This window comes from Chelonoidis abingdonii, chromosome 10, assembly GCF_003597395.2.
Source record: "Chelonoidis abingdonii isolate Lonesome George chromosome 10, CheloAbing_2.0, whole genome shotgun sequence".
NCBI lineage: Eukaryota > Metazoa > Chordata > Testudines > Testudinidae > Chelonoidis > Chelonoidis abingdonii.
Genome location: NC_133778.1, coordinates 60,720,464 through 60,789,139, shown reverse-complemented (window position 1 = coordinate 60,789,139; position 68,676 = coordinate 60,720,464). Strand labels below are relative to the sequence as shown.

Here is a 68,676-nt window from a genome sequence, read left to right as displayed (position 1 = left end):
GCACGTGTACTTTATTTTTTGTGTGTTGCAGAATCCATTTTCGGTGGCTGCAAACTTGGCTTCTCAAGGGAAAAAGGATAAAGCCAGAGCACGCTAACTGTCCCTGGCAGTAAATAACTGAAACATTTGAAAGAAAGAAATACCATTTGCACAGTGCTAAATATGTGCTGTGTCATACAAAGCATCCTCTAGATATTATAGGAAGTCACAATCCAGTCCAATACCTGGGAGATATTTTCTAAATGTGGGCCAGATACTGAGGTCTTAACAAAATAGTCTGGCCAATATTATTTGTGTCGAAGGGACCTTCTCTGTGGGTCCTCAAGTGTCCCAGCCAAGGTTTGAAAGAGGCTTAGTTGCTTCTGTAGCTTCTGCCCCAGCCCCTGCGTTCTGTGCCATTTGGAATCCACAGCCTGGAGGGCAGTTATGAGGATGTCTGTACGAGAGGGTGATTCAGACATTAGTGTTTCAATGGGAGTGTACCTGAGGAAAAAATGGATACAGGGAGGGGACTTGCCTGTAACTGGAGGTTCTTCAAGATGTGTGGTCCCTATCTGTATTCCACTGAGGGTTATGTGCGTGCGCCTGGAGCTGGAGCTTTTCAAAGTAATAATGTCCATCGGTACACAGATGCGTCCTTGTGTACTACCATGTTGTTTCTCCCAAGGTGATAAAGGGCGGGTTGGACTGACCACATCTTTGGTTTCTTCTCCATCACAGACCTACCAGATCTGAAACAGAAGGGAACGAGGGTGAGATTGGACTACAGATAGAGACCACACATCTCGAAGAACCTCCAGTTAAAGGTAAGTGACTTCCCCTTCTTCTTCAAGTGATGGTCTTTATTGTATTCCACTGGAAGTGATTAACAAGCAGTATCTACCTAGGAGGAGGATGCGAGGAAGATGACAGGATCGTGGAACGGTGGACTGCTGCTCTGAATGAGGTGTCTGTTGTGGAATCAGAGACTAGAGCATAATGAGAAGAAAAGGTGTGTACAGAACTCCAAAGGGCCATCTTACATATGTTTGCAAGGCACACATCGTGGAGCGCAGAGTTAGTTCATGCTTGCATTCACGAGGAATGGGCCCGTATTCCACCTAGTGGGGACCAGACTGATAATTGATAACAGAGCACAATGTACCCTGAAATCCATTTTGATATTCTTTGGCTGGAGATGGACTGCCCTTTAAATCTCTCTGCTAGGTCAACAAATAGCTGGGAGACTTCTGGAATGGCTTTGTCCTTTGTAGGAAAAAGGCCATGTACATCGAGGGAACGAAGCTGTCCTTCGTCACTTGAGGTGTATGGTTTAGGAGAGAAAGTGGGTAGATGTATGGACTGGTTGAGGTGGAAATGGGAAACCACTTTTGGTAGAAATTTGGGATGCAGGCATAGTGAAACTTTGTCCTTATGGAACGTGGTGAAAGGTGGGTTTGCCATCATGGCCCCCATTTTGCCAACCCTCCTTGCAGAGGCAATAGCAACCAAGAAAGCAAACTTCATGGAAAGAAGGGAAAGAGCAGGAGGCCAGAGGTTCAAATGGAGAGATCATTAATGATGTAAGGAGCAGGTTGAGGTCCCACTGGGAAGCGACAGGCTGAATGGATTGGTATTTACATAATAGGCCCTTCCAGAATCAGGCAGTCAAAAGATGGGTAAAAACCAAATGCCCTTCCACTGGAGGGTGGAAAGCACAAAGAGCCACTGCATGCACCCTGTTGGAGTTGAGAGCAAGCCCCAAGACCTTCAGATGGAGGAAATACTCTAAGAGCATCGGAATGCCTACAGCCTTAGGGGCAAAACCTTTCTGTTGGGCCCAAAAAGTTAAACGCCCATTTTGCTTGGTACAATCACCTTGTGGAGTTCTTCCTGCTGTTGGAGAGGACATTTTGTACTCCCAATGAACACTCCCATGCTAGTGGAGGTGTCCATCCAAAAACCAAACTGTCAGGCAAAGTGTCCGCAGATTGGGGTGCCAGAGTCTGCTGCTGTGTTGCGTAAGTAGCTCTGGAAAAGTTGGGAGTGGGAGAGGAGGATGCTTCGACATGCAGAGAAGAAGGGGAAATCAGAACTAGTGAGGCCAGAATGAAGCGATTAGGATGATGGTCACCCTCTCCCATTGGAGTTTGTGAAGGATGCGACACAAAGCAGTAGGGGAGGAAAGGCATACCTGATTCGGTCCGAGCAGTTGACGACCAGGGCATCATGCTGTGAATAGGCACCAAGTCTTCCACTTGAGTAGTACTGAATGCACTTGGTGTTGGCATGAGATGCAAGAGGTCCGTGATCAGAGTTCTCCGGGACCAAAAATGTCTGAGTACTGTGTCATGCAACTCTAATTCATGGTTGATGCAAAGTTTCTGCAGAGAACATTGGCAATCATGTTCTGGGTTCCTGGTAGGAAGGCTGCCAACAAAAGGATATGATGTGCAATGCACCGTTTCTAGAGGTGTACTGATTCTGCACACAGAATTGGGGACCTTGTGTCCCCTTGCTTGTTTATGTAGTAAACTGTAGTGGTTTACTCTCCCGACATGATGAGAATGGATAGCTGATAAAAATGTATGGCATGCCTGAAGTTCCAGGATGTTGATGTGCAGTCTGGCTTCCCAAGCAGTCCAAGTGCCTTCTGTCATGCGATCTCCCATGTGAGTGCCCCAGCCATTGTGTGACACATCCATTATGATTGTCATGCTCAGGGAGGATGGAAGGAAGAGCATTCCAGAGCAAACTTGGAGTGGGTCTGTTCACCATCAAAAGGAAGAGATGACTTCTGGTGCAACGGTAAGAATGGTGCCCATGGGCTGGTGCATGGGAGAGTAGACTCCCTGCAGCCATAGCTGTAGGCAGTGGAAGTGCAGGCAAGTAAACACCATGACATATATGCATGCTGCCATGTGACTGAAGAGGGAAAGGCAAGTTCTGGCAGGGACTGAGTGACTGGAAGATAAATGCATGCAGAGGCTGTGTTGAGGTGTGCGCCTATGAATTCCAGGGGCTGTGTGGTGTGCAAAGTTGATTTTTTTTATATTAATGCTGACTCCTAGGGAGGAGAGGAGTAGAAGGAGCTGGGATGTCAACTTTCAAGTTTCCTTTCTGGACTGTGCTGCCAGCAGCCGGTCATCTAAGTAAGGGAAGACAAGGACTCCTTGTCATTGGAAGTCAGCCGCTAGCAGGGAGAAAACATTTGTGAAGACCCATGGGGCAGTGGTAAGTCCAAACAGGAGAATCCTGTATTGGAAGTGCTGAGGACCCACCATGAATCTCAGGAACCATCTGTGGGCCATTTTAATGTTGATATGGAAGTAGGCATCTTGCATATTTAGAGCTGTGAATCACATGCCTTTTTTTAGTGAGGGAATAATGACCGCAAGCACGATCATACTAATCTTTGGCTTCTGAATGGAATGGTTGAGGTGTTGGAGATCCAAGATTGGTCTCCATCCCCGCTTCTTCTTAGGTACCAGAAAATGATTGAAATAGAACTCTGTGCTCTAAAAGGCGGTAGGGCAGTGCTTTCAAACTTTATGCATTGGCGACCCCTTTCACACAGCAAGCCTCTGAGTGTGCCCCTCCCCCTTATAAATTAAAAATGGGGGGGAGGTAATTTAATGAGGGCTCAGGGCTGTCAGCCAGAGCTCTCAACACCCATTTAACCACCTTGCAACCCCCTGAGGGGTCATGACCCTAAGTTTGAGAATCCTTGCTGTAGGGATTTGCTCCACTGCTCCTCTCAGGAGGGAGTTCACCTCTAGAGTAAGAATAATGTTGTGAGAGTGATCCTTGGGATGGGATCAGGGTGGGGGAGGTGGAGGAGGTAACATCACAAACTTGATGGTACAGCCATGTTGAATGACATCCAGGATCCACTTGTCCATTGTTTCAGAGTGGTCGCCGTGTTAGTCTGTATCAGCAAAAACAACCAGGAGTCCTTGTGGCACCTTAGAGACTAACAAATTTATTTTGGCATAAGCTTCATGGGTTAGAACCTACTTCATCAGATGCATGGAGTGGAAAATACAGGGGCAGGTGTAAATACATGAACAGATGCGAGTTGCCTTACCAAGTGTGAAATCAGTCTAACGAGACAATTCAATTGACAGCAGGATACCAAGGGAGGAAAAATAACTTTTGAAGTGGTAACGAGAGTGGCCCTTTTCAGACAGTTGACAAGAAGGTGTGAGTAACAGTAGGGCAAAATAAGTATTGGGGAAATTAGGTTTAGGTTTTGTAATGACCCAACCATTCCCAGTCTTTATTCAGCCTAATCTGATGGTGTCCAGTTTGCAAATTAATTCCAGTTCTGCAGTTTCACGTTGGAGTCTGTTTTTGAATTTTTTTTTGTTGAAGGATTGCCACTTTTAGGTCCATGGCAGAAAGAGTTTGAGATGGGCCCTGAAAGAGATGCATGACAAGTGCATTGGGGTGCAAAGTGGTTGATGGCTTTCTAGTTGCACTTGCACATATTGGTTATGCAAACATTGAGTGTGTTTGGCAGAGGACTGTACCATTGGATCAGGCAGACAGTATCTGTGGACCTTTGGGCATTTCTGTGGAGGCTCATAGGTGGTAGAACTGGGGAGTTCTGTAGCATTGTGTATGTGACTGGCACTAAAATTTTCGCTTTGGTGTTGGCATATATAGGCCTAAGGATTGCAAAGTGGCACTAAAATCTTTCAGTAAGTGCAAGGAATCTTCCATCTTCTGATTGAAGAGGTGTGATTTATCAAAAGGGAGGTTCTCAGCTCTTCTGTACCTCCCTAGGGAAACCTGAGGAATGTGACCAGGATTCGCTCCTCATGACCAATCACCAATATACCCAAAGACATGTCCACTGAATCAACTGCAGCCTGATGTATGGACCTAGCAACCAACTTGCCTTCCTCTAAAATAGCTTGGAATTGGGCATGATCCTGTTGAGGTAGTTTATCCAAGAATTCTGCCATCTGTCCTTGGGTTAAAAAGTCCTATTTGGCTAAAGTACCAAGTAGTTCAAGATCCTGAACTGGAGGCTGTCAGAGAGAAGATCTTTGGACCCATAAGGGCTAGCCTCTTGCCCTCCTTGTCAGTGGGTGTGGAGAGTGGATGCTGTTGTTTAGCCTGTTCTGCAGCAGCCTGAATCACCAGGGAATTGGGCAGAGGATGAGAGAACAGAAACTCAGACCCCTTTTGGAACGGTCAAAGGACTTCTTTCTGCCCCTTTCGGGCTGGGGGCATATAAGGCCAGTGTATGCCACACAGTGAGAGCCAGTTGGAGAAAGGCATCGTTGATTGGTAGGCCACTATGGCCGGTACTGATGCATGTAAAATGTCTAGTAATTGGTGCTGACTATCTTGCACCTCATTCAATGGGAGCTGGAGAGTATGTGCTATCCTTCGTAACAGCTCCTGAAACTGACAATAGTCTGGGGGAAAGAAGGGCATCGTCAACACAGCCATATCCAGGGACGATGAAGGATATCTCGCTGGATCAGTTGGTACTGCTGAGGCCAGGCTGATCAGCGCATTGTCTAGTTTTAGTTCTCAACATCTGGTCAACGAAGGACGGGGCAGTGATACAGGAGAGTGGTCCTGCATTGAACGGGACAGTTCTGAAGGCGAATATTGGGGCCATGAGCTCCACTATGTCCAACCTAGTTGACCGTGCTGCAGCAGCGGTACCCAAAAAGTCAAGTTCCTGGGCTGAGCTAAAATAAGGTATTGCCATAGTGCCGTTGTAAACCTCTGATAGTCATGTCTTCAGAATGGAAGCAGCGAACCATGCAAAACATCCGTATCCTCAGACTCAGAGAAACTGGAGTTCAATACAAATGGCAGTACCAGTGGAACGTATTGTAGAAACATGGCCAAAAGTGGCATTTCCAAGACGGCGGATGGGGCTTCTTGTAGGCAAAAGTATCGGAAAACCTGGAAAACTCATCCTTTCCAGAGCGAACAGTTCATGAGGCCCCAGGGCACTTTCAAGTCTCCCCGGAGTCAACGGAACCAGGGCCAGTCAGGGGATTATCTCTGAACTGATGATTCATGGGACGCTGTCAGAGCCAATGCAGAAGGGGCATGTGTGTCTGGAACTGGGACCAGGAGATATGGCAAGTGATGTGACTTCTTGTCTCTTTTGTAGGCCTTGAAACGTGGCACTGCTCTGTGGATGGAACTTGTGGATAGTGCGACAATTTTCTTAGACCTGGAGGAAGACTTACTGCGAGGCTTCTGTGACTCATGGCTAGGCCCTGGTGTGGGATCTGTAGCACTAGTACTGGCTCCACGGTACGAGGCACACTTTTGGGCTGTTCGGGTGCTTCCCTGGCCAGGATCCGAGAGCGGCCCCATGGCAACCTCCATGAGGTGCTTAAGATGGAAGGCTCTGCCTTCCCATGTACGAGCAGGGAAGGAGAGGCAGATACTGCACCTGGACATGGTTTGGGCTTCTCCCAAACAGTACAGACAGCATTGGTGCTCATAGATGAGGAAAAACAAGCAAGGACAGGAAGCTCAGACTTTGAATCCTGGCCTCTTTGACATAATCCAGTACCCAGACTTGGGTGCTGGAGGGAGGGAGACTGTTTGGTGGGAAACTCCAGAAGTGGCATCCCAACTCCTTAACTGCACAAAAAACATCTAGAAACAAGATAATTACTTAAAAAAAAAAAAAAAAAAAAGAGTGAAAACCTTGACTATATACAGCACCCAGACCTGGGTGCTGGGCATTCAAGGGTGGTGGTGGTGTTTGGGGACTGTTTGGCAGGAAATCGCCAAAGCAGAGTCCCCAGACCTTAAACCTACAAAATTTCTAGAATCAAGATTACCATTACAAAAACAGCAAGAATCTTGTGTATGAAAATAAAAACAGTTTTTCTGAATAGTTTGGAAAATATGCCACCAAGGACGAGAGGACACTAGAAGCTCCGACGTGGACCATGTGGTGGTGAGAAGGAACTGAAGACATGGTCGGTCCACCCCACCCTTTATTGCTTCGGGCTAAACCACGAGGCAATGCAAGAGTGAATGCACCGAATGATGGACATTACTACTTTGAAAAGGTCCAGCTCCGGGCACACGGCACATGCATGTAACCTCAGTGGAATACAATAGGGACCATCACTCAAAGAAGAATCAATGAGGTCCCTGATCCTTCAACGATTTATGCTTGGGAGGTCTACCTGTGAGGACCTTATTCCAGGACTGTGGCCTGAGTTATCACCTTAGGATTTGGCTCCCTTTTTATAAACACCTTTTAAAATTTACCTTAAATTTTATTTAAAAAAAAAAATCTTTATTCAGTAGCCAAGTCATTTATTAAACAGCGCATGGTAAGAACTATGTTGCTTCTCCTGCAAAACTTAAATTTCTTTTCTCAGTCATCTGTGCCCTATAAACATAAACACTGTAGAATCTTACAATGCTCTATTCTGCTGAGTGCTACAGCACACAGAATTCTAATGGACAACAGTACATCTGGAATAAGAATCAGTACTAAACAGGAAAAAACTTTCATACAAGTGAATCACAAAGCCAGTAAATATGGAAGAAGAAGCAAAAAAACATTTTTAAAATCAAATATGCCACAAACAAGTGACAGATTTAGCAAACTCTCTTTATTTACATGGAAATACATGTACACATATATTCTGTATATGTACACATAGATTTAAGTATATATACATATATGATTTCCACATACACTACAATAAATACTTTGTAGTTTTTTAAATAGTTCATAGAGCTGCAAAAAACTACATGGCAATAAAATCGTGGCTTACAACTAAGTTACAAAAGCAGCAAACACTGAACAAATAGAATATAGTAATAAATACTGGCATATATACAGCTAAATCTAAGACACGCTATACAGAACACAAAATGGAATATTATGTAGGTATCAGTAAGCAAACCAAAACCCACCTGAAACCCAAAGACCATTTGTATGGAATAAGCTGTGACAGGACACTTTTAGAATTTTATGAACAAATCCACATTTCTAAACTTGTAACTTTAAGAAAAAAACAAATTAAACATTTCCTTTAACAAGAGATTTTTCTGTATGAAGCATTGCAATAAGTAAGAATAGAGAAATAATCTAAGGAGTGGCATCCTTTTTGATTTGACATATATATTTATTGGTCCAGAAGCACAGCTGCTTTAGCAAAACTTCTTATATGCATGTCACCTTTCTGTCAGTGCTCATCAGTTTGTATGTAACAAATAGCTCTCTCCTTTCCAGTCAATCCCTTTCTAAACCTTGGCAAAGAGCTGTGACATCAGACACTAAACTGTGACATCAGAAAAGAGGAACAGGAGCTGGCTTCTTTTTACACAATCTTGGTAATCCACAATGGTGGTAAAACAATAACCAAAAAAAATACAAATGTCCTTTTTGCTTGGTCCCAAACAGTTGAAATCGATTTTGCCATTGATTTCAGGGGAACAGTATCAGTTCCTACATAAGCAGCATATAGGGCCAGATCCTCTGGTGGTATAAATTTATAGCACCAGAGGATCTGGCCATATGTTGAAATGTGCTGTACTGATGGCAGTGGTTTGTAATCTTATATGAGGCGTGAAGTCTAGATTTTTGTTGACCTTTTCATTTTTCAGGGATTGTGGTTTTCTTGTCTAAAAAAATTTTCATGAAAAAGAAAAGCATGTGTTGTTGGGGGTATTGGCCTTATCTTGTGATACTTTTCCATTTCCAGGAAGGTAATAAATCAGGATGTGCTGGATAGCAAGATGTTAAGGTAAATGCTTTCATTTAAACGGAAACCACTCTCTTATTTATTCTGGGGCTCACTGAACACAGACCATGGTTTTACAGAGTACACTTATATTCTATTACCACTGTAAAGCTAGTACCGGTATATATGTATAAATCAAAACAATGGTGACCAGAATAGGGAAAAGTGTACACCAAGCCTGTACACTTTGTGGGTCTAACAGACTAAGGATCATTGCATTTTCACAGGTAAGACTTTGAAGAAACTGCTCTTCCATTCCAGTGACTATGCGTTGCTGCTAAAACCCAGAGTAGGAATTCAATTCTCTTTCATTTCCTTAATAGAAATAACATTTTATGTAAATATTAGGACTCAGTTCATCAAATCCTCTGTGTGTGACATTCCTACTGACATCAGTTGAAGAGTTCTTGAAATTGAGTTTTGCATGTGGAGAGCTTGCAGGCCTGACCTAGTTGTCTTCCTCTTATTGTTTGTTGTTTGGAAACTGTAGGTGCTAACAAAATACAATCAGGATTGTGATCCCAGGATGCGAGGTGCTGTATTTACCAAGTAAAAGATCTCACTGCATCTGCTATCTAAAGCAGCCCTTTAAACCTACCTCAGTAAAGATAACTTTCAAAATCAGTGTTTAGCAGATGTTACTCCTTATCACATTTTGTTAATATCTGATATTTCCCTTATTAACAACATAGCCAGAATGTAATTGTGTTAAATGAAAATGATTGTTACATAAACAGGTTGAATATTCATGAAACGGCACAAACATCTACAAGTTTTGTAAAGACATATTTAACCTGATAGGGAAGCACTGTCCTCTGCAGAAGATTAAAGGAAACTCATATTTATGACCAATCTTGTATTTCTACAGTTACTCAGAATATGAATTACATCAGCCAGAGGACAAGTAGGGTGTCTCACTATGGTAATTATAATCAGGGCAGACCTTTTGCACCAGTTTGTAATCTACACTGTAAAAAGCGATGTAAATGCAGATAACTTTAAATGGTTTAGAACACAACCAAGAAACATGGCTTTGTGTCTGCTCTTGGTAGCAGATCTTTGAAGGGTCAAAATTGCACAAGGCAGTTTTCTTAGCCCGATCTGTTTTTTCATACTCAATTCGGCAGTTGAAGGATTTGGATTCCTTGGTCTCCAGCGCTGACTGTGGAGAAGATTCAAATTCCACCACTTTGGAAGGCGGCACCAGGCTTACAGAAACATTTCCAAGACCTGTTGAGTTATGTCGGAAATAAACACTGAAGGTTCCATTGCCATGATCAACAATTTTCCCTGTGATGAGGAGGTTTAGTTTAACAGTTTTGATGTTGGAATGGAAGTCGCCCCACCCAAACATTTTTTTGAATTTCCCAGTTTTTACTATTGGTCTGCGCTTAGTCCGTGCAAGAGATTCTTGAACCTCAGTGATGTTGGCTAACCAATCCCAAAAGTTTTCTTTGCTATCTGAGTATGACATCTGGCCATGTTTCAACACTGGAGATGGCTTAACAAATAGGCGTAAAGGGTTGATGATCCTGGAATGGACAATGTTGTTGACCAATGTCTCTGCAGCATCTTTGTCTTCCCAATCCAGCACTTCTGTGGCATGGACTGTTTGTTTAGTGTCACAAAATATCTGTTTCAAAAGAGAAAAAGTGAAAATGAAAACATGCAGATAATGGGGTGGTTATTAATATTTAATTGCACATAAAAAGGGTCCAAGCCCTTACTTGCATGACTAGCCTTTACATGTAGTCCCATTCCAGAGGACTACTCTAATGAGTAAATACTACTGCTATGAATAAGGATTTCCAGGACTGGGGCTCAAAGGGAAAAGACTGATTTCTTAGCCTAAAGCGATTAGTGTCTTAGAGTGAAATGGCAAAGCAGAATTTTCTGTTGTTGATTTCACTTGGAACACCCTCCCAACTAATCTGTCTAGTATCTCTTCCCCATCCTCCTTTTCAGACCCTATTCTCTGAAGACTCTGTTCATAATGTCCATACATAACTCTTTCTTTTAGTTGTGCTGTACCTATTAATGCCTTTTATATTGATTCTGGGCCCACTATCTTACCTTGTGCAAAACACTGTAGCAGGAAGAGGGCCTGAAACATTAGCCCTTGTATCAGAGGCCTGGTATGAGGCCTGAGACCTGGGCTAAAGTAGTGGTCAAAACTTTGCTGATATAAAGCAAAATCAGGCTGCGAGCTAGAGGCAGGCCCTGCTCACAGAATCTGGCAAGAACAGGGCTGATATTGCAAAAACACATATTCCTAGGAGGTGCTAGACACATAGCACTCATGCAAACACATTCCAGAAGGATGGCACCAGAACACCTTGATCCCAACACATTCCTAAAACTAACACGAACACACTGACCCATCCTAAAGATAAGGTCAGTGTAATGGGATAGAGATGTACAAGGTGATGGGTGATAACCGGCTATGTCAGAGGGGCAGTATGCAACTTGTTTGTATTGATGTATAAAATGGAGTGTCAGAGGGAGCCGAGGGATAGTGGAAAGTCCCGCCACTAAATGAGCTGCATCCATTGTCACGGGCATACATGCATTGAGTGTACTTGTAGCAAGTAGGGATGTAAAACGTTAACCAGTTAACTGGTAAGACTAATGCTTTACCATTAACCTTGGGCCGGCTGGATCAGCCCCAGCTGCTTAATTGGTTAAACGTTTAAATGGTTAATTTTTTAAATGGTATTTGAATCCCTAGTAGCAAGTATAAGGCACCAATACCGTGCTTCGTCGACAATAAACCTGACCAAGTTCCTTCACTATGAACTGAATCTGTGGTTATTTGGCAGTTCGATCGGAGCCTGCCGTACAGGCTATCTGGCCAGAGTAAGTAAAGCACCCAGAGAGAACACACACTCAGCCAACGTCTGATCACAAACAACATATACAGTTAGCACTAGACTCACAAAAAGACATGGGTATCTAACTGCCATTTTAGCTACCTAAATCCCAGAATGAGGCCAAGTGATTCACAGAATCCACACTCTCCTGCTACTGACCTCACTCACTCGGCACCTGAATTTTTGCTGTAAACATTCTCTAGGCACCTATATTTCTGCCTCTTCACATGCATATTGCTGCCTCCCTGTAGGTGTCTGGATGCCTACACCATAAAGCGATGCACAAAGCAGGGGGAAGATAGGTGTTCCTCCACCTAAGTTGCCTGCAGGGCTCAATTCAGTAAGTATACTCAGACCTTGCCTACCAGATCAAGGCGAGCTCACACAACACAGCTGGGTGTGAAGGAAGAGGCCCACCTCTTCCATAATTGTTAGGCCAGTGGCTAGGTACTTACCCAGGATGTGGGACACCCCAGTTCATGTGCCCCACTCCACTTGAGGGGGAGAAGGGATTTCAGCAGGAATCTGACACCTCTCAGAGTTTGGGTTCAAAAAAGAACTAGATAAGTTCATGGAAGATAGGTCCATCAATGGCTATTAGCCAGAATGGGCAGGGATGATGTCCCTAGCCTCGGTGTTGCCAGAAGCTGGGAATAGGCAACAGGGGATAGATCACTTGATGATTACCTGTTCTGTTCATTCCCTCTGGGGCACCTGGCATTGGCCACTGTTGGAAGACAGGATACTGGGCTAGATGGACCTTTGGTCTGACCCAGTATGGCTGTTCCTTTCAGTGCCCTAGTCACAGGATAGTGTATGTTGATGTGGGGCTCCTTCAGTCAGGGCAGGCTTTAGGCCTATTCCACCAATTCCCCCGAATCGGGCCTCGCGCCCAGTGAGAATCCCTTCCCTGGCTAGAGGCACCTTTTTAATTTTTACTTACCTGGCAGCGCTCCGAGTTTTCAGCGGCACTTCAGCGGCGGGTCCTTCACTTGCTCTGGGTCTTCGGTGGCACTTCGGCGGCAGGTCCTTCAGTGCCGTCGAAGACCTGGAGCGAGCGAAGGACCTGCCGCTGAAGAGTCGGAGCACCGCCCGGTAAGTACAAACCCCATGTGTTTTTTTACATATCTTTTTTTCCATTTTTTTTTTTAAAGTCATCCCTGCACGGCCCTGCCGAAACTGTTCGAATTGGGCTCCGCACTTCCTAAAGTTGGCCCTGCCTTCAGTCTCTCCTTCCACTATGCATAAATAATTTTATTGGAGCAGGGGACTGGATTCTAGGTCTCCCAGGTGTGAGCTCTAGCAATCAGGCTATACAGCCATTCTCATGCATACTTGCACATGTGCTTGTGCTCTCTCTGGCCCAATGACTCTTTCATTAGTTATCCACAGTGCCACAGCTTCAACAGGAAAGACTGATGGCTTTTCTACATGTGTCTGTGGAGGGGTGGGATATTATTTCTAAAGCAGATTCATGTGTTAGGCATAAATTGGTCTGTATAGACCCTACTGCTGTGCTTCAATGTAGTGCTGTTTGAAATAGTATTACATTAAAGTGCACAAGGAAAGCATTAGTGGACATCAGCAGGGTCTACATAGGCCAATATGTGCATAGTACCTTAGTGTGCTTCAGAATTCACACTCCCCCAGATAGCGCATTATCCCACGTATAGACAAGCCCTGGTGGAGCTCTATGTGAGACTATTCCAGAGCCCAAGGGAGTAGGACTCTCATCTGAGGGCTGGTAGGTTCCTGTTCAAATCCCTTCTTCCTTTCACATGGAGAGGGAGACATGAATGGGGAGTCTGCCACATCCCAGGTGAATACTGTAACCATTGGGATAAAAGTTATGAGGTCCTACACACTGCTGCTGCCTACAAAAATGGCATAGGTGTCTACCTCCAAGAGGGGATTTGCAGCTGAGAATACCAAGCAGAGGACGGCACCTTCCTCTATCCTGGATTTAGATACCAAATTCCCTGAAGGGGCAGGGTTTAGGACACACCCGTTAGTTTGGCACCTGCTACTGGCTAGTTTAGGTGAGAAGCTAGCGTGCTGGCTTTTGTGAATCCTATTCTGAGATTCGTCTCGCTTGTTCATTGTATAAGAAGTAGAGGTGCAAAACTCACAAAATTCACAAAAATTTGAATCTCATTGATGAAATACGGTAAGCGTGTGTGCTCCTTCAGAATATCTTAGATGACAATTCATTCATATAGAAATGTGTGTTATTTTTGTACAATTCTGGGGCAGGCCTCAGCATAAATTATACTAGACAAAAATGTTGTTCTACAGTGATACTGTATAGGCATGCCATATCTTTAGCACTTTTCAGGATCCACATTCTTGAATGTATAGTGAAATCTATCGTTCTCAGTGTTTCACTTCTCCCATCTTCTCACCTTGCAAAACACAAAAAACTAAAAGGCCTTAGTCTTTTATGTTCTCTTTACAAACACTCATATGTTTTCTAGTAATAAGACTCTAAAACAACTTCTGAATGTACATAGTTATGTTATAGTCTTTTTATAATGTAAAAATTGAGATGGACCTGAACCAAAACCTTCAGTCAAAGGTTGAAGGGGGTTCAGAATATGAGTCTACATCTACATTTAAATCCACATCTGACTCCCTCTCTATACAACATACTAGCCCAAAACTTGCCAGCTTTGAAATCTGGATCCAAATTTACCAACCAGCCCCCATTTCTACTTAAAAATGAATAAGCAGTCTTCATTAAGACTCCAATTAGGAAAGGGAAAAACGACAATAAAGATCACTCCTAGGCAGAGACCTTGTATGTCAAGTTTCTGCCTCTGGACTAATTTTTTTATGGCTGAGTTATCAACTCATAAATATAGGGGATTCTAATGGAAACACTGACAGATGCTTATCTATAACAGCACTGCTGTAATGACGCTATGGAAAACTGTCAATATGATGAAAGGGCCTGGGTGAAGAAATGGCACGTTATGTATGGCTCTTTAGCCACACGCAACCTTACTCATAAGTTAAAGAGCAGCAGGATGATTTTGGGAATAGCACTTTCCCAGCACAGCTTGCCATAACCACTGCTAAGAAAATAACTACTAGCTGCCTCGTTACAGAAACGCCTTATCGCTTGGATGAAACAAAAATGGATCCACACTGTCACCCACTCCTCAATCCAAACCCTGCCATGAACCTTTTCTGAAAAATGAAAAAAGGAAGCTATTTTGCTGCACTTACAGATTCCAACTGGGGTCCAGGAGTAGCAATGTTGAAATACCACGATGGACACTGTTAAAACCATGTTGCCTGCCTGCCTGGAAACAGGAAGGCTCCCAGAAACCCTTCTCTGGGCCTGTTCTGAGCAAGGTTAAAATACTGGTGCCCAGTTTGCATTGGTGCCTCTACTCTTGCCAACGTTAATGGCAACTGCACTGGTGGGAGCAATGGAGAAAGCCAAGAAACACAGCGTAGAACAGAAATTGATGAGGTTGGCTGTTAATATGTTGTGTCTCTACATTCAACTTGTGAAAGTAACATGGCAGCTCATAGTGTTTTGTCTTTTGCCAGGGGTGTAGGCTTGCACACAACTGTCCTTCTCTGCCTAGTTCAGCACACTTTTTTTTTTTTGCACCTTATATTGGAGTCTCTAACTGTGCCTGTGTTATCTGTTTGACCAGACTTTTCTTCTCCCAGTTCTCTTTGCAGTAAGAAATCCTAGAAGAGTTGCCTAACATGCTGCTGGTGATGTTCTGTACATGTCATTAAGGTGCTCTCTCTCACAAGGAGACACTATGGGGCTGCTGACCACATTGTCCCAGAATTCACTGCTACAGCGTGGTGGGAGTGGATACACAAACTGCATGGTTATGATGTAGCTCGGCTCTTTGTGCTGCAACAGGGTCAAATAAGTGTCACAAACTGCTAACAAAAACACAACTCTTTTTATGGCGTCAGTGGGGCTTTAGAGGGTGAGCTATCATTAATCAAGGTGCTGGGATCACAACATTGTACTCTGTTAAACCAATGGCATCAGATCACATCACATTACGTCAAAGCATGCGTATATAAACGCCCCATGGTTGTATTCCCAAAGGACAATCTGACATGTTCCTGTAACAAAGGTGACAGATGACTGCATCTGACAATTTTCTGTCTATTTCTGCACAATATCCAAACAGTCAGTTATACAAATTATTGAGCTATGGGAATGAATATTCTGGTGCAAGGAATATTTTACTCAGGGTGACGAGGAAGCAATAAACATTGCTGGAAGTGGTCAATAAAACCATAAACTTTAATATCTGACTCCACCTCCATTCCTATTGTTGTTATCTTGCTACACTAATTCTATTGAGAGAACAAGGCTCAGTAGCTGCAAAAGTTGAGGTGAATCAGTTGCGTGAAAGGAGGCTATACAAGCTCTTACAGAGAAATGCTTTATGTTTTGAAAACGTTTAGTTTAAAAATGTTTCTAACAAAGAATGACTTGACTTTGGACTTGCCAGGGCAATGCACAGTTCATACACCACAGGAGCCCGGTGAGATTGTTAGAAAAGCACTTACATTATTCATATTTCTGTCTATAACTTTATTTTATTTGTGCAGATTCTTTTACTTTTAAGTCAAAAGGTTTTACAGCATAGGAGAACAGAACTCTCCAAGGATTCATTTTCCTCTCTACATTTCAAAGGCTCCTTATTTGATGACAGCTTTTTGTTATTAGTGAGCACAGCCCAGTGCTTTTTGTTAAGTTGTTTATTCATTTTGGTTAGCAATTTTCAGGAAATAAAAAAATTGGTATTAAAAGAATGTAGCACATGCTTGAAAACCGACTTCCTCAGCATCTTTTCATTTTACTGTGTAGCCTTCCCTGTTGTGAAGACCATTGTTGTTTGAATCGCTGAAAACTCTTGTTTAGTAAAGTGGAAGAATTTGTGTCTTTTAATTTGTTTGCCTTCTGCAGTGGGTCCCGCTTGTTGCCCCTGCTTTTGCTCATTCCCTTAAAGTCACAATCCTAGATTTTGAGGCCAGAAAGGACCATTAGATCATTCTAGTTTGACACATCATAGAATTCACTGTTATCTCTGTCTTGAGCCCAGATGCTTGTTTGACTACAGCATATCCTCCAGAAAAACACCTTGTCTTGATCTGAAGGTATCAAGAGATGGAGACTCCACTACTTCCCTTGGTAGTTTGTTCCATATGTGACTTATTTCTAGTCATTGCTTTCTGCAATGCCTTTTTACACGAGATTGAAGAGCCCTTTCATACCTGTTTTTTTCTCCCCATGAAGGCGCATATACACCATAATCAAGTTGACTTGATTAGAGAAATGGGGTAAAATTCTGACCCAACTGAAGTCAATGAGATTTTTGTCACTGAGTTCAGTGGAGGAAGGATTTCATGCCTCGTCTCACTTATGCAGCTTCCCATGAAGTCCATCCTTTGCTCATGGTTTTCTTCTTCCCATGCTTTTTCTGAGAGTATGGCTACACTTGCAGCTGTACATCGCTGGGAGTTAAATCTGTCTTCGTACAGCTGAGTAGGGAAAGCGCTGCAGTCTGGCCACACTGACAGCTACCAGCGCACTGTCATGGCCACACTTGCAGCATCTGCAGCGGCATTGGGAGCAGTGCATTATGGGCAGCTATTCCAGCATTCAAGTGGCTGCAACGTGCTTTTCAAAAGAGGGGGTGGGGTGGAGTGTGACTGGGAGCGTGAGGGAGAGAGTGAGTGGATTTTTGGAGCTGACACTCTGTCAGCAGCTGCCTTGCAAGTTCCAACCCATTCACTGAAAGCAAATAGCCCTCTGTTTTTTTCCTCAAGGACCAGATAAGCAGCCTCCTCGAAACAGACCCTTCCCCTCACCCCCACATGCCATGCTGCTTCTCTCCTCAAGCCCCTTCCTTCCCCTCTCTTCAAGCAAACACTAGCTGTGGGCGTTCCAAAGGGAGCTCATTCACAGCAAACAGGAGCTGTGTTTGTTTTTTTGATAAGCAGGTCCGGGAACCCAAGTTCACAACAAAACAAACAGAGGCATCACAACAAAACAAAGAGAGTTATCTCCACTTTAAAAGCATTATGGGAAGCTTCTGGAGGTCAGTTACAGCATAGTAAGATTATTCCCTGTTTACACTGGTGCCCCAGCACTGCAGCAGCAGCGCTATTCTCTTTATTCCTCTCGTGGAGGTGGAGTACAACCAGCGCTGTAGCCAGGGAGATACAGCGCTGTATGTGCCTTGCCAGTGTGGACGGGGAGTGAGTTACAGCGCTGTAAAGCCACCACCAGCACTGTAACTCTCAAGTGTAGCCAAGGCCTGAGAAAGAAGGCTCTACTGAAGAATGCCCTAGTCTGGGTGAGTTTTGAGCTGATTCCATATTTTGGACACTAGTCCTATTTATATTTTTACTTCATTTGTTTTGTACATGCTCCCAACCACCACAGCTTTTGATGTGGGCAACATTTTAAAATGTCATACTAAGTAAACAGAAGATAAGAACTATATCCTCGTAAGGGTCGAATTGTCCTGATGTTTCTGGGGTTTTACTCCAAGTTATCAGTCAATCATGGGACATAGTTTTTACAGCTGATCAGTGAGAGAGGCACCAACTTCATCCCTGCCAGGGATCATTTCAGGTCTCTCAGAATTTAGTGCAAATAAGTTGGGGGCGGTGGTGGCGAGGAAGAAATAGTTATAGGAAGAAAATGGTTCAGAACTATTATTCCACCCACCAGTGCTGCTGCTGTAATCCTTTTGGCACATCAGTGAGCTGGGGGGTAGGGGGGGAGAGGGTGCTAAGAGGGCCCAGATAGTTGTCAAGCTCTTCCTGCTGCCTGAATACGCTCTTATCAGAGCTCCACTTGGAAGTTAGAGTCTGGAGGTAGCTCCTAACTCACTCAGGACTTGTCTACATTTGAAATGCAACAGCAACACCACTATAGCTGCACCTCTGTAGCGCTTCAGTGTAGGCACTACTTAGGCTATGTCAATACTACAGACCTTATGGCAGTACAGCTGTAAGACTGCAGCTGTGCTGCGGTCAGATCTCCTGGGTAGCCGCTCTTTGCCAGCGGAAGAGTTCTCTCCCACTGGCATAATTAAGCCACTCCCAATGAGTAGCAGTAGCTGTGCTGGTGGGAGATAGTCTCCTGTCGACATAGCGCTGTTCACACTGGAGCTTTTGTCGGTGAAACTTTTGTTTTACCTGACCAACAAGTTTTGCTGATAAAAGTGCTAGTGTAGACATAGCCTTAGGAAAGGGGTTCTCTCCGAGAGGCAGTAGCTAGGTCAATGGAAGAATTCATCCATAAACCTAGTGCTGCCTAAAGGAGGACTTAGTTCAACTTAACTATGTTGCTCAGGCTTTTTCACACACCCCTGAGCGACACAGTTAAGTTGAATGAATGTTCCAGTGTAGACCAGGCCTCCGAATGCTGTACCAGTACCATGATTTCATTTTGAAAAATAGATATTCATGTCCACACTATAGCTTGGTACTTCTCTGGCTTCTTCAGGCTAATTTCAGTAGGTCTGCAGTCTTTTATACTGTGTATTGCAATAATAATGCAAAATCACTGAACTGGTGGAACAAAAACCTGAGCTTGAAAAAAGGGGAGAGGGAGAGAAATTGCTCTGCTTTATCTGTTTGAACATTCAGTGATTTCAACACATTTATCAAATTTTAAATAATTTATGCCTTGACAGGGCTTATCAATTTTGCAAAGCACACACATTAGCTAGATACAATGATATCATATTCGCTTTTTCAGCATCTTACACTTGAGCTCAGCGAGATTAATAAAAACTCAGACCTTCATCAATTAAATGGAAAAATATAAAATTGTATTCCATTACAGCCTTTTTGGTAGGAAAATGATGACAGTCTAATAATTCATTATAACAAGCTGAGCTTGAACTTTACTGATAATTAAATGTGTTTCTCCCAAAGGCAGAGGCTGTGATGGGTTTTATGGTAGCAGATGTGATTGCTGCCAGGAATGCTGTAAGGAATTTAGGAATTAAGGATCCTCTTCTTTTAACCAGACTATACAAAAGAGCCATATTTGAGGCTATCTAGTCACAGATACGTTTTTCAAAATTTGTTGTGCACCCATATGCTTTCATCATGATAAAGACCATTTAATTCACATTCAGGGGCATTACTGGCTGGGAATGAAGGCTCCGATTCAGCAAAGCACTTAAGCACATGCTTAAGTCCATCCCAATCTGCAAAGCACATGAATGAGTATTTAAAGTGCATTGCTGAATCAAGGCCTAAACTGTTAAACATGTCTAGTGACTGAGTGAAATCACTAAAGGCTCTTCCGTGTAGTCCAGTTAAAAGAAGATGCTACTTAAGGAGAGACTCAGGACTTTGCCAAATCTGACCCATCAGTTGGGTAACTGACAAATAAATGCATCCTCTTTCAGTAGGCAGATATGAGATTGTTGGATTACAAAGATGAGGAAATTTGAATGCCTAGCATTTACATTGATTAAATGAGTGGTTACCAATACAGCTGATGAAGAATTTTCTAGCTAAATGTTTCTGGTGGACAATGCAGCTTCCATAAAATCAAAATTTCCCTAGGGAAAACTTTGATTTTGCTGAAAATTCCATTTTCCATTGGGAAAAACTAAATGAAATATAATTTGGGTCAATCTGAATCGGAACATTTTGGTTTGTTGAACAGAATAAAACACTGTATTTTGGCTTGGTTTGTCATTGAACTGGATCTGTCTGAGCTACCCAGGCTTCATGGGAGTGCAGTTCAGGTCCTTATGCCTTTGTTCTCCTTTATAAGATAGGCTCCCTGGCTGGACAAGTGATGAACATTTTGATTTTTGACCAACTTTGATTCCCAGACATTTAAACTGTGGTGTTCTGAAAACTGTGTTAAAGTTACGATCTATCACTTTAAATTCTTATGAGTTTTCCTGTCCTGCTTGTAGGTAGGTGCCTCTGTAGGAAAGCATGCAATCTGGGCCTACCAGCAGGCAGTCAGCCTAGAATAAGGCATGGAGGCTGAGTTGTGGCTCTCTGTTTATGGAGCAGCCTGTTTTGTTTCTCTCTGATTTGAGGTTGTTGTGTGTTACTCTGGATTCTAAGAAATCAAGTAGCGTTACATAATAGCCTTCCAGTAAGAATAGTTGTTTTTATGTAACCACTCTGTGTGCACACTGTGAAACATAATAGAGAAAACGGGTGATGAGGATGTATTAAAAATAAAAACGTAAAGCTAAAATGCTTTATATGGCTATACAGGTCTGTCGCATCTTACGCGCATTTAACATGCGCGATTTCAGCTTTACACGGTTGGCAAAAACAAAGAAAGAGAAAAATAACAATTTAAATACTGTTTCTGTGGTGTGGGCAATTCCGGCTGCCATTCAACTCAATGTAATTTTGACTATATGCGGTTTTCGCTTTATGCGCTAATCGTGGAACGGAACCCCCGCATAAGATGAGACAGACCCGCACATGGCAATATGAACATTTTCCAATGTAATGAAAGAGGACAATTTTGCAAGATATATTCAGAGAATTAAGCAGTATTTTTTATGCATGTGCTCTAGAAGATACTGATAAAGGGCTGTTTTCCTAACATTGGTAGAAAAAACAACTATTACTGTGATTAAAAGGTTATGTTTTCCACAAGGACCTGATTAGCTAGAGTATAATGGCATAATATACCACTGGCAAATATGAGCTAAACCACTTTAGCTGAAGTCAATAGAAGTTGAGTGTGTGCAATGACTTGCAGACAGCACTTACCCTTTTGCCAGGATTGCTCCCTGTGTTTCCCTCCCTTGGTCCATTTTGTGTGAAACAGATGCAGATTATTTAATGACAATTATGTCAAATGATTACTGAAAATTATTTCTGAAAGGTCAATGGGGCATATAAACATCACGTAGCTCCCACACTTAAGAAAAAAGAGGAAGCTTCAGGAAAATACAACAGGTCTATGAATGTGATTTCAGTTGAGGAGAACCTATTAGAATAACTAAAATGAGACAGTTTTGCGACGTAAGGGGCAGTCAGCATAAATTCTCAAATGGATGATCTCTCCCACCTCTCTTATTTGAATTCTCTGAATACTAAATTAGTAGACAGGAGTGAAATAAACATGGATGTAAATTTGCCAGGGCTTCAACCATTTACCAAACACGTCTTCATCAGAGAGAAAGTTCAGGGACCCTCAGCCTATACAACTTCCCCCAACCTCTGGACACTTTCTGGGGGTACTATTTTTTTTTAAACTTACTAACAGAGAGAGGTGTCTCCATACTCTCTTTCTCCGTCCCTTTCAGGAGTCCCAGTTTTCCCCTTGTGCTTTATTCTTCAGTGCCTGCGTTCTGAAGACCCAACTCCCTGCTGTGCCTGGAGAACCTGTGGAAAGTGGAGTGCAGTACACACAGGGTATCACACTGTAAAAACAAGTGTGTTCTTAACTCGGATTGAAACAGCATTGAAGACACAGCAACTTGGCTTTAATTTATCTTTCTACCTCCTACACTTGACTTGAGCAGGGTGGACGCCAGTGTTTAAGCAGCATTTTCTCCCCCTATTCATGCTGTGGAGTGGTCACACAGCACAGCCATTACCTGGGTAGCAAATGAGAAAAGTTACCAAACCAGTTGGGCTGGCAAAGATGGGAAACTTAGGGGAGGGCTAACTGGGGCTCCTGAGCTTTGACTCAGGATTCTACCTAGGGAGGCTGCAAAGTGTTGTGTTGACTGAGAAGGGAAGAGGTCACTTATCAAAGCACTCAATGTTGAATAAGGTTTGGTCCTGTGGCCAGGATAGGGACAGAGGTTTCAGTGGCCACGCTCTTTCATTGCATCTCACTTTCAGCAATTTTGTGCTCGCTTTATCAGCCTTTTTAACTGCATATTTCTCTGTTTCAGGCTCTCCTATTTAAAGCACATTTTACAAAGAAAAATTCAGATGTACTTCTCACTGGCTATGGCAAAGCTATTATGTACTTAGCAATACCTGTCCCAGTTCTAACCATAAAAATATGAGCCACAACCACTTATTTCCTGACGCTCTGTTTCCCAGCACCTTGCCATTCGTAGTGAGAGAAGATTTTCACTGTAAAATGCAAAACTCCTGTGGTTTGAATGTGGGAGGAGTTGTATTTTAGGATTAAAATGGGGGTCAAAACCAGAATCTGTAATGTCAGGATTAGGCCTATATTTGCTAGAACTAGACTAAAGAGAGAAGAATTATGGCTAATACAGAGGATAACGGTAATACCCTCCCTATTTTCTTTGATTTAACAGAGCAATCTGAGTTTGTCCAAAACTTTGAATTAATTATTTCTCAATGTAAATGAAAAGATCACACACACACACTGCAGCCACAGTTCAACCATGCTAATCAGAACAAGTATGGGAGGTGGGAGTTAAAAACACATACCTTGGAATGCCCTTCACTTCATAGTCTGGTTAACAAGGGCATTAAACACCGATTCCTAAACTGAAACAGTTTTCACTTTGCAATTCACCCTCTGAAATTGTAAACAGCTAGCCAGCCCTTCTACCTCCATTTAGAGTTTATGGAATCTTTGCATTACTGCTCTTGCCCAGTTAAAAACCAATAGTAGTCACTAATTTGGTTTTCATTTTCTTGATTAGTAGTCTCATTTTAAAAGATATTAAAAATATATTTACTCTTTTTTAGGACAATGCCTATTTCAGTAAAGAGACCCACTCAAAAGCAGAACATTGCAATACAGGACCTGATTATTGAGAAACGCAGAGCATCCAAAATTCCATGTGAAAGCTGTGGGTGCAAAGCACCTCTAAACAGGATCGGCTCTAGGCACCAGCAAACCAAGCACATGCTTGAGGCAGCACAATTTCAGGGGCGGCATTCTGACCACCATTCCCCTCCCTCCCCCCACTTTGGCAGTTCCGCTTGGATTTTTTTTTTGCGCTTGGGCAGCAAAAAACCTAGAGCCGGCTCTGCCTCTAAAAATCAGCCCTTTACTATATTTGGGATTTGCAAATTGCTTTGCAGCTGGGGAGTTTTAAAGCATCTAAAGCTATTGCAACTTTGCTGCACTAATGAAAGGTGGCCAAAAATCCCCTATTCAATAGATTATATAATTGGATTGCTTTAACAATTCTGTCCTGTCTCCTGTAGTTAAAACTAAAATGACAAGCTGCTTCAGCAGAAAAAAACCCTCATGATCGAACTTTGCAGCCCATTAAATTTTCTGCTTGTAAATGAATCTTACGAAGAACTTCCCTCCCTGTAGAGAAGACATACCACAGCATCATCCCTGCTGACAAAATTGAAAACAATCTCTGCAGCACAACATATTGCTATCAATGATTAGTGGTATGAGTTCCTCCAAAGCCATCTCTCTTCTGAATCTTTAGGGAATTGTCACAGCAGTATAATAGGAAAGTGACAGAAAGGGAATGAGGAATGACAGACTCAAACTATATATCAGTATATTAATTGTGGATATTAATATTTCCTGACATAATACATCATTGTCTGAAAAGGTATTAATACTGATAAGTACAAATAGGAACTCAAACATCTGAAGGAAGGCATGAAAACAATTGCAAACTTTGCTCAGCTTGCCTGAAGCTTTATTTAACTTTTAGTCTTTTTCAGGTACCTTTCAAAAGTTGCCAGACTCAGCACTGTTTTTGCTGTTAATGTTGAATATGGCAAATTCTTCCTTTAAGTTGGTGCCAATAATGTGGGAACTCTATTCCCACTTTCAAAGAGACACTTTGCCATTTGTTTTTCATGTAAAGCTCTGAGAGAAGAAATATATAGGTAAGGATTAAGGAATCAAATAGAAAACTTTTGATGAAAGCACAAAATAACTTTCTAACAAACAAAATGATAAAAAAATCATACTAGAAACATACTGGCTCCATGTTTGCAGATATTCTGATTTAGGCTGTGAGCTCACTATATCTTCTAAACCAGTGGTTCTCAAACTTTTGTACTAGTGATCCCTTTCACATAGCATACCTCTGAGTGGACCCTCCCCATATAAATTAAAAACCTTTTTGTATATATTAAACATCATTATAAATGCTGGATGCAAAGCAGGGTTTGGGGTAGAGGCTGACAGCTCGCGATCCCCCAGGTAATAACCTCACAACCCCCTGAGGGGTCCTGTAACAGGGCGAACTCACCCCCGCAGTGCCTACCCCTGGGGTTGCATTAATAGGCTACAACCAGTCAGGAAGCCACTCTGCAGGCCGGGATCTGCCTTCGGTTTCCGACTACTGGGCCCAGTGCTCCCTCCCAAGGGACCGCCTGGTGCTCCTTACTCATGTGGGGTTCTGCCCCCCTGGACAGTACCCCTTTCTCTTAGCAGTTTCCCCTCCTGGGAACGCCCCCCACATCGCATCCCACTTTTGCAGGTTCTTGGCAACTGCCGTCATTAGCTAGCCCCAACCCTGGCGGCAGACTGCAGTGGTTTAGACTCTCGATCATCGGCAAAGGGGTTGGACCTGCTGCCTTGACCTACCCCTGGGTTGCACCCTGCAACCCCAGTACCTCTTGGCCTACTTCTAGGTGACAGCCTGGGGCTTTCCAGGTAGGAGCTCCCCAGCTCCACTGCCTTTCCCCAGCACTGCTTTACCCTAGGTACCTGCTCTGGTTTTTGGCAGCCAGGCCCTTCTCCCTCTACAGGCAGAGGAAGACTTCTGGGCTCCTGGCTTCTCTGCCCTTTTATAAGGGCCTGTGGCTCAGTTTGGGGCATGGCCCCAGCTGCTGCCACTTCCCCAATCAGCCCAGCCTAAAAGGCTGCTTTCTCCAGCCCTGGCCCCTTCCCTGGTCTGGTTTTAACCCCTTCAGGGCCGGAGCAGGGATCCACCCTGCTACAGGTCCTGACCTCTAGTTTGAGAACCCCTGTTCTAAACTAAGCAGATTTGGGCCTGTTCAGAGCTTGGATGAAAGACCTCAAAGGAAATGCAATGTGTTTTAGGAAGCTGGGTTAGTTATTCAGTACAGAGCATTCTTTCCTCTTAAGGGTCATTAGTGAATCAGGGTTGCATAAGGGATGCTGCTGTTGGAGGTACTGCCTTTAGATGTGGTGAAAACCAAAGATCCCAGTGTCAGGGGTCATTAAAGATTTAATGGCATCTTTTATTACCTCTAATGTGCTATCTAGATCCCTATAATTATTATTGATGATCAACATTTTTCCAACAAACCTTTTTTCAATGAAAAATGGATTTTTTTCGCTAAATGGAAAATGCTAACTTTGCAGAAAATGCTAACTTTATTTAAAATTGTCTAGTTTTTGGTGAAAAAATGGGTTTTCACAAAAACTTCTTTCTTAAAAAAAAGGAAATTGCTGGGAAAAAATTAAACAAAAATTGTTTTTTCAGAATTTGTGAAAAATGCTTTGCATTTCCCAACCTGCTCTAGTAATTACATTTTTCTTATCCTAAATGTTGGATAAATTGCTTGCAGTGTACAAAATATGTATAGTACGATCTATATTTTGAATTAATCTACCTGTTTGCTGAGAACAGCCATTTTGTTTTCTGAATTGCTCCCACCTGTTCTCAAAGAAAACATATTGTAGGTTCTCCAGGAGACTTTACTTTTGTTCTTTCTTATTATTTTCCTTAATCTAACAAAAATCTCTTTGGATTTAAAGTACTGCTTTACTCATTTGTCAATATGAAAACAGTTCTTCACACTCTTGTCCTAAACTTTTGTGTAGTGTTGCTGTGCTTTGTAAAACATGCCAGTGGAAATTACTTTCTCTACCACTGGAAAGCAATTTCTATATTGTTATAAAATGTCCTGTGATCTTTCTGAATAAAAAGTTCTATGCAAATTATTGTTCAGCTAGTCACTGTTTTTTGCATATTGTTTCTTGCAATTAGAGGCCATTATAAAATTTTTAGTTCAATCAAATCTTTTTTCAAAAAAAGAATTTAAATATGAACTGAAATGATTCCTTAAAATAAAATTTAAAAAATCCATTTGGGATAGGAATTGGCATACTAGATCAGACCAGCGGTCCATCTTCTCTGGCAATCTGTCAGATGCCAGTACTAGCTACTTCAGAGAAAGAAATCCTGTATTAGGAAATTCTGGGTGTAACTTGCCCAAAGGCAGGGACAGGTAAGGTATAGGCACCATAGGCCCAGGCCTAAGGGTCCATCTCTTGGTCCCAAGCTTACTTTTTAAGCAAGTTTTCAGTCCTCCTAATTACAAAGCTTGAAAACATGATGTGAGTGTAACAGATGTAGTGATATCTACCTGAGCCTGCAGAGAACCTGGAACAATAGCTCTATAAGGTGTGACACAGTTGCCAAGCCTCCAGGATTGTCCTTGAGTCTCCAGGAATTAAAGATTAATCTTTAATTAAAGATTGTCATGCGCAGAAAATTCCAGGAATATGCCCAACCAAAATTTGCAACCTTAGATGTGAACTTCTTTAGTTTAACCAAGAGAAGGTTATGGGGTGACTTGATTACATTCTATAAGTAGCTGCATGGGGAACAAATGTTTAAAAATAGGTTTTTCACTGTAGCAGGGAAAGGTATAACACAACGCAATGGCTGGAAGCTGAAACTAGACAAATTCAGACTGGAAATAAGGTGTACATTTGGAAAGTAATTAACCACTGGAACAATTTACCAAGGGTCATGTTGCAGTCTCCATCACTGACAATTTTCAAATCAAGAGTGGATATTTTCTAAAAGTTCTGCTCTCTGAGTTATTTTGGGGATTTCTATGCAGGGCTGGCTCCAGGCACCAGCTCAGCAAGCAGGTGCTTGGGGCGGCTAAGGGGAAGGGGCGGCATGTCAGGTTCTTCGGCAATTTGGCAGCTGGTCCTTGTCTCTCTCAGAGGGAAGGACCTGCTGCCAAATTGCCGCCAAAGAAGAAAGCAGAGCGATGGAGCTGCTGCCAATCACGGCTTTTTTTTTTCCCCGCCGCTTGGGGCGGCAAAAATCTTGGAGCCGGCCCTGTTTCTATGGCTGTGTTCTACAGAAGGTCAGACTACATCATCACAACGGTCCCTTCAGGCTTCTATCAACTGCACCATGCAACTCAATGGGGTGTTATCTCCAGGACCTATTACTCTGGAGGGCCCTTCCAGCAGAGAACTGTGTGGCAAGGAGGAGAAACCTGCTGTGGGCCAACCAATCAGATGTATCTTGACTGTTGAGGAAAGTGTTGAGGGCCCCTGCTGCTACTGCTGAGGACAAAAGACTTCACACTGCTAAGCTTGCCTCTTGGGGAATGGATGGGTCATTTGCCCCATGCTGGAGTATGCCCTACGACCTAGAATTGCCTCAGTCCAGCCCTGTCTCCAACGAATGTTTCCTCTTGAGCCTCAATTGTTAGAAGTTGGCTGGCATGGGCCCTGAAGTTTGAGGGTTCCTATTCCTTCTATAGCTGTGCTTTTTATTATTTCTTCCTATAACTCCGGCCTTTCCTGAAGGCTCTCCTGTTAAGGATTCCTGAGCCATGTAGGCTTAAAATTACCCATAAATATATTTTAAAAGGGAACTAATTACAAGGTGCTCTACCTCCCAAGTCTCAAATTCGTTTCCCTCTCCAAGAATTAATATCACTAATGGCTACCACAGTTTGGGGAGCGCCCTTCCTTCCATTGCTGTAGATTGTTGACACTGTTGTGTCATCAGCTAATGCAAAGAAAACCCGGGCCCGGAACTTTGGAAGATATGTAAGCAGGTGCTGATTTTCAGATATTCTCATTGAGTCAACAGCTGTATTTGTTACAGATTAATGCCATGATCCTGCTACCTGTTCTGCATGGGACTTCCATGTATCAGCCCATATGGTTCATATGGCAGAACTGGTGGCTTCAGAAGAAACTTGGGATCTAAATCAACTTCTTAAATGTATTTAGCTGAATTTTAGAAAAAGTTTCAATTCACTTTTTTATGGCTCAATCCTGCACTATGCTGAGATCCCCTCATCGCACCCTGAAGTCACAACACCACTTGCAGAAGTTGCTCTGCACCTCCCAGAGACAGGCCCTAAATTAGCTTTCTCTTACTGCAGATTAAAATGGGAACACTTAACACTCTTTGCCAAGCTATCACCTGCTGACCATCCGTCTGCTGAACTTTATAGTTAATAATTTTCTCTCCTGCTTCTTTCTTTAATGCCTGAGAGATTTCACTTTACATTTGCTAAGATCAGTTCATTAAAATACTAATTTCAAACTGTAATTATCTGTTGGTTAGCATTGCTGGTTGAACCAGCAGTAGTGCCGATATGCTCCTAACTGCAGCAGAGTTCACAGATGTTCCAGTCCCCAGGAGCTTCTAGCAAGAGTAACTATAGCACTTAAACAGATGCAACCTTGGAAGAGATTTAGAGAATGTATTTTAAGAATAATAGCAAAGCTAATGATTAAGAATAGTTTATAGAGTGTGGGGGGATGCTTTCATGGAAATCAGTAGCATCCACTAGAAATAAATCTTCTGATATTAGTGAAGTCAGCTATGCTCTGCATGGCTTACAAAATTTAAACTAGAAATGGGCCTGAATGTACATGGATCCAGACTTCGTCCCCTAGAACCTTGGAATCTGTTTGAGTTTGGATCAGAATGCTTCAACCCTGGCTGGTCCACCTTGCTCATAAATACACAATAGCAAATATTGCTTTGAATGCCTATTTAACTCTGAAACATGACACCTCTTTTTATTTTAACTGCTTTATGGGAGAAAATTTTAATAATAGAAAAAACCTAATAGTTTTAGCAAGCTAGAAGTACAGAAGCTGCAAATTTTGAGCAGATTCCAGAATTTGTATTATTATAACACGTAAGAGATCATTAACAAAGAAAAATATTACAGTTATCTACACCCTTTGAGAGTCTAACTAATGAACCTCTAACAGCTGCTGTTGAAAAATCAGCAACACTATTACTATCAGTTTCAAGACAAAGCACAGCTGACACGTTTGAAGTGATAAATCAGTCTGCACAAGGATTTAAAATAACAAGCCCCAAATGTTCTTTAAAAGACGAAGGTGCTGGAGCAAACTATTTCCAGACACTTTGGATACTGTCAAAAGTTAGATCACCGATGCAATTATCTTGCAAAACAGCAATGACCAGAGTTATAGATTACGAAATATCTAACAATGATAGTACCTGAGCCAAATTTTGAAAAAGTTTTATATTCATGTTTGCTTTTGATGGCAGTATTGAGAACACCATGCTGACCAGAACATCACTTATGTTAGGAAAAGTCCACAGTGGGATGATGTATAAAATGTAAGTGAATTGCATTTTTCTTGTACATTTTAATTAAACCTATTTTAAGACAAGCAATTATATTTTAATAGACTTTGAACACTATAATTTAAGTCATAAGCTTTTTTTTGTTGCTTCATTGATGGCTGAGCCTCATAACACATTACTGAAGTGAGAAAGATAATTAAGAGCCCATTCCTACGAGGTACTGGGTGCTCTCAAGCTCTGTTGGCTCCAGTGGGCAATAAGGGTGGTGACGAGATCTCTAACATGAAATACAGACTTCTTGCACTTTGTTTCAACTTGCATTCATGCATCTTGCTAGATAGTGGGTAACCTTTATTGCTGAGTATACAAAATAATGCAGATGTTTACAGCTTCAAAGCCTATGCATTTTACTGCTGATTCAAACAGAAGGTCCTACGGATACTGTCCTATGAGGTGCTAAGTGTCTTTAACTCCCATTACTGGAATCCACCCTAGGAAAATGGATCAAGATGGAACATGCTGGGCCCTGTGATGTCCATGGCAGAACAGTGCTGCTCAGTTTGCATTACTCTTATTCATTATCTTAAGGTAACACAATAAGTGGCAATGATATGCTAGGAACACTACAGAACCCAGCATGCAATGTGTATCTTGATCTGAACTGTCTCCAGCACCTTCTGCATTTAATCCATGGACCACACTTTGGTCACCCAAGCAGCTGGGACTAAGCTGATTTATACCAGCTGAGGATTTGTTCACTAGGGCTACTGAATTACTCCTGGTGCTTTTTTCAATCTCTAGTGCCAACATTCTGAAGTGGTGGTGGTGGTGGTGGTGGTGGGGAGGGGGTTTACTGCTGTTCCCAAATTCAAAATGTACTTTCAACAAATAGTCTCCAATGTTTGTATAAAATTTGCTTTTCCAGGGAACACTTCTCCCAGCAAGTGCCTTGAGTAGCGTATGTACTGAAAAGAAACACAAAAGGGTGTAAACACAGGCAAAGCCAATTTATTGAAAAATGTGAAACAGGTAGTGGAGGGAATTTTTGGCAGTGTTTTGCTCAACTCCAGTGCTAGGCCATGGGTCTCCTTCTAAAGGAGAGTGAGACACGCTTCCTTCTTAATAACTATGTATTATGGAGTGTGATCCTGCCTCAGCACAGGAGGCTAGACTTGACCTCTCGAGGTCCCTTCTAACCCTACATTTATATGATTCTATGGTCATACACGCTTCTTTTTTCCTTAGGCATGCAAAATCAGAGTTCTACTTCCCTCCTTTCTCATCCTCCGCAGTGCAGCTGGCACCTGCTGTGTTTACTTGGGAGTAGGCAAGGGCCGAAAAATGCTGCTTCTCTTTCACTTGCCCCTTCTGCTGAGTCTAAAGAGGTGGCACTTGCAACAACTTAGACACTGTTATCTATGCGCACACAAGTTGTTTGTGTTCTCATGCTGACCTCAAATGCAATGGCATGGCATGGTGTCTCAGTTACTGTTCTCGTTATGCATGAAAGACCATCACTGTTTTCAAAATTTAATTGAAATCCTTTCCCATTCAAACCAACTAGCATAAAGTAGCATGCTGGGGCACTGCTTGCTCTCTTATTGACTGACTACTTATGTGCATGCATGTTGCCTTCTTACACAAATTGCTTGTGCAAATTGCACTGACGGAGAGGCTGCCTTATTATTATTAATTTTTTTAAAGGCAACACACTATTACCCTGTGACTAGGAGCAGCCAGCCACATTGGCACCTCCTGTGGACTGCTCAATGTGCTGATCTTTGTCATTTGAGTTCTGGAACAGTGGCAGTGACTCTGTACTTAAGTCTGTATGACAGCTTCTCTTATAAACCCAGTTTTAATCCCTTTTAATTTGTTTACTCCCTCCCATATCCCACTGAAAGGAGGGGAAACCGTTCCTTTTAACCTGAAAATGTGTAGTCTTATGTCCCAGGAGGACGCAGCGGGTGGGGTTAGAGATAAATTGGTTATGGCATTTTCAAATTAGAACAGTTTCCTAAAATTGAGAGAGATATTTTTTGATCCACTTATCAATTTAAACATAACTCGGCTTCTGGATTAAAAAAAAACAACAAAAATTACACACAGTTATTTCCATTAAAAACTAGTGCTTACACCTAATTTTTAATTCAGGCAAGTTCATAAATCTTTGATGATTTTTGATTAGGACCAGGCCCAGGTACAGCTAATCCCCAAACTACAAAGTAAGTTATTTTCAAAGCGGTGGGCCCAAAACTTAAATTCCAGTCTGTGCATAGTTTATCAGGGCTTGAATGAGAATCCTTTAACCTTCTATTGGGTATCCGGATGTAGCAAACGTATTACTTTGCTTTAAAGAAAGGGATGGGGAGAGATGGCATTGGCATCTGGCTCAAGCCAGGAGAATGATATAATATCAAAGACATACACAATTTTGTCAATTTGAATAACTTTCAGCTTGCAAGAGTATTCAGAGAAAAACCACCAGTACTGTACTACATGAAGATAATTTGATAAGTTGTTCTGTCTAAACTGCCTCAAACTAGAAAAGGGACTCCAGTGGATTTATCATCACTCCTTCCTATTTTTAGTATGAATTACTTTTAACTCCCCAGATACTGATTAGATCTCTTCCTGGGACTAATTTCTGTTCCTATTGGCATGTTTTTACTGGACTATTTCTGTTCAGCACAACACTTTCAAATTGTGGAAGAACCACCTTCGCAATATCTTTATAGTTTGCGTAACAAGCATCAAAGATAACAGATAGTTATCAGAAAGGGGAGAACCTCCACCATATTGCTTTAAAATCACAGGGAATTAAAATTTGTTTTAATGAAAGAAATTGCGTAAACCTGGACACAAGAATGCAGGAAGCAGTCATTTGAGATTTTGTAATAAAGAAGTTTAAAAGAAAAGGCTAGAAAAAAGTAAAATACACAAACCAACCCTCTGCAAGGGCACTGCAAAGAATATTACTGTATCAACGTAGACTACACATTCTCACATTAGTGGGTCAATAACCTCTGTGTCTATACTATCTGTATTAATAACTGCATATAATGTAAAGGCTCAAATTTGAGTTCATTTTGTATACGCGTAAAGGATGAAATTTTGGTTCCAATGAAGTCAATGGGGCCAAGCTTTCAGCACAAAAGTTTAGATGCTTGTCCAATTATCCAAATTCTCCTTCTTCAACAGCTCCCATGAGGTTCCAGTCCTGTCTGCTTTCTGATGACAAAAGCACTTTGATCACTCTAGCAATGTGGGGTTCATACCTCCTTTTGGATTTTTTCTATCAAACATTGCATAGAACTCTCTTGCAAATACTGTACTTGTTTCAGATATGGAATTTGCTAATCTGAAAAGCCGCTATTGTGCTTGTGCAGTAGTTAGTTTTGTGTTTTTAAAAACAGATTGAACTAGTTTGGAGGAATCCATAACTGCAGGCAAGATTTATATTTCACGGCCTAATGGATCACCTACAGTACATGCTACTTACTACCATTAGGCTGGTGATAGGAGGAAGGGCTTTCTTTTTCAAATAACCAAATCCTGAGTCCACAAGGCAAAGTAAAATAGCTTTGTGTATATGAACTATAAGGAGCTCAGGGAGAAAGAATCTTCAGTTCCCATTCAAGTCTGAGCCACGTGTGCCCGTGGGGTCATTTTTGCTATTGCTGGGCATGAGGAGTAGTAGTTGAGGCATGCTACTCAGTCTAGGGCTGGATTTAAGGGCAGGCGACTGCCTGGGGTGCTGGGCTTGGGGGGCATCCGAGTTGCTTTTTTGTTGTTAGAGACAAAAATTAAAAATAGAAGTTTGAAGTAAAATGTTTCAGGTATTCCATATGTGGATTCATTTTTCACTAACCTCCTAGAATGTTCTGGATCTTTGTAGAATCTCGTGGACCCTTCCAGAATTTCTGAGAACTACATTTTCCTTGAACTTCCTAGAACGTTGTCCACCATGACCTCATGGGTATATAAGGGGTGGGGCATCGTCAGTGAGATGCAAGAACAAAGTGAAGTGAAAACCCAGCTACGATATTGTGAATCTTATTTTATTGTGTTATTGTGAAAGTATACTTGTGTTTTAACACTTGAAGAGTGTAAGCAGTGACTAATAAAGGACCTATTTAATGAGGTGCCGGAGAGATCTATCAAACCTTATCTATGCAACAATTTAAAAGAAATACTGTTACTACTTTTGTCACGCTTAAAACGGAATGTTTGATGACTTTCTAAGACTGCGGAACATAGACTTTTGCTCTCCCTAATACTGTTTTCCCCTGTAGAAAATAAAAGATGCCCCTGAAGAAGCCTACAGGAGCTTAGTATAGGAAGCAAAAAGCTCAATTGCAATCTAGTTTGCAGCAAAGGGCAAATCTGATGGGAAAATATGTGAAACGGAACAACAAGGTATTAGGTAGTAGTGATCATCACAGTGCAGAAGAAATTGAGGAGTTAAGTGTAAATGATGGAAGTCCTATTACTAAGGAATTAAAGATAAGGAATGGAAATGTGAGGAAAGGAATGGAGAATCGTGCAGTTTTCCTGGCGGCGTAAAGAACAAAGAAAAATCTGGTTTACATGAAAAGGAAAGAAATAATAATGAAGAATCAGCCTCGCATGATGACAGGAAACAGCAGTGAGAAAAACTGCACACCCAAATAGATACATCAGATCCTGTTTTATGGCTGGTGATCCTAAATTCTGCTGATATTGGCCACAGAAGTTTGAATGGACTGGGCAAAATCGAGGATATGACATTTCCAGTAAATGAGCAGAAGTGACACTTCTCAAAGTCACACTATGAAAGAATGCTCAAAAATATTGAGAAACTGAATCAGTGACAAAGTGTTCTGGTTTTGTTGCAAAATATTTGACAAGAATACTAAATTCTTGTTTGCGCTTTCTGGGTACAATTACGGGCATAACTTAGTAGATGCTCTGAAGCAACATGAAAAGTCACCCAGCCATTTTATGGCCTATTCCAAATGAAGGGAGGTTGAGTCCAGGCTCAAGCTGAATAAATGCATGGATGCAGAAAACTGGCACATTATTCATGTAAAAACTCAGCACTAGAGGAATGTGCTAGAGAGTCTGATCTCAGTTTCCCTCTTCACTGTAAAGAATAATTTGGCTTTCTGGGGCTGTTGGATAAGTTGTTCACTGAACATAACGGTAATTTCCTTGATTTGGTAGAGCTACTTGGAAAATATGTTGAGTACTTCGTAAAGCAAAACAATTCAAAACTAACTGATTGACCTTATGGCAAGGAAGGTGCTTGATAACTTATTGATGTGATTCGGCAAAGTGAACCACTACACTGTAATAATGGACTGAACTCCCGACATTAGTCGCAGTGAAAAGATGTCATTTACAGTAAGATTTATTGACAACAAGGATGGCTGTATCCAAGTAAAGGAACACTTTATCTGTTTCTGGTCTGTGGATGACTCTACTGAAAAAGGCCTAACAGAACTGTTTATGAACATTTTGAATGAGAATAAAATAAAGCTTCAGAATTGCTGCAGCCAAGGCTACAACAACAGCGTGAACATGAAGGGAAGAAACAGTGGTTTCCTGGAAAGGATCCTTGTGCTGAATCCAAGAGCTTTCTTCATGCCTTGTGGATGCCAATCCCGTCAACCTGGGTGTCTCAGATGCAGCACCATCTTCCTTAGAATCAGCATCTCTCTTTGGAGTACTGCAAAGGATATATGTCCTGTTTTCAGCAGGCAGACAAGAAAACACTCTTGAACAACTGAATGGAGCTTCACTGGATGCTGACACATGGGGAATGTTTGGACATCAATGATAAAGACCTCTGTTGATTTGGACAATATCTGTCACATTTTGAAACACAGGAAGCACTCTCCACTCATGATGTAGAGCTGAAGGACACTTTTCCTAATGTGTGGATAGTTTTGAGGATTCTGTTCATGCTGCCTTTCTCAGTCGTGAGTGGTGAGAGCATGTTTTTGAAGCTCGGGCTCATTAAAACACATCTTTGATTGATGATGGCCGATGAGAGACTGACATCGCTTGCTATTTTACTGCTTGAAAATACCATTGGCCAGTTTTTGGATCTCTCTGACACTGCTTCAGTTTGCAAGGGCAAAGGTGAGAAAACGACCTTTTGAACTAAAGGACGAGGGTTAACATTTTAAGACTGTCACCTGTTGTAACACTATTTAATACTGGTCTCTACCCAATACTGCTTTAGCTCTGCTGCACTGCTGACTGGACTTTTAACGGCCGGGTCAATGGTGCTGATCACAGCCACTCCGGTCCTTTTTCGACCGGGCATTCCAGTTGAAAACTGGACACCTGACAGCCCTAGAAACTGATCTACAAGGCCCAAAAGTCACCTTCCAGTCTGCAGTGGCACTACCTCGTTGCCGTCCACAGGGAATCCAGGGCCCATGTCTGACTTTGCATAGATATTGAGTGAATTTCAGCAAAAGTTCTGATAGCGGAAAATTATTTTAACACTATTTCAAGTGCACCTGTTTGCAGCTGGATAGTTGGAAGGAAGCACTGTTCTTTCTCCATGGTGCCTGCAGCATAATTAGCTTAGCTGCTTTTTCTCCCTTCTTCCTCAAGGTCTGTACACACTGTGACCCAGCACAGATTGTCGGGGGGAAGAGAGGTTATGAGGAGGCTTTGCTGCTGCCTTGCTTCTCTGTGGCAGTGGCTGCTGCTTCTCTCCTCCCCATGGCCAGATGATCCTCCAACTGCTGTTTCCCTTCTGGCACCTCTGCAACATCAGATCTTCTCCTGTTCTGGAATGAACTCAGGAACCTGGCAGACTGAAGGTCTGATGTGTGCCTAGGGCTACCCTGCCTGTCTCATGCTTTACTTCTGCAGTCTCCACTTTAAAATCATCATTTTGCCACTACTGTCAAGCTTTGCTTGAAACAGGCAGAGCTGAACATCATCATGTACTGCAAAGTGGCTTGTCATTGCAGCTCTCTGATTCTAGAGAGTCAGCACAGAGGTATTCTTGAGAAGGGCTCTAACCTTCCCAGAGCATTAGTCTGCTTTCATTTTTAGAGACAACAAAATTTATTGGTTTACCCAAGAAAAAGTAATTCTTTCTGGAAAAGTTTTAACTGTCAAAATCTCAAATATAAAAAACTAAGATAAAAATCTTTAATAATGATTATCAGGGATGTACTGGAATTCCCATATACTACTTTAATCAGAAGTGCAATGGGCACACTTAAAAAGTTAATCTTGATTTCAGAGCTACTACTGTTCATTTTAAATATTACAAAAGTCCAGCTTGTGGTGCTGTCTTCATAATAAAATAGGCCTGCATTCTGCAACCAGAATACATGAGGAAAAGTCCCATACCACAAGTTAAGGACTTCAGAAGCAGGCCAATCAGGACTCCCATTGATTTCAGTAAGAGATGGCTCATGCCTATATAGACTGCAAATTCCTCAGGACATGGAACTTGTCTTGTCCTCATGTCTGTAAAGTTCCAGCCAGACACGTAAATAATAATTGATTATGTGTGATCATGATCATAGAAATTAGAACAGAATCAGAAAGGTAGTATCTGGTGACTATATTCTGTTATGAGAACGGGTACGTACTGGTTTTTTTTTTTTTAATTACTAATATCCTGCTGTGATAAATGATCAAACAGAACACATGTGGTTGTCACATACTGCTTTATCCATTGCCTCAACTGAATACCATTTTCATTTCTTGATGCTTGGCTGAATATTACAGTCAGACACTCAAGACATACACCAGGAGTTTGTGAAGTACAACTGAGAGTGACTGTAAAATATTTATTACAAAGCCACTCTTTTTTTTAATCTCCTGTATATTACTATATTCTTATAACAAACAAAGGAAATCAAACCACAAAACCTACAAGAACGTGATAAACAGAGTCTGAGTTTGCTCCCAGCAGTAAAGTAATATAACACTCAGATTTGAAACTCTGTCCTTCATTTCCCTTTTTCTCCCTTGTCACTAATGCTGCAAAACAGGGTATTATCTCATATACCTGATGTGCTGCAATATCTAGGTACAATAAATTTAGCGTTTCAGCCTTATTTCTGCTTTTGTGTTTTAAATTGGATCCTAAAGTGACTTTAATTTAGGTTTTTGAGGGTTTTTTCCCCTCCCTTCATTTAATTAGAGAAATGGAGACAGTACCAGCAGGGGCTAACTGGGACTGGAAGATTTTGGTAATTCTGCAAAGTTTGAGAAACCGTGGCCAGATTCTGATCTCTTTTAAATTGGTGTACATCCAACTTCAGTGGAGTTGTTTATATCAGCATAAACAGCATCAGGATCTGGCCAGCAGGCAATAGTCTCTTGGCCAATGCCATAAAAGGCCTTTTGAACTGGCCTATAAAGTGAAGGGACCCAGAAAGTCCATTCAAGCCACTGACAAATACAGCAGCCATGGTAAGGCATTAAGAAATTTACACAGCTTCTGCTTAGTCTGGAAGTAAACATATAAGGGCAATACAAGAGAAACCAGTATATGTCTCTCAAACAGGAACTAATACTTGGAGGGATTTAGGCTCCTAACTTTCATTGAAATCTGTGCAGTCCCAAATTAAAATGTGGATGAAACACGTTATTTTTCTGGCATGTTGGCAGGGAAGGCATGTTTCAAAGAGGGAAATATTATGGGGTACTGTTGCTAACTCAGAGGAGACATACCTAGATGTTTTCTACCTAAGTATCGCCTATGTTTTGTCCCATTATTGCAAGAATCCATGAAGTATCTAGTTTCTTTTGACCCTTCATTCATTTGGGAATTGATTCAATGAACTTTGAAGTCAATGGGAAGACTCCCACTAGCTTCAATGATCTTTGGATCAGAGCCCAAGCGCTTGATTCTGCATGGTGTTGAGCAACCTTTGAAAGATGCTGTGTGCTTCTCTGCAAGTCAAAGAAGCTCAGCGCCTTGCAGGATCAAACCATTGCACACTTTTAAAGAAGTGAAGCATAACGTGTAGTGCTTCCAGTCATCCTCAAATGAATCAGTTAATTAAATTAAATTTTTTTGCTCTACTATGTAGCATAGTCCAAATTAAGTTACTAAGTCCATCACATAGCATAAACCAACCATACTGTTACATAATTCTTTTTAATAACAGAGTTATAATTATATGAACAAGGTTATAAGGGTGCCAGATGCTCCTTAGCAGGGAGCCTAAATTATTTAATTGATTTCAAGAAGCAACCCACTCATGTATAATACCTTTTATCATCTAAAATGTTAATTCTTATCTCAATGAAAAGTAGCTTTCTGTCTTTCAAACATGTAGGAATGAGACCACTGGAGGGAAAGTTGCAGAAGAGCTGAAATGTTGCTCCCACTCTGCTCTCTGCCACCCACTCAACAAAATAAATATTGCCATGAAAAATGGAATTTGATTCAGGGGCTTTGCCAGGATCTTTTTTTAAAATCTGAGATAAAAATTGTAACAGAAAAGAGTAGAGGTAAAATAATGTCTAACTACACCCACTATAAAGGCACAACATGCAATATGCGAAAACAAATGTGTTTAAAGAAAGAGACCAAATGTTAGCTAAAGGTTAGTACTTCGCACTGGTACATAGGGGTTGACCTAGGTTCATTTCCCAGTCATAGTTGCCAGGCTGGGGGAGCTACCAAGTAATTGCACTCAGCCCTAGAGGGGAGGTAGTGCTCTCAGTCAGCTGTGACTCCTCTGGCTGAATAAGCAATGCCATTTAGAAGCTGGGAAGGGATCTCCACCTAGTCCCTTTTAGGAAGCAGGACAACTGTTCTGCAGTTCAGTCTCAGGTCCTTCCGGGTACAGGAGGAGGAGATTTAAAGTTGGGGTGTCTGTGATGTGGACTCCTTAAGAGGAAAATATAACAGAAATAAATAGTAATCTAGTAGGCGGTGTTTTTATCCTTTTTCTCCTTGCTTTTAGCTTTTGTCTACCACAGTGAAGATTGTACAATATAAGATAAAGAGTTTATGGAGAATTTTATAAAAGGGATGGGTGAACTATGAAGAATTTCAGTTTTGAAAATCTCACTGTTTTGGGGGCTGCAAAATTAATTGTAGTTTGCAGGGTGTTGTGCAAAAAACAAACAAACAAACAAACAAAAAAAACACACAAGCCAGTGTGTGTTTGGTGATTTAGATTAAAACAAGCATGGTTTTTACATGAAGAAATTTTGTGATGCTTATTAGGGACGGAATCATCCTTTAATATGCAAGGATAAGGTAACAGAAGGGGACAAACTTAATATATTGTTTGGTACATACTGAGTATACTTGAAATTTCACCGCACTATTCTGCGCCTTTTCCCAGTTTCTGTATGTATTTTTGACTGTCACTCTCTGCTCATCTTTTACTCCATAATTCCAGTGTTTTCCCTGCATTTTTTTTAAATTATCTTAAGAATAATAACTCAACGCTATTCAGGCTATTCTCAGACTTTCAGGATATTTGTGTGTGTTTAAGATGAGGCAAAATGAGTTGTTTGATCCCTAATGTAAAGATTACTTCTAAAAAAAAATTTTTTTTTGCAGCTGAGAAATATTTGCTGCATGCTGTAAAGTCATGGCTTATAAAACTTTCCAATTGCCATCAGTCCACTTGTCGTAGATAAGTATTTGTACTTAGATAATTCCAGTATTCACAGTATTTCTTATAGTGTCATAAAACATTTATCTTGCATAGTTCTTATACCAGTATGTGAATAGATACTGAGACACAGTGGACTGGAATAAGGAGCATTTTAAAACTTGGAGTAAGAAACCTTTGTGGATTCTGGCATTTGTTTCTTTGCAATACAGTTCTTCAACTATACCAGAAACGGAATGGGTATTTAATCAAGATCCACTCATACTACTGGGGCTTCGGTATAAGGGAAAGGCCCTACGCAAGGTCTGGGAGGGACAGAGTTAAAAACCTTCCTCAGACAATCAGCTCTGCACTCTGTTAAACAGCATGGATGGGTAGGCAAGTGTTTCTTACAGAAATTGGCAGTAAACACTAATATCCTTCACCCTTCAGGGATTCAGACTATCAGGGACTAAGTTGGAGGAGACAGTGAGAGAGGAAATACTGATGTCTAAGAAAGAAGTAGGGATTTCTTCTTGCTGTTGCTACAGCCAGAATGACTAAAGTCTGACTTGCTTTATAATGTTCACTTTGGGATTCTGTCTAAACACCATTACTTTATATATTTACTTTGGATTATGATTGAGGGGCATCTTCTGGGACAGTAACCAAGAAAAAGCATCAGTAGTTTGTTTGGACATTTGAGGGCCAGTACATTTTGCTAGACCATTCTGTTTTTAAAATGCACATCTCCTCACAGGTGTTCAAATGCCAAATCTTTTGGTAAAGCTGTCCTGTCTCTGACCAGCTTGTCACTACATATGTTAGTAAACTGTGGGTCAAGCTAAGTAGGAAAACATAGCTACTCAACAGTTTTCTTCCAACTCTGCAAAATATTACAATACCTGATCAAATTTCAGCTGTTGAGACTAATCTGTCTATTGCTTGAACGTCTAGAATTTCTAAACTTAATCTAAAACCCCTTGATACACCAAGTGCAAACTAATACATGAGTCAAAATCAGCTGTCTGACTCCAAGGACAGGCTGGCTATTTTGTTTAACTTTTGAGTTTACTGTACACAAACCACCAGTTAAAATCAGTATGAACTTGAATGGGTTACTGAGAATTACAAAACATTTTTCCTAAGGCTGGTCTAAGCATTCAATAAGTTTACATCACTATGACTACAGATAATATAGCTAAGAATACAATAATCAATATCTGAAGTAAAAAATAGGGTTTTTTTGTTTAACATTTTAGTTCATTTTTGGACCAGAAACCCATTTATGTGGTACTTAATGAAATTTCGAGGGAATCTTACACATTCATGGTATGTCCCTGGAAAGGTGTGTGGCCGGTGACTTGGAGAGACAAGCAAGAGTGGAACAATTCTTACAAGGCCAGTATTGCAAAGGCACTCAGCATGCCCTACTTCCAAAGATACCACCTACCAGGGAATGCCCTCTGTTCCCCACTAGCAGCACAACCAATCCTTCTGATGCTACCAAGCAGGGTGTGTCAACACACCAGCACTCTTTGGGCTGTTCTTTTCATCAATGTTAAATGACCAAACTTATCACCTACTGCAAAGTAGAGATTAGATTTCTCTAAAGAAACAAAATGTTTCTTTTTAATGTACTTCAGCAAAGGTGCCAGACCTTATCAGAGATCTACCTTTTGTGGATCACTATGCACTTTTAGCTCATTTAGAGCAAGACTTGCAGATAATGACTTTTCGTTATGCAGCAGGCTAGGTTAACTTCGGCTTTACAATTAGCTTTGCAAAGACCGGGGTTATATACCATCTGCCATTGAGCCAAACATCTAGCTCACTGGTACAGTAATAAACACAGTGGGAGGAATCTGGTCTTTGTATAAGAAAGTACAACTCATCGGCAGTGCTCGGGGTCGTAGATTCCATTCCTGATTCTATTGCTGACTTAAGCCCAGATTCACAAAGGTATTTAGGCATCTAGCTCTCATGATTGTAATGGAAGTTAAAAGAACAGGAGTACTTGTGGCACCTTAGAGACTAACAAATTTATTTGAGCATAAGCTTTCATGGGCTACAGCCCACTTCATCGGCTGCATAGAATGGAACATACAGTAAGAAGATATTTATACATACAAAGAACATGAAAAGGTGGAAGTACCCATACCAACCTTAAGATGCTAATTAATTAAGAGAAGCTATTATCAGCAGGGGAGAAAAACTTTTGAAGTGATAATCAAGATGGCCCATTTTGGACAGTTGACACGAAGGTGTGAGGATACTTTAAGATGGGGAAATAGATTCAATTAGTGTAATGACCAAGCCATTCTCAGTCTCTGTTCAAACCTAAGTTAATGGTACCTAATTTGCATATTAATTCAAGTTCAGCAGCTTCTTGTTGGAGTCTGTTTTTGAAGCTTTTCTGTTGCCAAAATTGCCACCTTAATGTCTGTCACTCACATACCTCTGAGGATCTGGGCCTTACTGCAGGACCTGAGTTGTAGCTGAACTCCTCAATGGGAGGGATAGCTCAGTGGTTTGAGCATTGGCCTGCTAAACCCAGGGTTGTGAATTCAATCCTTGAAGGGGCCATTTAGGGATCTGGGGCAAAAATTGGGGATTGGCCCTGCTTTAAGCAGGGGGTTGGACTAGATGACCTCCTGAGGTCCCTTCCAACTGTGATAATCTATGATTCTCTCTATGCCCCAGTTTACCTTTCTCATGGATTTTAAGGCCAGAAGGAACCATTGTGATCATGTTGTTGAGGGGTTCTCAAACTTCATTGCACTGTGACCCCCTTCAGACAACAAAGTTGTCTTGCCCCTGGGTGGGGCAAGAGAGGGCTGGAGCCCGAGCCCTCCTGTCCCGGGTGAGGGTGGAGCTTAGGCTTCAGCTTCAGCCATGGGTCCCAGCAAATCTAATGCTGGCCCTGGCAACCCCAGTTTGAGAACTGCTGATCTAGTCTGACCTGCACGCTGCAGGCCACAGAACCTCACCCACCCTCACTGTAAGACTGACTGTCATGCAAACCCCATAATGCCCCCTGCTGCTCAAGTACGACCCTGCCAGTGCTTTCTGCCTCAATTTCCTCCACACACCAGTCTGTGTCAGTGATGTGACTCAGCCCTCCTGCCATATCACAAACAAAAACTTAACCCCTTAAAGGATAGCAACAAGCCAAACTAAAAACTCCGAACAAACAAAAAAGTTTCTCGCCTTTCAAGGCACCTCTTCAGCTCGTTCTCTGGGCTTTGTTCCCAGCCCCTTTCTGGGCTACTTTTGGTTCTGGGATAGAGCACGCAGTCCCCAGGTTGGTTCCAAAGGAGTATCATTTCCAGTCCTTGCTGGGCTCTGTTCCTGGCATCCTTCACTGCTCCGGTATAGAGCACTAGGCCTCTGGGCTGGTTCCCCTGGAGTACCCAGCCTCCAGCAATCCCTGGTTCAGGGCCTTCCACATGAGCCTACCCACTGGGGAGACTGACCTCCCTCAGAAAGTCAGGTAACAGCTTAATGGATTTAGTCCCCACCCTCACAGTCTCTGAAGCAGCTAATGAATTATGGTACAGGTGTAGCTGGTCCTATCTCCCCTTAAAGGCTTCAGTCATTCTATAACACTGATGTAATAATCCCTTAAATAATTATTATTGATAAAATGCTTTAAGACTGTTGGATGAAAAGCATGGTGTAAATACAAAATTAATAACTGAATGAATCATCCCAAGAAAGATATTCAAACAGTGTAATTTTTTTGAAAAATATTTCTGAAGCTGTTAAAGAAATTGCTTTCCAAGTATTTAGCTGAAAGTTCTTAGTATCAGATTTTGAAGAATCTTAATCAAGGACTCTGCATATCCAGGGAGATTTTACATTAATTAAAGTATAACTTCGTAAAATGCAATTCCAGGGGATAAAATAATAAAGTCCTACTGACATGAAGAGTACTGAGCACTTTACCATCTTGGTCTCAGGATCTGGATCTTTGTGTTCACCCTTCAAGACCCATAAAATGACCTCAGGTCAACAAGGCCTATGACACCCTTAGCACAGGCAAATACGATGATTTCCTTTTGGTTAAAGTAAGTGAAAGTGCAGTTTTAATGTAAAGATCTCACCAATTTTTTTAAATCTTAGATGGGGTCTCCAAAGATTGTTTATGTTTAGAAACCTGGGTTCAACCTAGGTGATAAGTTAGAGATGCAGTTACCACTGGGCAGGACAGCAAGTCCATTCAATCACTGAACACTTTAGCATCTGAGATGTTCCTTTCTGGACCTGGTATAAAACTTTGGCTGACTCCAGGTTGGCCATTTCATTCAGAGGGTGAAAGTGGCAACAACCTTTTAGGCAAATAACCCTTTTATTTTATTTTATTTTACATGTGTCTTTCCTTGAAATGAAAGCTGTTTTCAGGACTTGTAACAAAAATCTTCAATTCTGGGGTAGTTTTCACTTGCTGAATGCCAAGGGAGCTGTTTTGTGGATACACAGTGTGTCATGCAATGTGATGCTTCTTCCTCACATTGTAATCTGTCCATTTAGACATTGGTTAGTTGTTAATATATCTAAAAAATTTCATATGGAGGACAGTACAGCGTTTGGATAGATAGACTTCAATTATCAGGGGGTAGCCGGGTTAGTCTGTATCCACAAAAACAACAAGGAGTCTGGTGGCACCTTAAAGACTAACACATTTATTTGGGCATAAGCTATCGTGGGTAAAAAACCCCACTTCTTAAGGTGCCTCTGAAGAACTGGTTGTTTACCTACGAAAGCTTATGCCCAAATAAATCTGTTAGTCTTTAAGGTGCCACCAGACTCCTTGTTGTTTTTTATAGACTTCAATCACTGTCTAAACTGCAGTATCTTGGATATGGGATCTTCCTTTGCCTAGCTGGAATTCAAAAGACCCTAATAAAGTTATGTTAATTTTAAGACACTAATTCTGGTGGAAATTTTATATAATCATTTGAATCTAGATCATTTCCTTTGGGGAGCAAGGTATTTATATCTATTTGGGTGATCCTTCTGATTAAAGATAGAAGACATATGTTGGCAGTAACAGTTAAGACCAAGAAAGGAACTCCATTTGTTTATGTCTCCAGGAGGAGAAAAAGATTTTGGTGCCTATATTCAGAGCTCAAAGCTATAGACAGAGCCATGGAAAAGGAAGAATACTTTGCTATGAAGAATAGAATTTCATTGTCTCAGTGGAGATGGAGAGAGAGACCCATTGTCAATTACTGAATTAGACCATGATCCTGCACTGGGATCAGGTAGTGTAGATTCCCCCAGCCCTATGTGGGTTCCAAGGGCTGTAGTGCCACCCTGAATGGGCGCAAGTGTCTGCACTGCTAGATGCTGCAGAACTGGAGCCATAGCGAGAAAGTGAGCAATGAAACAGGGAGAGAAAAGATGATACATTATAAAATGTACTTTAATCACTTAAGTCAATTGTAAGTTAGTACTTAATTGTAACAGTTTGTGGTACATTAGTAAATGAACAGTAATATACTGAAGAATATTCTATAAAACTAATTTAGTCATAGATCTCACTATGGAATCTGCTATAAAATCTTTGCTGGGAAGAGGGATGAGACAGTCAATTTTTAATGCCATTTATAAAGTGTGCAGTTTAACAAAGTGCACATTACCAAGGTTCTATTGTACTTTCTTCTCCAAGAGTTTTACATTTATGCTTTTATTTCTTTGAAAGGATTTTCACTTCCATATACTGCATATGCCAGATAGGTATAAAATTTGATGTTACTAACCAAACAAATGAATGTCTCATACACATTTATTGTTCTAATTTCTGGTTACTACCACTGACACCAGAAGAACAGCTTTATCCTAGCTCTGTATGGGAAGTTTATCTTTTTAGCAGTGAAGATTTGTAAGGAAGCTAGTTGAAGCACCAGCTAGTAGGATTATTTTATAGACTTGTCTAACTTTTTCCTTCAGGAATGGGATATCTGACATAATATCTGGCTAATATCAACAGAACATATGGCTTCTTTTTAATGTACCTCTCAAAAAAGGCTTTTAATTGATTTTACATTTATACACATTGACAGCTGTCGGAGGTGTCATTATTTGCAATGAAATGCAGCTCCCAGGAGCTGAAGGGACATTTCTAATTAAGAAATTGCTGAAGATGTGAGATAAACAGTTTGGGTGTTTGAGGGTGCTTGTGTATAATCCTTGGTATTATTGGTCTTTTAGAGAGGCCATTTTTATGTATTATTGTATTTAATCACTTCCTGAGCACTGACCGTGGGCTCAGCCCCTATGCAGAGCAGGATGTAGAAGACAGCTTTGCCACGAAGAACTCACAATTGAAGAAGACAAACAATAGACAACATTGGCACGATGTCTTGTCTTGTTTTGTGGGCAGAACAGCAGCAGTGCCTACTGGTGAATTAAGACTAATAGGCTGCACAGGAGAAGCATGAGGAAAGGAAATGAAAGATAAGAATGATGCAGGTGTGCCAGACTGAGATAGCAAGGACATTCCAGCCATAGGTCAATGTGGAAAAAGGCTCAGAAATGGAAGTGAGAGAGATCCACCATCATGGTTAGGTATAATGTTGGTTTGTTTCACTACAAAGGCACTGAGAGATTAAAGGGGAGCATTCACCACATTATTTCTCTATTCTTTTGAATCTAACTAAGGCCCAGTTTACATTAGAAAAGGTATGTTGGTATAGTTATACCACCAACCTCCACCCAGGGTAGACACAGCCTATAGTAGAGCCCACTTAATAGAAACCCAAATATTAAGAACTTCTGTTTAATAGCAACATTTTGCTGGGAACCAGTCCCATAAGACTTTAATGTCAATGAGATTCGGATATTGGCAATAGCATGCCTCTTATTAGCAACATTTTTTGGAAGAAGGTTGCCACCTGCAGGTGGGTATGTGGGGCTGCAGCCTCAGAGAGAAGCACTGGGATATGCCAAGCATGCCCTGCAGGCAGGTATGTGAAGCTGCAGGCAGGGCAGGAAGTGCTGGGACCTGCCTATCCTAGCTGCAACTGTGCAAACCTGCCTGCAGCTAGTGCTCAGACCACCCTAGCAGTTCCTGCTGGGGCTGCAGCCCTGCAAACCTGCCTGTGGACAGGGGCCATACAGACAGTAAGAGGCTGGGGGGTGTGTGTGTGACAGAGTAACTAGTGTGACCAGATGTTCCGATTTTATAGGGACAGTCCCAATCTTGGGGGCTCTCTTTTATAGGCACCTATTACCCCCGCCCCCATCCCAATTTTTCACACTTGCCCTCTGGTCACCATAAGAGTAACTCTCCCTGTGCTCTCTGGGGGCTGCACTGCCATGGGACTGCATGTAGGGAAAGAAGTGCAGGAACATGCTGAGCCCTGATTCCCAGACAGTGCTCCCTGTGAAAAGCCCTGGGTTTCAGGCCCCCTCTCTTCTGCTGCCCTGAACCCAAGCAGATTTGCAGGTCTGCATTCAGGAAAGTATCTACCAGCACTTCCTTCCCTGACTCCTGCTCCACAAACCTGCCTATACTACTATACCAGCAAAAGACTGCTTTTTCCCATTACAGCTTATACCGGTTCCCTGGACAAAATAAGCCATAACAAGAGAATTCTTTTGACAGTGTAACTACGTCTATGCTAGAGCTTTTGACAGTATAAAAATGTAATTAAAAGTCACCACCACCACCTCTACGCTCTCTCCATCCACTCCTAAGTGAATAAGCCATACACTTCAGAGACAAGTCCTGCACATGACAAACCTCTTGGCCCAGATCCTGAACTGTATCAGCATCAGCACAGCCCAAGGTTTAGGGGTAAAGGTGTCCCCAGCACAAAACAGTGTGGCCTCTACTTTACACCCAGTTGCCCGGGCACCAAATTAGTAGCAGCAGCCAGGCCACATCCTCTGGGTCACAATGGGGAATGGGAGATGTTTTTCACTGATGAAAATATTCATGCTTTCATTTCTCACGACATATAGGAGAGAACATAAAAAGACAGGCTTAGCATTTCAATAACTTATGAGCAGAACATGCACCAGTGGTATAAGGATGTTATCCCGCAACTGAAAGAACTACTCATTGAATAGTTCAACAGTAAATTGTTTGGCATTTTGTCCATTTACATGTGTATATTTTACTATGCCATTACAGGTTCTTATATTCCTCTTTCAATGAATATTATGTTGAAGATGTGCCTGGACCAAAACCGCAGATCTGACTATTCCACTTTTTGGTTAAGTCCAGGTCCAAATCTAAACCATTATTAAAGCAGAGTTTAATTAAAGTGGATACGGTTTGCATCTTGGGGACTATATATTTAAAATTCACATACTATTTAAAATTTTCTCCTCAGTTATCAGCTTTATTAACACCAATTAAAAATCTAGTAGCAAGTCTGAACTGGACAAGACAACCCAATCCGTCAAACTCAAACTAAGATAGTGACTATTATATATGTAGCTTTCACCACATTAATCTTTTTACTCCACCAAGAAATTAAACTATTATATTCATTAATAACATTTTAATGAAATTCTAAAAGGCTCAATTTAACAGTAGGCTAGTATTCTTGATCTTCATGATTATTATGTGGGTTACATCAGAATCTCTCTCTCTCTTTTCCTGATGGTTAACAATGTAGAACATTGTGATGATTAAAAACAATAAAATGAGTCTTGAGTGAAATAAGCAAGTATATAGTAACTAAGCCACTCCCCTTCCAAAACACCCTAAATAAGAGACCAGGTTTAAATTCCCTAGTCCTGGCAATTTCAGGCTCTCAATTGCTGATCATGGATATTATATCATGAAAATCTGCATAAAAGGTTTAAGAAATTAGTATCATAAAATGGATTTGAGTATGAAATATGCCAATTTTTTTCTTTCCCTCATATATTTACTGGTGTTTACTTCTAAAACATTTTATTTTAATATATTTAACATTTAATATTAAATAAAATGTTCTGGGAGATTGATATACACTGGTGCATGGGGGAATGTCCTAATGTGGGAAACAGATTTTATTTTTGAAAGCTATAATAATTACATACAATCAAAATGTATGAGTAATATTTTAAGCTGATTTTGATTTGTGCACTTTCAATTGTGCATTCAGTTTTCAAAGTTGAACTGTGTCAAAAAACAAGAAAATTGGGAAAGAATTACATGAAAATGGATTTCACTGTTTTTGGAACTTGGGAAAATCTGTCAGCAGTAGTTTTACAATTTTTGCTGTAACTAAAGCTGGGTTTTGAGAGGAAAAAACCCAGCTTTCTCTGCCCCCAAAATGCTAATGTGTTCACTGCAGTGAAAGCGCAGCTTGCTGTACTGTTCAGTCTTGATGTGAATTTTACACACCAGAGCTCATTGCTACAGCAAGGAGTCCTTGACAGGGAGAGGGTGTCAGAAGAAAAAAATATTATATACAAATAATGCAATCTCTATGGCATCTGCAGTTTTTGGAATGCTTGGCTGAGTGCTAAACAAAACCACAAAACAAAAAAATCCACATTTAATCCAGTGGGACTTTTGCCTCAATAAGGGACAGCCACACTAAGAGGTTTTTGTAAAAACATCCTTTGTGTAGAAAACAAAGCCAGAAAATTTTCTGCATTCCTATAGCTGATTAACAAACTGGGCAAATAAATGAAAGCAACATCCAAGTATAGCTGGGATCCACAGACTAAAAGGTTTCATTGGATAGCCTCTCTCCACAACCTTAGTGGGGTTTGACCACATACTAAGTGGCTGAAATGCTCCCCATGGTTCTGCTGCCTTGGTTCTACTGTGCACTGTAGCAGCATTGCTGGGGAAACTGAGGGAGGCATATAAGAGTTGATTTTAAAATGCAGAAACATTGAAATTCATGAACTAGGCTTCTCCTACCCATCCTTTCACATTGTACCAGTCTCCATAGCACAGCCCTCTAACCCAGTACGTAAATTGCAAACTAGCAGCCAGATTAATCAGTTCAGAGCAGCACAAAGCAGCTGAAATGATGTTCTGGAATATCTGCCCTTAAAAAGAATGTTTTAAGATTGCTACATCACATCTTCAACTCAAAAATATCATGTAGCACCGCTGTCTTTGGGTTTCTTATTTAGTGTTTGTATATGACATTTTTAAGAGTTTTTTTTAAAAAACAAAGACATTCCAAGGAGGAAAAAATTAAGATGGAGATTGAGAGGACATGTCAGAAATTTAGAGTAAGATATATTACAGGACTGTTGTAATTATCCCAAAACCAAGCACTGGAAAGCCAGGATATTAAGAGTTAAGGTTACACTTAAAAAAAAAAAAAATCTATAACATGCTGAGGTTTGGAAATGCACAGTTAAAGCACTCAAACAACCTTAACTCTGCCCTGTCGTGATGCTATGCATAACCATATAATTAAGGGATTTTAGTATCTGTGGTCCCAGATAAAATTAAATGGATATTTAAAGATGCTCAGTTTGTTTTTTCCATATTTTTCTCTTCGTGGTATCACTACAAGGCAGACTCAAGGTTGTTTGAGTGCCTTCGCTGTGCACTTCTACAGCTTAATATGTTCCAATTTTGTTTAAGTGTAACCGTAACTCTGAACGTTCTGGGTTTCTAGTGCTGGATGTTGAAATAATTACAAACTCTCTACAGTGTATTTTACTCTAAATTACTGGTATGTACTCTCAACCGTGACATGTTTTTGTCTTCAAAATATGATATCAAAACCGTGGGTTATTTTGAATGCAGTGTAGCTGTAATACAGCTTGGCTTTAGGAAAGCCAATGATTTAGCAGCTCATCAAATTCTACTAGAAAAGTAAATACAAACAGTATATGAAAAGTATCACATGAACTAGAAACTGGATTATAAGTAACAGGTAGCATTAAACAGTAGCATATTAAGTTAATAGACATATGTCTTATCAGTTGGCCTGGGTAACTTCCCCTAACATCCCCAGATATAGTGGGGAAATCAGCCTCCCCCCGGGCACTGTGACTCCATCCTCCTACAGATAGTATTTCATGAATCCAGGGTCCATATTGCAAGAGAGGATGTAGACTGGAGCAGCTGGGTTGGGCAGAATACTCAGAGCCACCCCTCTTGTAGAGGTGAAGCAGAAAGATCCTTTTAAAATTAATTCTAAATCTAACTAATTACTTGCAAATTCTCAAAGTGTATTTTATACTCACAAGTGCTATAATTCTGGGAAGGATATACCATAGATATCTTTGTACATACAAGTACTAGAACTCTTGCTTTAAATGCAAAGCTCAATTCATTGTTAACCATGAATCTGTGACTAACACTTTCATAATGTTCTCTCTCTCTTTCACCTTTCATTTGTTTTGGATTTTTTAATCTCTTAGGTCCCAATCCTGCAATAAGCTCTGTGTTTACTGCAATTGACTATATAAGCACAGAATATCCCTCCACGCAGAGCACTTTGCAGGATCAGAGCCTTTGATGGCAAACTTTTCAGGACATGACTATGTCTGAGTAAGCAGGGTCTAAGTGAGCTCTCTCCTGGTATCTAGTGATGAACTGGGGGGGAAAAGACTTCAGGAGCAGCCTGTATTTGCATACACACACCTACTCTGCTCAGCAGATGGAGCTGCTTTGCCAAAGTGATCAATTCTGGCTGGTTTGGGGTTACAATTAATTTTTTAATTTAATATTGGGGTAATGAAATATTATCCTTATTGTATGAGTAAAGGACAGCAAAACTGTACTTGGTATGGCCTGACTGATGGTCACTTTAAATGTAATCTCACTTGAAAAGCAGAGGAAAGGATGCCAACTCCCAGTTAAAGAGACAGAAGGTAGAGACAGTTGTTCCTACTTACCCACCCTTATGGACTCTGTTTAAACAGTCCTAGACACCATCTGACCCTCTCTTCCCCTCTCCAGTGTTTAGAGACAGAGCTGATTGGACTCTCAGCTGAATCAATGGTTCTGTTCAGTGATTACCAGAGCTGAATCATTGATAGCAGGTCTAGGGGCTAAATCTTTGACCTGGTGTGTGGACAGTGTTGCAGAAAAAGACAATGCGGAGGCTACACTAGCAGTGAGGTTCCCTGCTACACAGTGAAATCATGAAGAGCTGAAATCAGGAAGAGCTGGGCTACATGGTGGAACCTCAGCACATGGCCCCCCACACACACACTTCCAAAGTGGAAGGTGAACCCACCTCTGAGCTCTGGGTCTTTGCTGACTAAGGACAACCAACTGTCAATGGGATGTAGTGAAAGGAAAGGGGAGTGACATGTTAAAGGGACATTCATTTGTTGGACTTTCACACTGCAGGGTGGGAAACTGAGGCAAAAGACATTGTCTATATGTACTGTGGATTGGGTGTTTGCTTGTGGTTACATGCATATGAATCATGGTTGTGGAGTTTTCACACATGAATTCCTGGATTCCTTTCCCTGTTAAAAGTTTTCTTTTGTTATACACACACTCAGTGCTTGCGAGGGGGGAAGTATTGCCTCTTAGAGTTACACACAGGCCTGCAGACGGGGGGGGAGGGGGCAATTGCCCAGGGCGATTTAAAACAGCCCTGGGGCTCCTGGTTGCCGCTGGCACTGCAGCAAAGCTAAGGCAGGCTTCCTGCCTGCCCTCACTCTGCTTCCGCCCCCCAGTGCTGATTCTACAGCTCCCATTGGCCGGGAACTGTGGCCAATGGGAGCTGCGGGGGCGGTGCCTGAGTGCAGTAGCATGCAGAGATCCCCTGGGCCCCCCGCTTAGGAGCTGCTGCCAGAGGGGTGTGCTGGTCGTTTTCAGGAGCTGCCTGAGGTAAGCGCTGATCCTCTGACCCCTCCAACCTGCTGCCCCAACATAGAGCTCGCACCCAAACTTCCTCCCAGAGCCCAGCCCTGCACTCTCCCACACCCACACTCTCTCCCAGAGCCTGCACCCCCTCCTGCACCCAAACTCCCTCCCAGAGCCTGTACTTTGCATCCCCTCCTGCACCCAAACTTCTTCCCAGAGCCTGACCCCGCACCCAAACTCCCTCCCAGAGCCTGCACTCTTCACCCCCTCCCATACCCAAATTCCCTCCCAGAGCCTGCGCCCTCCCACACTCAAAGTGCCTCTCAGGGCCTGACCCTGCACCCCCTTCTGCACCGAAACTCCCTCCCAGAGCCTGCACTCCACACTTCCTCCCACACGCAATCCCCATGCCCCATCTTGCTGAAAGTAAGCGAGAGTTGGAGAGAGCGACAGAGGGAGGGGGGATGGAGAGAGCAGGGGGTGGGGCTTCTGAGAAGGGGCAGGACAAGGTGTGGCCTCAGGGAAGGGGTGGGATAGGGGGCAGGGCAAAGGTCTTTGGGTATCCAGCAGTGCAGCCAGCATCTCGCTGGGCGCCAGCCAGCATCTCGCTGGGCGCCAGCCAGCGCAGGCGCAGCACAGCCCAAATGTCAGGCAGACTGCATCTGCCTGGATGCGGCTTGTGTTTGCGTGACAGCCCATTGACTGTTCTGCCCTGGAACCCGGAATTGCTGTCGGTGGGTCTGGGTACCCAGGATCTGTTAAAGGTGGTGGTTAGTTTTCCCAGATCACTGGGTGGAGGCTTGAGCTAGTTCTGTTTTGCATTGTTTAGAAAAACTCCTAAATACTGAACCTGGCCCTCCTTGCTGCCGACTCTGGCAGAAGGGTTACATCTGCACAGAGTTTAGCGCATTTTGGGTGCTACTACAATATAAATAATAATAGTGCTTGGAATAAAGGTTAAAAGAAGGTGATAAATTGTTTGCATGACTCAGGCTGGAACAAAGTAATGAAATGAAATTAGGAAAAGATAGACTAAATATCAGAAAAAACTTGGAAATGGTATGATCTGTTAAACTGTGGAGCTAGGATCGTTTCTAAAGCAAGTGGTGGAAGCTATGTTGCATGAGTTATTAAAAACTAGACTAGACAGCGTGATAGAAAATATATCATAGGGAGCAATCCTGTACAGGAAGGGGTATAGATTAGATAACCTAACAGGTCCTATTTCTTTAAGTTTCATTATTCTATAAACTTCCTAAAGATACTCTATAGTAATTTAAGCTACTAGACTTGATTGGAAATCAAGAGAGTATAAATTAAACGTAAAGACAACTAAAGGACGTAATTTAGGAATTTCTGGAAATATTCTAAAACATAAATAGGTCACTTTGGCTTTGAACTCAGGAGAAGAAGAGTTGAAGGAGAATATGATGTTTGGGAGTCAAACCTAGAGCTGATTTATGTTGGCCATGTTGGCATGATAACTTTCACAACTTCTCCTCTGTTTTCAGACTTTCACTTATTTGTCCACTAAAAATGCCCAGGCAAACATCTCACCCTTGTACCAGAATTTGGCCACATGGCAATTTGACAGAGAGAAATAAAAAGATACATGAAAATACATCTCTTGCACCTGAAAGAAGCCAGCCCTGTATCTGTTCAGTAAAAGTGCCATTGTTTTTACAAAAAGTTAAAATCAAGAAGCTTAGATTGGCAAAAAAGAAAAGGGCAATGCTTCTCACAAGTTCTCAAGAATGAATTGGTGCAATTGACTTTAATGGTCCCATCTATTGTGTAAATACAGATTTATGACTTTTTAAAAAAATGGTCTGTGAAAATATATTTAAGGAAATGTACAATGTTAGTTAATGACCCACTATATCCTAATGATTCTTGAGATGTTAAGATCTGTGCTATAAATACATACACAAAAGGAATTGTTTAAAAATGTGTATTATTGATCTGATGGACTGAAATAGTTGAACTGGAGCCATAAAAGTTTCTTATCAGCATGTAATATTAATAAAAATAACAATAAAAACCTTTTTAAAAGCTTGTTATTCAACTAGTAAAGATACTGACTTATTTAGAGCCTTTATGGCTTGATGTTCAGTATATATGGATATTTAGACACAATTGTAAAATCTGTATGCACCAACTTCCTATTATGTCTAAGGGGATCATGATGAACGAATAAATGTTACCAGAAATAGTGCCTGGATCTCATGAGTTCTAGGCCTGTGTCCAAACCACTAGACCACAGCATCTCCTGCTGCCAAAACCCTGCCAAGCATTTAGAGTAAAATTTTCAAGAGCACCTAAGTGACTTAGGAGAAGGTCAATGGGACCTAGCTGCTCAGAGACAGATTTTCAAAAGTATTTTGGTGCCTAGATACAGACAGGTGCCTACAGAGTTTTAAGCACCTAGGTAGGTTAGGCACCTATTAGGTGCTTTTGAAAATCTGTCTGGCTACCTGTCCAGATCTCTACGTAGCAAAATACCTTTAAAAATCTGGCCTTAAGTCCTAGGTCCCATTTACTTTCAACAGGTCTTAGGTTCCTAAGTGCTTACAGGTATGTCTATGCTGCGATAAAAGACTCATGGCACAGCCACAGCTGGCCCAGGTCAGTTGGCTCAGGCTTGTGGGTCTCAGGCTGAGAGGCTATAAAATTGAGTGTGGACATTCAGGCTCCAGCCCAAGCCCAAGCCGCAATTTTATAGCCCTCTAGCCCAAGCCCCGTAAGCATGAGTTAACCTACCTGGGCCAGCCACAGGTCTTTTACTGCATTGTAGACATACACCATGTCACTTCTGAAAATGGGATCTTGTCACTATTATTCTCTCTCTATCTCCATTTTTCCCATCTGTTAAATTAGGTTACTAGTAATTAGCAAAAATTATTACACATATTTATTGGGTATTTCAGCAGGAGTTGTGGGGCAAACATTATCATCCCCATTCTACAGATGGTGAAACAGAGATGCAGAGCTTGAGTGACTTGCTTGGGAAGATGCGTTGTGATCTAGTGCATTAGGCTAGGGTATCACCATCAAGACACCCAGGTGTCAGTTTTCTACGCTGTCTTGCTCTGTGATTTTTTTTTTTTTAACAATATCCATAACTTCTCTGTACCTCAGTTATGCTACATGTAAAATGTGACTAATATTTACCTACCGCACAGGGCTAGATCAACCAATGTTTGAAAATCATGTTTAGATCCTTATGTGGAAGATGCAAGGTATCAACATTATATTTCATTAATACAAACTGAAATATAATTCCCATTCCATCTTCTTAATATAGATCTTTCATGCCACGCAACAGAAATTTCACACCTTTGTTAATCCTACTACCCACAATGGTTGGTCTGTTTTAAACTTCAGTCTCCTTGCACCCTCCTTAAACTACCTATACTCTACTGCATTAAGCCATGATAGATGTGGTTTTACGTTTTCTGCAGCGTCAAGCAAAACATCAAAATAAACAAGGTGAAATCTTGGCCCTACTAAAGTCAACAGCACAACTCCTACTGAATTCAATAAGAACAGGAATTGACCCACAGGATTTACGGCGCCTGGAGAGTCTTGGTTTTCTATCTGAAATGCAAAATATCCAGGATTTGTCATGTCAACCAGCTGTGATTATTGCAGGCATAATTACCCTTACATAGAGGGGGCCCAGGTTAGCAGGGATAAAGAGGCACAATTCAGGTTTGAGGGGATCTTAGCACTGCATTTCATACTTTTCAACACATACTTCTGTTAACTGCAAACTTAACTTTGAATATACTAACTTTCAAGATGTTTGTGTTTCTTCTAATATTACAGTGTTCCAGTAAGGTTCTTTCCCCCTTACAGTTGTACTTTCTCATCAATGACTTAACTCTATTTTAACAAAGACTGAGAATTTTGGATTGTTTATCAAATTTAATTTTGAATAAAGGTAATTATTTCAGCTACTTAACAAAAATTAAACACAAATGGACTATTTTTTTTTTACTGATTTTTCCCTTAAACTAAAGCTACATTAACTAGTCTTATTGAGGAAAAAGTTCTTAAATAAACTTCTCCACTGTGTGCGCACACACACTCACCAAACAAACAATTTAAAAATAACTCATCTGCTTTTAAAAGGTATTTATAAAACAACTGGCTCTTAGATAAACAGCATGTTTGACAACTCTGCCAACTGAGAATGTTCATGGCTAAGTAAGAAATGAGTTTCATGAGAATGCTCACATAACCTGAACTGCAGGCACTAGAAAGTGCTGCTATTTTATATTTATTTATTTCAAATTTTATGCCCAAAAGCTTCAGGAAGCAGAATTTAAAGAACAAGCAAGCAGTTAAACTACCCTGTTACAGAACCATTACAATGCACTGCACTAGCATTTGTCTATAACTGTGAAACACTGAGATAAAGAACTACTGGCCCATTCTTACAGAGATAAAGGAAAATCAGACTTGCATCCATGATTCAAATGCAAAAATACATGACCATTACTTGGAATTAGAAAAGCAAAGGTGCGATGTTTGTTTTTGTTTAGGTAGTTCGACACATTTTAAACTAGGGACCTATGTAAATAATTTTAAAATGCTGTTGTGAAACACATGACATTTTTCATCAGCAAAATATAAATAGGGGAATTACAATGAAGTTAAAAAAAGCAGGCCAAATATCAGGAAAACTTGCTAACAGTAAAATTGATTAGAATGGGGAATAATCTCCCAAGAAAAGTGGAGGAAGCCCTATCTCTTCAAACTCTTAATATTACATTTGACAAAAACACTGGCAAATGTACTGTAGAAAATAATCCAGTATTGCTAGAGACTGTAGTAGATGACCCTAGTACTTTAGTTCTTCTCCACTTCTTAAGGGGTGATTCCATTATTCATAAAATATAATTACTAATGCAGCACTGTGTAATTGACAATTGAACATCTTAATTAATATTAAATGTAAAGCAATTGCAACTACCGGTTATAATATTGTAGCAGTTTTTTTATTTTGTCTTGTTGCCATTTAGCCAATAACTGCCCAAATGAGTATTGACTGTGCACAAATTATCATTCTGACGTATACTGACTAGGGATGTATGGAGTAAACTGATTTATAAATTGAAGATTCTCCTAGAGAAGTGAGTTAGCACACCTCTGTAATCTGATATAATAGCATGCATTCTCATTGTTTAATATACTTGAATATATAAAGTAGTGTGAAAAAGTGTATGTGTATACAGACTTCCATTTGCATTTGAAAGGCATATACTGATTTTGAACTGAAACTGGATAAAGTGTATTTTTCATTTTTAGTTCTAAATGCCTTAAGAAATATGGCACACTCACTGATGTATTTACTTTTTGCATTTTAGCACCTTTTCCCATTAACCATGAATTTTACATACTTAAGAAGAAATTAACCTAAAAAATCATCATCCCAAATCCTGTAAGAAATTTTGAGGTGAAGGCTTGCTGCTTATACAAAGTTTGCTGAGTCTCATTTTGCTCTATCACAACTCTAAAAATTGTAATTTTCTCTTCATTGGCTGAAATGCAGAACCCCTTGTAGTATATTAAGATTCTCTCTGTTGATCTTTGATGATTTAAAAAGATAGAACAAGAACTGATATTTAAATATCACCAATACCAGCTTGCTAAAATTCTACTAATTAGATTCCAAGAAGCAATTATTCATTTGAAAAATCTAATCTATATACCACCATAGGTACCAAGTGTTCTAAATTGAATGTAGTGTTCTCTGTTTAGAACAAAATAACAATAAAACTTAACTTTAGTTAACAGAAGGCAAAGGCTAAATAAATATCCTGATATAATCCAGTATACCACATTACTTCGTACCCCTAAACTACCCCTAAAATCTAAGAAGTTCTTGCTTTGTTTCAAATTATTTTTGATTAAATTAATGATAAGCCTCCAGGATTAAGTGCCTCCAAAGCTTTAGTTGTTTGTAAAGTAAATAGTAGAAAGGCAGAAAAATACCCCCTCACCCCACCATGAGTTATACAGCTTGTATCATCTGAGAACAGGTATTGACTTCATGTGATTTTTGTAGCATCAAAGAAAACATATTTTGATTCTTCAAAGTGATCAGTGTTCACACTAAACAATTTTAAAGACCACAGCAAGTAAGTTGACATCATCATCCATAAAAAATGTGGAATACGACTGATGCCTGTTGGGACAAGTTTTAATCAGTCCCTTTGATATCTGGTAATAAAAAAGAAAAAGAGAAAGTGTTTCAATTTAGTTCTCTCCTCCTCAGCAATTTAGTAATCTATTTACTGCTTTCCATTCACATCCCTAACCCCTGTGTGTTTGGTTAGCTAGAAACTGTGCTGTAAGAATGTGAAGAATGTAAACAGCCTTTTATTGTCCAAAAGGATAGCAGTGTGAAAGAAATGTGTGCCTTATCGCAAGACTGCAGCTCCGTACTTCATTGCCATGATAAAGTGCTGAAGCAAAAAACATTACAAGACAAGCACAATCCAAAAACGGATTAGAATTTGACATAAGCTTCCTCAAAAACTAATCAATCAACTTATGCTGTAATATTAGAATCCAGTTCTTAAGGAGGGTGTTTAATCCCTTCAAGGTTTATTACACATTCCCTATTGACTATGGTGACAAACTTTCAGATACAAGACAGCTAGGAAGAGAGGCAGAACTTTTGCAGCATAAATCAGAGATAAATGCTCACGTAATTAACATGCTCCTTAAAAAAAGGCATTTTGAAATAAAATTAAAATAATATTTCCTTTGTTTTCAGGTAAGACTGGCAAACTCATTTTAAGGTTCTTTATTTTTTCCCCTCAAATTCAGTTTATTTTTCACTAATATCCCAAGAACAAGAATTTTATTTTCTCATTAAAAGGGGTGTGCTAGAGATCACACTCTTTACACACCTATTTCAAATGAAGCATCTCATTTTAATTTCATTTTGTAGCTCCAGCTTTTTAAATCTCTATTGCATAAACATACTACTTCAGTCACTCAAATTCTTTTGCATTTAACGTATAATTAAACACTACTACCAGGCACATCTTTCTGTATCTAATCCAAATGGACAGAAATCCTTGTGTGGGGTTCAACAAAGAATCATAAACTCTACAATAACTGTTTAATATGAAGTCAAGAAAACAGAAAAGTTCATAAGGACAAAATTTTAAGCCAGTGTTTGTCATCCACTTAGAATAGTTAACTAAATTGGTACTATCAAATGCTAACTGTGGATCTAGAATAAGGTTCAGAAGTGGAATTGTGATACTCTGAAGCATCACATAGCTTAGGATATTCAACATGTCCACAGTCACAGATATATCCTAAAGGCAGTTATAGCTTCTATTGTTAGAGAGCTTTATTTAAAATACAGGCCTTAGAAATGTGAAATCCCAATTAAACCTACTGAAAAATATTACCAAAAAATAGAGAAAACTATGGCACTCTAAAAAGAATCTTAATTTATGGGACTGTAACAATCAGTTACTTAGGTGCAAGTTGTGGCTGCCTTTATTGCATTAAAGTCTACTCCCTATTTTATCTCCAAAAGGTAGGCAGGTAGACCACAATGATTACCTTTCTCAAGTAACATGACAGCAGTTTAATGGGAGAGGATACACAGATTGTGTGTTAAGAACTCTTATTTAGTTGCTCTTAGAGTTGCACGAAACAAGCAGGCAGAAAAGAGTGTGTTAAATGCCAGCTCCTAGCAAAAAGGCACACAATCCACACCTAGCACAAATGTTTGACGAAGGGGCATGTGCTCCATTACTTTGGATATCTGAGACTGGTTACAAAAAACTAAACTCATCCTAAATAATTAAATAACCCCTCTGCAAAGACTCTGGGTTACGGTATTTCTAGCCTACATAACAACCTGCAAAGGAATGCTTGCTGCTTTTGACACAGAGATAGATGCAAACGCCTTTCAGAAACGCCTTGGCTATAGATTTCCAAGGGCTCTGCAGTTACTTCTAACATAAAGAATTTTTTAAAAAAAGCAGACTTACAAGCTGAAGGAAGCTCTGCACCACAATAAGAGGCAGGGGCTGCAGGTACATCATTCTGACTTGGAGTCTAGGAGATGATTTCCCTTACTTGGATCTTGCACATCTCCACTTGGGGGGCAGGACTGAATACAGGGACATACCACTGTGATCACCTTAAGCAAAACACAATCAGGGAGAAGTAACCCCCCAACCCATCCTCAGCGCAGCGCTCCGCTTGTCAGGCAGCGGGGCCACCTGAGCTGGCCACGGCAGAGCCCTCCCCTGCCGCGGCAGGACTGGACTGAGATGCGAGGGGGCCGTCACCTCCCCCGCCCCCGCGGGGGCCAGGCGACAGCGGCAGCAGCATCCCCTCTGCGCGCGCCTGCCGGCTCCGGAGCTGCCCACCCCGCGCGCGGGCGGCGCGAGGCAGGGCGGGGAGGAGCTTGGGCGCGGCAGGGTCCCCCTGGAGTTGGAGGCGGCGTGGCAGTGAGAGCCGGTCGGGGGCCGGAGGGGACCTGGGGCGGGGAGCCAGGCGCGCAGCGGGGAAGTGCAGCGGGCGGGGCCGGGCTGCACGGGGAAGCGCCGCTTCGGGCGGGCCGCGGGGCAGGTAGGGGCGCCACGGGGGGAGAGCTGAGGCGGCTGGGCCAGAGGGGACCGTGCGGGGCGCTGGAGCCCCGGCCGGGAAGCGGCGTGGACCCGGGGGCACGTCGGGCGGCATCTCTGGCTGAGGCAGGAGCTTCGTGTCCACAGCCCCCGGCTGTAACGCCGAGGGGGGCGGGCACCTCCGCACCGGGGAGCGGCTCCCAGCCGGGCGTGCGGGAGCGGGGGGAGATGGACTCACGTGCGCGGGCCAAGGGGGTCCTGCCCAACCCCCCGCCCGCGCGGGTGCTCCTGCGGCGGAGCTGCTCGGCCCGCCAACAGCCCCGCCAGCGGGGAGAGGCGGGGAGCGAAGCCGCCCTAACTGGGGGGATGTCCCGCTCTGAGGAAGAGGGGGATCATGGGAGGGGGCGAGGATTGGCGTTAGCAGAACTGTACTTTACCGCTATCCCTTAAGCCAGGCCTGGCCCGCACGCACGGCTTTGCTGCAGGATCAGGGCTGACTGAGTAAAGCAAGTTTGCATTTTTCACCTAGGGACAGGACACACTGGGGAATCACCTTGTACGTCATTTCCATCCCCTTTGGCCCATTGTTGCTTCGTTGAGGAGATGGAGGTTCCAGCCTGGGTGCTTAAGACATTTTAAAACAGGGATGGAGGTGGTTAAAGAAAAGTATTTAAAATGATCAACTATTTAACCCCTGCCCCCCCACTCTCCCTGTTCTCATCGCTTTCCCCTCTAAAAGGATGGTTTGAGTTAATTTACACATTTTACACATTTACACATTTTATCCTGACTTTTAAGGAGGCCCACTGTATTTTTGGTGCCCCTTTTCCCTTATAAATCTCTATTTGCAGCTCAGATACAATGCTGGAGAGCTGGGGCGCATATGGGAAAGTGTGTGTTTTGTTTTCATTGTTGTTCTATAGGACAATGATGCTTGGCAGAAGCAGGGCTGCCCCACTACAGGACTTGCAAAAGTCAGTTTATGTTACGGGGTTTAGGTATTTAGAGCTCAGGTTCAACCCAGTGAGATTTAGGGTTCAACCCAATGAGATTTCACTCTTTTCCTATGTGACTCAAGAATGTTCCCAGAAGGACTGACTATCCTTTATAAAATGCACTTTTCCATGTTACATACCTTAGCAAGGTCCATTGCTTCTTTGAGGGGAGCATGATTGCAGGTGGCTGCACCAGCAGTTTTATCACAGCTAGGGTCCATCATCACCATAACTCTGGAGATACAACTTTTTCCAGGGGGATCAGAGCACACAAACACTATTAATTAACTCACCCCTCTGAGCTAGAACAGCATCTATGAGGGGAGGGAAGGTTCTTAGTTCAGAGCAGATTGTTTTCACATTCAGGAAAAAGAGTGTTATTGCTCATGTTACAGAAGAGAGGAGAATCTAGCACATAGGTAATGAGATACATGCATGGCAAGTCAGTTGATACACATGTTCAAAAAGATCCAGGGAAAGAGGGATGAGTCCAAGCAAAACAAACCAGGATTAAATGATTTTCTTTTAGTGGCTGCAAAAACCAACAACAAAAATACACACCTGGACCAATTTTTGAGAAAAGGATAAGAAGCTTGATGCTTTTCACTCTCTGTCCTCCGTCCTCTAAGTGCCAGATGATCAGTTAAAACCTGAAAAAGGAGAAGTAAAGTTTTGAAAACATGGTGTGTTCATGAGGCAAACTATTTAGCTGAAGTTGCAATGTGCTCATAGAATAGATGGGTGCACTGAATACACCCACTTACTGCTTTCTGTGGAAGTGAAGTGGTAGTGCTTATACTTTTAATTGATGTGATTGTTCCGAGCTTGGCAGTGCCACATCTTTCTAATCTGTAATTTGCATGTGATGTGATCTGCAACCGCTCTACCACCAGGCTGAAATTGGGATAGCAGCAGTCATTTCATTTTTCAAAGCTGTGCCTGTCATTTGCAGATTAGTTTCCCCCTAATTTTCTCCTGCCATGTCTCATCTTATTACTAACTCCATGTTCCAATTTCATTCAGACTCCCCCTAATATTTTACACTTCTCAAAGCCTCACTAGTAAAAAAAATGTTTAAAAATTCTTTAACTGTCCAAGAAAACTGGCACAGTTTTACCAGATGATTACAATAATGTAGTTGTATCCATTAGTTTTCCAATTATATTCCTCTTCTGTATGTGTCATACATGGAATTGTATTCTGTGCATGGGGTATAGTCTTAAATCTCAGGTATTCATTTGGGTCTGAAAAATTACACTTGATCCATAACAATAAAAATTCAACTAGTTAAACTCTAAAATGAGTTCATTTTCATCACACTCCGAAGATACAGAAAATACCTTGAACAAACACAAATGCTCATTGAGACCATACATTAAAATTCAATCTGCATATGTTCAGATATTTTTATAATATTTAATATTTTGAAAGTTCGCCCCAGTTCTATGTTCATTTTAGTAGATCTGCATAGTGCTGCATTTTTACTTTTAAAAAAAATGGCTAGAGAATAGTCAATTTAAATGACATATGGATTTACACTTATTTAACAAAATTTGAATCTAAATGTTACTTCCATATCCTGGGTTAAAAATAAATGGTGCCTTCTACAAACATATTTGTTTAGGGACGATATATGTTAATTTCAATTAAAAGAAGTATTTATCCACATGTAAGTTAAACAATTATTAAATCAGCTAATGTATTAATGAGAGAGTACCTATTTCTATTAAGGCAGTGACATCTACAGAGCATCCTATTCTGTGCTGAACTAGAAAGATTACCATCGGACAAATGCATTCCGAAGCATAGTAGCAATAACACAATCTCTCTTCCCTCTAATAAATGGAAACATCTTGAGCGCTATCTGCTGTACAAAGACAGTACTACTAACATATAAATAGAGACATTGCCACAATTTTTTTTTTCCAAATCAGGGCTACATTATGCAGTAGGTTGAAAAGAATGTTATGCAATTAGTCCGAATTGTAAAGACTAAATTTGGATGAAGCATTTAGATAGATCGTATGCTATAAATTCAAGGAAAGCTGAATTTTTGTAATTGGCTTTTAAACAATAGCGTTTAAACTAAAGTACTTTAGTTCTATCCGATTAAATACAAACAGACTCAATTTAAATGATATTAACATTGTCACACAAACTATCAAAAGTTGGCCTTAAATCATACTTTTCACAGATTAAGAGTAAATGTTTGTAAAGCGCTTTGAAGATGAAAAGCACTATGCACAGTAAATGGTAAGTATTCTTAGTTGTATTCCATCCTAGAGAATTCACAGTTAAGAATGAAATGTTAGGTCTAAACTTTGCATTCCCTTGCTTTGGTGTGTTAGTGTCAACCTAAAATGTTGTTTGAATGTGGGTGTGTTAATTTTCTGGTCTAATTTGAAGAAAATAAAAAATCTTTCCGCGAAGATTATAAAATACATAAACTACAGGAACAGTGCTGCCCTGACTGAAGGGTGGACTATGTGATCCAGTACTGGGATGCCCAGAGTATGGCCTCAGTGACAAATATGGTCTCAGACCACCTCTGCCTGTAACTACAGGGTAAGGACAAAGATGATTAACAGCAGATTTTTATTGCTAGTGAACCTAGTCAACAGCAACTTCTGTTCCTTTATCAAATAACATATAAGCACAAGCAAATAAGACTTTTATTTATCCCTGTGCCAGTGTGGCATTCAGTCTCTCTCTTCAAGTTACTGTTCAAACTCATTTCTTTTGGTTAATCTTAAAGAGCATCCTCCACCCCACCCTTCTCCCTCTGTCCTCTAATTTTAATAGAGCAAATAAAAAGGAACAAAGTAGGTGCATATCCAACAATGAACATGCCAAGGGTCACCACTGAGGGTAGAGGGAAGAACTGGGGCCCACACAAGAAAGAAAACAACAATGGATGGAGTAGCTGTTAAATGGGTTCACTCTTCCTTCTCCGAGAGGTTCCAGAAACCAGTGCTGGGCAAAGGCCCTTACATTCGGGGTTCAACAAGCATCCATCTCGTCACCCCTTATATTCATTATGAAAAGCTGTAAGCAGAAAGCTTACAGGGAGTGGAAGAAAGGCGGGATTAGCAAGGGAAGCTACCTTAGTGAGGTCAGAACATGTAGGGATAAAGTGAGGAAGGCTAAAAGCCGCGTAGAACTGGACCTTGCAAAGGGAATCAAAACCAATAGTAAAAGGTTCTACAGCCACATAAATAAGAAGAAAACAAAGAAAGAAGAAGTGGGGCCGCTATACACTGAGGATGGAACGGAGGTTAAGGATAACCTAGGCATGGCCCAATATCTAAATAAGTACTTTGCCTCGGTCTTTAATAAGACTAGTGAGGAGTTTAGGGATGATGGAGGGATGATAAACGGGAATGAGGATATGGAGGTGGATATTACCGCATCTGAGGTAGAGGCCAAACTTGAACAGCTTAATGGGACAAAATCGGAGGGCCCGGACAATCTCCATCCGAGGATATTAAAGGAACTGGCGCGTGAAATTGCGAGCCCGTTAGCGAGAATTTTTAAGCAATCGGTAAACTCAGGGGTTGTACCGTACGACTGGAGAATTGCTAACGTAGTTCCTATTTTTAAGAAAGGGAATAAAAGTGATCCGGGTAATTATAGGCCTGTTAGCTTGACGTCTGTAGTGTGTAAGGTCTTGGAAAAAATTTTAAGGGAGAAAGTAGTTAAGGACATTGAGGTCAATGGTAATTGGGACGAATTGCAACATGGATTTACTAAAGGTAGATCGTGCCAAACCAACCTGATCTCCTTCTTTGAGAAGGTGACGGATTACTTAGACAAAGGAAATGCGGTAGATCTAATTTACCTCGATTTCAGTAAGGCGTTTGACATGGTTCCGCATGGGGAACTGTTAGTTAAATTGGAAAAGATGGGGATGAATATGAAAGTTGTAAGGTGGATAAGGAACTGGTTAAAGGGGAGACTCCAGCGGGTCGTACTGAAGGGTGAATTGTCAGGCTGGAAGGAGGTTACTAGTGGAGTCCCTCAAGGATCGGTTTTGGGACCGATCTTATTTAACCTTTTTGTTACTGACCTTGGCACAAAGAGCGGGAATGTGCTAATAAAGTTTGCGGATGACACAAAGCTGGGGGGTATTGCTAACACGGAGAAGGACCGGGATACTATTCAGGAAGATCTGGACCACCTTGTAAACTGGAGTAATAGTAATAGGATGAAATATAATAGTGAAAAGTGCAAGGTCATGCACTTAGGGATTAATAATAAGAATTTTAGATATACGTTGGGGACGCATCAGTTGGAAGCGACGGAGGAGGAGAAGGACCTTGGGGTATTGGTTGATAGCAGGATGACTATGAGCCGCCAATGTGATATGGCTGTTAAAAAAGCAAATGCGGTTTTAGGATGCATCAGGCGAGGTATTTCCAGCAAGGAGAAGGAGGTGTTAGTGCCGTTATATACGGCGCTGGTGAGACCCCACCTGGAATATTGTGTGCAGTTCTGGTGTCCCATGTTTAAGAAGGATGAATTCAAACTGGAACAGGTTCAGAGACGGGCTACTAGGATGATCCGAGGAATGGAAAATCTGCCTTATGAAAGGAGACTCAAAGAGCTTGGCTTGTTTAGCCTGGCCAAAAGAAGGCTCCGGGGGGATATGCTTGCTCTATATAAATATATCAGGGGGATTAACGTTAGGGAGGGAGAGGAATTATTTAAGTTTAGTACTAATGTAGGCACAAGGACGAATGGGTACAAACTGGATATTAGGAAGTTTAGACTTGAAATTAGACGAAGGTTTCTAACCATTAGGGGAGTGAAGTTCTGGAACAGCCTTCCGAGGGAAGTAGTGGGGGCAAAAGACTTATCTGGCTTTAAGACTAAGCTTGATAAGTATATGGAGGGGATGTTATGATGGGATAGTTTAATTTGGGCAATTTATTTTGCATTATCGGCAGATAAGTCTGCTCAATGGTCTGTGAGGGGATGTTGGATGGGATGGGAACTGAGTTACTGCAGAGAATTCTTTCTTGGGTGCTGGCTGGTGAGTCTTGCCCACATGCTCAGGGTTTAGCTGATCGCCATATTTGGGGTCGGGAAGGAATTTTCGTCCAGGGCGGATTGGCAGGGGCCCTGGAGGTTTTTCGCCTTCCTCTGCAGCGTGGGGCATGGGTCGCTTGCTGGTGGATTCTCTGCAGCTTGAGGTCTTCAAACCACAATTTTGAGGACTTCAATAACTCAGTCATGGGTTAGGGGTTGTTATAAAAGTGGATGAGTAGGGTTCTGTGGCCTGCCTTGTGCAGGAGGTCAGACTAGATGATCATATTGGTCCCTTCTGACCTATGAGTCTGTTAGGGGAGTGGTTGAGACTTTGGATTGCAGTATCCCCATGTGACCGTGGTCGCTGGAGGGGCCACACAGAATGCTCATTCGGAGCAAACTGCAAAGAATAGGGCAGATGATCCAAAAAACTGGTAATTTATTCTTATAATTAGATTCACCATGCCAGTAATAAAACAGCTTCTGTAATACCTTACTGGTTAGCAGTCCAGCATTTGGCTCCCACCTAGACAGCCAGCTCTATATAGTGAGGGTTATTTAAAAATCGTATTCACCATATATAAAGTTCTACCAATCCCAAGAGATTGAACACATTATTTATCAGGTCAATGAATATTTTAGATCTTACTCAAATACATGCTCACTGCCAATTCTTATTAACTAAATCTAAGATTTATTAAAAAAGAAAAGAGAGTTACTCTGGTTAAAGTTCATTATACATACAGATCTGAATAAAGTTCTTATATCAGTTTCATAGTAGAGATGACGAGGCTGCTGATTTGTAAAAGTCCTTTTTCTGAATCAGTTGAATAGGTGATAGACCAATAGGCAGTCCATGTATAGAGTTTGTTCAGATTCTTCCATGAGAA

General features: G+C 41.4%; 1 protein-coding gene across 1 annotated transcript; it reads right to left on the bottom strand.

The window, feature by feature from the left end:
• Positions 1 to 8,349: 8,349 nt before the first annotated feature.
• NXPH2 (neurexophilin 2) lies at positions 8,350 to 61,444 on the bottom strand. Its single transcript, XM_032801703.2, has 2 exons — positions 61,182 to 61,444; positions 8,350 to 10,368 (listed from the first exon to the last, which is right to left on the bottom strand). The coding sequence occupies exons 1-2, from the start codon at positions 61,233 to 61,235 to the stop codon at positions 9,625 to 9,627; spliced, it is 798 nt and encodes a 265-aa protein (XP_032657594.1). The 5' UTR covers positions 61,236 to 61,444; the 3' UTR covers positions 8,350 to 9,624.
• Between the last annotated feature and the right edge of the window lie 7,232 nt (positions 61,445 to 68,676).

Coding starts and splice junctions, on each gene's coding strand:
- NXPH2 (XM_032801703.2), bottom strand. CDS start 61,235: ATGATGTACCTGCAGCCCCTGCCTCTTATTGTGGTGCAGAGCTTCCTT. Junction 10,369..61,181: donor TGCAGAGCTTCCTTCAGCTT/GTAAGTCTGCTT, acceptor CTTTTGAAACAG/ATATTTTGTGACACTAAACA.